Source organism: Ursus maritimus, unplaced genomic scaffold, assembly GCF_017311325.1.
Source record: "Ursus maritimus isolate PB19 unplaced genomic scaffold, ASM1731132v1 scaffold_21, whole genome shotgun sequence".
In the NCBI taxonomy this organism is placed as follows: Eukaryota; Metazoa; Chordata; class Mammalia; order Carnivora; family Ursidae; genus Ursus; species Ursus maritimus.
Window position 1 is genome coordinate 46089645 of NW_024424564.1, and position 69303 is coordinate 46158947.

Sequence of the window (69303 nt, forward strand, 5' to 3'; positions counted from 1 at the left end):
TCCTCTTCCTGGCCTGACTTCCCAGGCTTCTGAAGCTGCAATTTTAATAAAATCATTATTCTTGTGGCTCGCTCTGTCTGCGCCAGGCACAATGGGCAACAGGGAACCCTACGTGCAAGAATTTGGAGTGACGCAAGGAATTTCAATGTATTCCAGGTTCTAAGAAGTCTTGCACAAAAGAAATCTGTTCAGTGTTATTTAAACCAGCGTCACCCAAATTCACTTGACAATGAGACAACTTTTACAGAAAACTTGTTAGCATATAGCAGTATTTCCTGCAGCCTGGCCCTGAAGGAAATAAAAGAACAAGCATTTATTACACCTGTAAGAGGGCTGTACACGGTGCCAGGCCCTGGCCATGCACTTTCTCAGGTAATCCCGACAAAGACCTCTGTCGGACATGAGCGCCGGGCTCTGAGAAGTCCAGTGCTCTTCCCAGGGCGAGCACCCCCTATGGCTGCAAAGTCCCTTGTTGCCTCTCGACTACAAACCTGCATTTGGATTTCCCCTGCTTTTACTGCAGCTCAAAGGCCATGATTCCTGGAGGGAGAAAGGGGAAAGCCTCTGCCTGCCAGCCTGCACCGTCGCTGAGGGTTCGATTTGCAAATCTGGCCACACGGACTGTTCGCTTCCACATTAGACATCAACTCCCTCAACTGGGCCTCCTTAAATAGAGCTATGGGGGGGGGGGCAGAAATGGCATGGTTAGAAAGATGTAACCAAATGCTCTCTAGGTACCCCCGCTTCGCCCCGCTCCTTAATGGGTTATGTCCTGGATTTATGAAGCCAAAGTTCTCGGCCTGCAATTTAGACACGCTGCCACCAGGGGGCGAGCTGGACCAAGATAATGGTCAAGTGAGGCCGGTGGACTGGCTCGGGTAGAGCGTCAGAGGTTGCTTTTTTAGGTTCCCCCTCAGGTTGTACTTGATTATAAGAGAAATTATGAAGATGGTTCTGAGTCCCTCTGAGCAATCGGGACTGCATAGATTCAAGGATTAATAACTCTTCCATCACGTGAATTAATGCTACTTAAGATCTCCTCCCTGTACCTCTTTGAAACTTTTAAGAATCATTGTGAATTCCATCATCTAGGGACTTCAGGAGCACAAAGAACAAGGAACAGTGTGGAAACAGCATCAATGGGATAAAGGACTTAAGTTTTAAAAAAAAATCTATGGATGTTTTATTTTGCCTGTAGTATGGCTTCTCTCTCTCTAGAATATTCCATGTTTAACCTAAAAGAGTTCACCTTCATGTTTTGGGGTCAAATCTTCAGCTGAGGCAAAGTCATGACCCCTGTGACATTCTCTTGCTTAGGTTAAAGTTGAAATGGTTGGCTTGACGTGACATCAGCTCCCCTTTTGTCAACTCTCCGGCAATTGCAGAAAGCAGAGCCTCTGAAAAGAGCTAAATAAATACAATGTGAAACTGAATGTCTGCCTCCTTCCAACCAGCCTCTGCTACTCATCACTGCCTCCATGAGCGATGGAGAGGCCCTGTGTGTGCCTTTGAAGGTTGTACAAGGGGCGCCTGGGTGGCTCAGTCGTTAAGCGTCTGCCTTCGGCTCAGGGCGTGATCCCAGAGTCCTGGGATCGAGCCCCACATCAGGCTCCTTCGCTGGGAGCCTGCTTCTTCCTCTCCCACTCCCCCTGCTTGTGTTCCCTCTCTCGCTGGCTGTCTCTCTCTGTGTCAAAGAAATAAAGAAAGTCTTTTTTAAAAAAAAGTTTGCACAAATGGCGTGGTCTCATACTGTAGGGCTCTATCTGCAGGTTGTTGTTTCCAGAACCCACTGTGACGTATCGTGAGATCGTTCTGTGCTGGCATCTGGCGCCCTGGGTCGTTCCCTTCCCCTGCTGTGGATTACCCGTCTGTCCATTCTCCTGCGGGCAGACGAGTAGGCGCACACAGCACGGCATGCATGTGTTTTTCATGTAAGAGTTTCTCCAGGCTACACAGAAGTGGAGTTTCTAGGTTATAAGACTTCAATTTTCGTCATTCTTCCTTGCTTTTCTGCATTGGCAATTCGTGGAGTGTATGAGAGGTCCCACGTCCCACCTCACCTCACGTACTTTGCAGTGTTTGCCAACCCAAGAAATTTGTTCGAGTTTGTGTCTCCCTCATCACTGGGGATGTGAAACATCTCCACTCTTCTTTTGGCTTCTTGGGTCATTATGAACACTTCTGTCCTGGCTAGGCTGTGAGCTTCTGGAGGAAGGGGCTGGGACTCACATGTAGGGCTCTCCCAGGGCACAGCCCATCAGGCACAGATGTTTCCATCTGTCTTTCCCACCTGACTCTGAGCCCCACCTTAGGAGCCCTACCCTCCAAGCTTAACAAGAGCCCTGGGTTGCCTGGGTGGCCAAGTACACTGTGCTGGCTTTTTATTCACATTGTGTCCTCTGTCTCAAGTGCCATGGCTCTTCCAGTCCACCTCAATGTACCCATTCCTGTGCCAAGACTCCAGAGCTGCCTCCTCTGTGAAGACCTCGGTGACCACCACCAGCCCCAGCCCGTCCCAAGTTCTCCTTTGGGCTTCCTCTGCCTTGGATGAACTCCTCGCTGCATGTGCGAAACTTCTGAGCATCCATATGCTGACGTATCTGTCTCTCCACCAGACCCTGGGCTCCTGAAGGACAGGCGCCATGTTTTATTCACCTCTGAACTCCCAGTTCCTTGGACAGTGCTGCTCAGAGGGCAGATGCACAGTGCATGTTGGTCTGAACCCCAACACCAGCCTTTTCCACATCAGTCTTCCACAAACTGGAACGTCCTTGAGGACAAGGACTGTATTGGATTCACATCACTGTCCTTCATGGTGCCTAACAAGGCTGAGTGTTTGTGGTGCTCAGTATGTGTTTGCTGACATGATAGTGCGATCGTCTGGTGGAGTAGAAAATGGCTTTGGTCAGAAATTTCTGGACTTCCAATCCCAGCTTCCTTTTGGTATGAGTTTGGGTAATTTACTTGGTTTCTCTAAGCCTTGGTTTTCCCATCTTCATAAAGATATTAGCTCTGAGGACTGGTGTCAGGGTGAAAGAGGGTTTTGTGTGTTAAGCATTTGACATATAATCATATGTACCTGGCATATTATAATTTCTAGGTCAGAACAGTATGAGGTCTGCTATCGCTACAACACTCAGGATGGCGTGTTTTTTTCAGCTGCAAGTTGTGATGAGCAGATAGTAGCTACTCAATAAAAATGATGTCTGGTTTTCCAGCACAAGAAGAGTGCCTTGTAGAAATTACATACCCAGTAAAGAAGTCGAGCCGAACTCAGCATCTCGCACATAATTAGGTACCCAATCAATATTAAATCAAGCCAAACTCACTTCCCTGTGCTCAACCTGCTCCAATCCTATCTTAAAGCAGTCTTTCCCTTTTGCGGTTCCTCTTCTCCTGACAGCCATCTGCTTTCAATTTTTCCAAAGTGTGATGATCACTGTGGTAGAAGGTTACTGTGGTCAATCCCCCTGAACCCGTCCCACCTATCGTAATACTCTTGTGCAGTCTCTTACTACGAATCTGGGATGGAGCACATGTCCCTTTGACCACAGGGACATTTAACAAGCCAGTGCAAGGTGTGATAAGCTCTTACACACCAGAGTTTTGTCCCTTTGGAAAGCTCCTTCTTGGAACATAGTCACCACGTCAAGAAGAAGCCCAAGCTAGCCACAAGGAAAGGCAGCCCCCAGGCAGCAATGCCCAGGCAGCCCCCAGCTATGGCACTCATCCCCGCTGGGGTACCAGGCATGTGAGAGAAGAGTCGTCCTCACAGCAGATGCCACATGGAGCAGAAATGAGCCACACTGAGCCAAATTGCACAATCACAGGCAAATAAATGATCACTGTCGTTTTAAGCCTCTAGGTTTAAGAGTGATTTGGAACACAGGAAATAACAACCCATGAGTGGGACGTGTTCTGAGGATGCACGCCAGTGACCAGCGGGGTGGGGGGAGCTGCTGGCTCCCACCAGGTAAAGCGCTTCAGGATTAGCTGGTAGACAACAGCGCTCTAAACTGGAACTCCGTCTCTGGGGGGGCTCTTCCCTGGGAATCCAATTCCCAGGTCCCTCCCCTGTTGTTACCGGGGACCCTGACTGGTTAACGATGACTTTGTCTGAAACAATGAAATGTTGCCTGGGGTTTGCATTATAAGAAGTCCAGAGGTGGTGGCTTCCGGCCAGGTGGATGGAGCAGCTCAGTGAGGTCAAGGAGAACCCGGATTGTGCCCCAGCATCTGTGATTCCTCTGGTCCCAGCTTTTCCGCCAGGAGCGGTCTGCACTGCATCACTCCTCACTCAACACAACAGGAGAGAAGGATTCTTCCCAGCTCTCCCAGCAGAGGAAAGAATTTCCCAGAATTCTCTGCACACCCGCACCTCTCCTTGCGTCTCATTGGCCCAAATTGAGTCATACGCCCACTTCTGAACCAATCAGTTTGTGTGCGCTAGGGGAGAGGCAGGAATTACCCCGAAACCAATCAAACCCACCCCTGCCTTGGAGGGGGGGGGGCATGCCTTATTCCTCTGACGTCCATGGGCTCCTGGGGGAGGAATGATGTCCAGAAATAATTGGGATTCAGCTAGGGAGGGCGTGCAAGGTAAGTTCCTGCAGTGTCCACTGTGAGACCCCCTCCCACAGGACATGAGGCGGAAGCCAGGCAGCGTTCAGCTCCCACATCTTGTCCTGGAATTATGAGCGACTGGGGTGTATATCTAGGGGGAAGGTCTGGGGAGAGTTTGGGTTCTCGGGGCTTCTCTCCTCCCCCAGTTGGTCTTTCCAGCACCACACATCCGCCCCGACCCCAACGTGAAGGGAAGCAACAAGAAGAGGAGAACATTCAGATGTGTGATTTCTTTATTGTTAGCGCTGTCTCTGAGTGGAGGGCAAATCTTCCCAGTCGTATCTAGTACTTTGAGCTCTTGCTTTTGCTCTTTTCTCCCAATTTCTCATCCAATGCTTTCTGTAAGTTCATATTCATCGCGTTTTTCTGGTGCCACCGTCCTGCAGAGAGGGAGGGAAGGAGCCAGCCCAGATCACCCAGAGGACTTCTGGAGTGCCCGGGCCCGGGTGATCCATGAATCTCCCAGCCCCATCCCAGAGCTCTACCTGCTGCTCTGGTTTCTCACTGCATCTTGGGGCCAACACACCCCGCCTCCGTAGGAGAGCACCCGCCTCCCACAGCCCAGCCCCCCACGTACCCAGATCGTCCGTCTTCCTGCCATGCCAGTGCTCTATGTCCCTCACTGATTTCTCAATCACCTCTGGGGTGTAGGAGGCCTTCATGAGGCTCTTCGTCTCCTCAGGGGCCCCTGTGGAGTCCCATGAAAAAATCCCCAGAAACCCCAAGTCAATGGAGGTCAGGCACTCGAGGATTCATACCTGGGTGTCAGTTTCCCCTATGGATGATGGACTGTGGGAGGGCAGGGGTGTGGGGAGGCAGGCCTGGGTTCAAACACCAACTCTGGCATTTATGAACAGTGTGGCCTCAGACAAGTATTTAACCTCTCAGAGCTTTGGTCTCTTCATCTATTCAAAGGAATAAAATTTTCTTGCAAGATTGGGAAGATGACATTACTGGAAATTTGTTGAAGTATCTGGCATGGAACAACTAATATCTGTATTTTCAGAAAATTTATTTCTAGGGGCGCCTGGGTGGCTCAGTCAGTTAAGCCTCTGCCTTCAGCTCGGGTCATGATCTCGGGGTCCTGGGATCGAGCCCTGCGTTGGGCTCCTTGCTCAACAGGGAGCCTGCTTCTCTCTCTCTCCTCCCCTCTCGTGCTCTCTCTTGCTATCTCTGTCTCTCCCTCTCAAATAAATAAATAAGATCTTAAAAAAAAAAGAAAATTTATTTCTATATTGCATTGTATGTTAACTAAAATTTAAATTAAAAAAGAAAGTGTATTTCTATGTGTACAGTTAAAATACACACACAAAGAAATAAGTTATCAGGATCAAGAGTCAGCAGAAACATCAGGGGACTACATCCCGAAAGACAGCAAGGATTCAAATGATCAGTTACAGAATGTAAAATAAGTGTATTTAATGTTTGAAGTCACGAAAGAGAGAATAAAAGTATCAATAAAGAATAAGAAATTACCCAGAAAGAGCAGATTCATAAAAGAAGCAAATGGGATTTCGGAAATGGAACCTATAATAATTGAAAAATAACTTCAATGGATGATAAGAGGTCTGGGAAATGCTTTGAAATAATGCGGGCTGGACAGACGGGTGGGTGGGAGAAAAGATGAAACTTGAGATTGGACTTGGATTAATTGCTCAAGCAGGATTACAAATGCAGCATAGTAGTCATTAAATTGTTCTCTCTTCTGGGGTGCCTGGGTGGCACAGCGGTTGAGTGTCTGCCTTCGGCTCAGGGCGTGATCCCGGCGTTATGGGATCGAGCCCCACATCAGGCTCTTCCGCTATGAGCCTGCTTCTTCCTCTCCCACTCCCCCTGCTTGTGTTCCCTCTCTCGCTGGCTGTCTCTATCTCTGTCGAATAAATAAATAAAATCTTTTTAAAAAAATTGTTCTCTCTTCTTTTAAGTTTGAAAATTGGCATCAGAAAGTTTAAAAGCAAATTTATGGGACAAGGAAAATAGCAGAGTAGATGCAGCTAAGAAAAAATGGTCAACTGGAAGATATAGCTAAAGAAATTAGCTAAGGAGGGGCATCTGGGTGGCTCAGCTGGTTAAGAATCCAACTCTTGATCTCAGCTCAGGTCTTGATCTCAGTGTCATGAGTTCAAGGCCTGCACTGGGCTACACACTGGGCGTGGAGACTGCTTAAGGAAAAAAAAAACAGAAGAAGAAGAAATTAACTAGAATGCAGCATGGAGGAGGGAAAGAGATGTGGAAAATATGAAAACGCTAAGATGAAGGTCTGATATATGTGTAAGTGGAGTTCTGAAGGCGAGACTGGAGAAACTGGAGAGGTGGCATTTGAAAAGATAATCATCGCAGGAAATTTTCCAGAATTGGTGCAATATAGGAATTCTCAGATTCAAGAATCAGTTTCCCAATAAGCATAAGTAATAATAATTCTTTAGCTAGGTACTTTCAAGTAAAACTTAAAGTACCAGAAACAAAGAAATCTTAGAAGTGGCCATACATTGATGTATATTTATATCAATACATATGCATGTACATAAATTGTACATGGGTTATAATTTTTGGAGTAAAATGATGATGATGTCTAACCATCTTTGAAGAGGTACTATATGCCAAGCACATTCTCAGAGCTTGATAGAGCTTACTCATGGAATATTCTCAACAACCCCGAGAAGTAGGTATGATGATGATTCCCCTCTTACTGCTGAAGTCACGGAAACACAGAAAGGTTAAGTCACTTGTCTAAAGTCACATAGCTAATAAGTGAAAGTCAAGGGCCCAAACCCAGACCCTGTGTCTCCAGAATCCACAGCTTAAACTACTTTGTTTCTGTACAGTTGAAATTCTGTAAAATAATAACATGTAAGCTGAGATGGGGACAGAGAGAATAAAACCGAGGCCTGTTAGTGTCCTTACATTATTCAGGAAAGCCTAAATATCTTGTTTAACTTTAGAATGTATTAGCTACGCGTGTAAAAATGTCAAAGGTAACCACTAAAAAATAGGGAAATTAAAGACACACATTGGGAAAAAAAAAGAAACTTTACTCAAATGAAAACAAGAAAAGAAGGAGGAAAAAAGCAGCACCAACAGAAAACACAAAATAAAGTCATAGGAATAATTTCAAATGTATCAAGGATTAGTGTAAATATAAATAGACTAAGCCCCATTGATGAAAAAAAATGATCAGACTACAAAAGACATTTTCCAAATATATATTATGTGAAGCATACTAAAAAAAAAGGACACAGAGAAAGGATAAACATGGAAGTATAGAAAAAGATGTGCCAACCACGTACTAACCAAAAGCGATCTGGTTGCGTTTTATTGATATCGGACAAATGGACTGTAAGGCAAAGGCATTGCGAGATAAAAACATGAGATAAATAAAAACCACTGCAATTCATCCAGGCGATGTAATAGTTCTAAACTTGCTGCATTAGAATCATCTCAAAATAGATGAAGCAAAATTGCCAGAGCTACAAGGAGAAATTGACAAATCTGCTGTCATCTGGAAAGACCGAAAGATACATGTTTAGTAAGTAACAGATCAAGCAGAGAATATTAACAAGACCTTAGAAGACTCGTATAGGAACACTTAACAAGCCTGCTCTATTAGACAAACACGAAACTCCGAACCCAAGGGATTATTTTCTAGGTATTGATCATCTACAAAAATTGACTGTCCCCTGGGCTATAAAGCAAGTCTCTAGTAACAATTTCAAAGGACAGAAAACCATGTCAGGCCACTTTCACTAATGAAAACACCATCCAGCTAGAGATCCACAATTTTAGAGCAGTTTTCATTGTTTGGTGTTTATGGCTTTAAATGCTTACATGACAGAATGTTAAGTTAGAAATTTGAGGGATGCCTGGGTGGCTCAGTGGGTTAAGTGTCTGCCTTTGGCTCAGGTCATGATCCCAGGGTCCTGGGATCGAGCCTCATGTTGGGCTCCTGCTTAGCAGGGAGTCTGCTTCTCCCTCTACCCCTCCCCATGCTTGTGCTTGCTCTCTCTCTCTCTCAAATAAAATCTTTAAAAAAAAAAATTTAGATTGAAGGGGCGCCTGACTGGCTCCGTCAGTAGAGCATTCGACTCTTGATCTCAGGGTTGTGAGTTCAAGCCCCATGATGGGTGTAGAGATTACTTAAAAATAAAATCTTTTAAAAAAAAAGATGTTTAGACAAGGGAATATTACTCAGTCATCAAAAAGAATGAAATCTTGCCATTTGCAATGACGTGGATGGAACTAGAGGGTATTATGCTAAGTGAAAAAAGTCAGACAAAAACAAATACCATATGATTTCACTTATATGTGGAATGTAAGGAACAAAACAGATGAATATAGGGGAAGGTAAGGAAAAATATAATAAAATAAAAATTGAGAGGGAGGCAAACCATAAGAGACTCTCAACTATGAGAAACAAACTGAGGGCTGCTGGAGGGGAGGGGGGTGGAGGGATGGGGTAACTGGGTGATGGGCATTAAGGAGATTAGGTGATGTAGTGAGCACTGGGTGTTATATGCAACTGATAAACCACTAAATTCTACCCCTGAAACTAATGCTACATTATATGTTAACTAGAATTTAAATAAAATCTTGAAAGAAAAGAAAAGAAAGCAAGAAAGGAAGGAACTTGGAGTGAAGGCCTAAGGATAACAGATATCAGAAATCAGAGCAAGCCGTGAAGCAGACTTCTGGATTTCTCCATGGAAATTTCAAGTAGGCACTAAAAATCTGTCGAAGGAAGGCACCAGCATCGAGAGATGAAGTGGTCTGATCTGGGAAACTGGCTAGGCTGTGTTTGAGAGGACTTCTTTGGCTTTTTACGTGCTGAGTCGCCGCTCCCCACCACCAAAGCCAAGGTGGGGCCTGCCTCTCATGTTAAATCTAATTAGAGGCTCCACAGTGGGGTGACCTGGGAGCTTGATGTAGACCCCAAGAGTCTGGGGGGTACCAAGGCTTGGAGCAAAAGGCCCTGGCCCGAGATGGCAGGGCAGAGAGAATGCGAAGGCCAGTCCTTCTGCAAAGGGTGAGGGGGCTCCACAGCCCCGGTGTGGGCTGGTGGAGAGAGAACCATCCTGGAGCCATTTAAATTAAAATCCTATCCTCATCCGATCCTTCTCACTGGTCTCCCTGCTTCTTCTCATGCCCACTGTGTTCTTCTGTCCAGCCTCAACGTAACAACTTATGGATCCTTTGAAACAAAAGTCACTCTGTACAAAACCGTACAATGGCTCCCAGTAAAAAGTGCAGGAAGAGCCAGTGTACCCAGCATGGTCATGGTCCCTCTGCCTGACTGCTCTTCCCCAGCAATCCATAGGCTGACCTGCTCCCCTCCTACAGGTGACTCAAAAGTCACCTTCTCTGTGAGGTCCCCCCGGACCAGTCTATTTAACATTGCCTGGGGGTTCACACACAGGGGCTAACACTATAAAGACAAGCAGAGGAACTGTTAGCAAAAGGCAGGTCCTGCAGCAGGAGAAGTACCCGACGGGCTGCCCAGGTACCTGTGAAACCCGACCTGAACCTGGCAGGTGGCAGAGGAGGGAGCTATTACTATTATGCTTTAAACAGCACACATAGATGGGGAGCCTGGGGGGCTCAGTCAGTTGAGAGTCCAACTCTAGATTTCGGCTCAGGTCATGATCTCAGGTCATGAGATCGAGCCCCACATCTGGCTCCAAGCTCAGCGGGGAGTCCGCTTGAGATTTTCTCTCTCCCTCTCCTTCTGCCCCTCCCCCCCACTCTCTCTCGCTCTCAAATAAATAAATAAATCTTTAAAAAAAAATAATGAGAACTCAGCCCCAGGTCTGACCATTCCTAGCTGTGTGGCCTTAAGCAGGTCATTTAACATGTCCAAGCATCAATGTTTCTCCCCTAAAAAAAAAAGGAGGGGCGAATGGTAGCACCCACTGCTGTGTGAAAAATGAAATATGTCTAAGATATTTAAGAGCTGAGCCTGGTGGCACATGTCATATGCTGTGTGTAAGTGCAGCCATTATTAGTATTAAGAAGAAGCCTCAGGGGTGCCTGGGTGGCACAGCGGTTAAGCGTCTGCCTTCGGCTCAGGGCGTGATCCCGGCGTTCTGGGACCGAGCCCCACGTCAGGCTCCTCCGCTGTGAGCCTGCTTCTTCCTCTCCCACTCCCCCTGCTTGTGTTCCCTCTCTCGCTGGCTGTCTCTCTGTCACATAAATAAATAAAATCTTTAAAAAAAAAAAAAGAAGACTCAAAGAACCTACAAACAAATTGTGGGATTAGTAAGCGAGCTGGGCAGGAGTTCAGGACAAAAGACATTAGTCTTTTAGGCAAAAGAAAAAGCCGCATCTGTGTATAAAGCAGCAGAGTTAGAAAATGTCATTTTAAAAAAGATACCATTTGTAAGAAGCAGCCAAAAAGTAAGTCCTTTAAAGAAATCTAACAGAGGAGTTAAGACGGCAGAAGAGTAGGGGGACCCTAAGCTTGTCTCGTCCCGCACACACAGCTCCATAGTTAACAAGTCCTGCGGAACGCCCGAGAAATCAATCAGAAGTCTGAGAGAACAAGAACTGTAAGTCTACCAGTAGAAAAGCCACCACCTTTTGGAAGGTGGGAGGTGTGGAGAGTTGACTTGGGGGGAGACACAGGTGAAGATACTGTGGTGGGGGTGGGGGGAGCTGGCTTAAGGAGGCCACAGCCAAGTATTGTAAGCAGCGGAGGGCAAAATCAGAACTTTTCGAAGTCCACTACCATGGGGGATGTGCCTGGCTTAGAGGCGCTCAGGTGGTGATGTGGGGCGGAGTCCCAGGAGTGACAGGGTGGTCTGAGGATCGCTGGGGTCAGGGGAAGAACGGGTGGTGCCTAAGTGCTGTACTGTTCCCAAGCATAGCAGCCAGGAAGCCAGCTGAGAGCAGCGGTCTAGGTGCCGGCTTTCTGATCTCTGTTGCCATAAACTTCAAATGCTGCGTGATCCTCTAAGACGGATGGGCCAGCCAATGGCAAAAGCCTGCGGAGACCCTTCCCCCCGGGGATCAGCGCGGGTCCACTCTGCAGGAGTGCCTAAAATTTGGAGTTTTGAAACCCACTGCACGCCTGACATAAAACAGCTCAGTTGCAAGCAGGATGAACACGGAGTTCTGATGGAAACTGGGGAGCCAAGAGTGATTGATTGCTCTTCCGTGAGGGCTCCCTGAAGAATGGGGGTGCCCACTTTCAGCTGTGGGGCTAGAGAGCTGGGGGGCCATATTCATCACATCCCACCCTGAGTGCTGGAAGCCTTCAAGGAGCAAAACAGTGCCACCTAGCGGAGACTGGAGCTGTTGACACTGAGCCCTGGGCCCTAGAGTCACATTTCCACGGAAACAAGCCTGAGAAGCACAACAGGCCCCTGCCCCAGAAGACCGGCACAAACAACTCTCTGGCACCAAGTCCACTGACCAGAGGGGGCTGCAAAGCTTCAGCTCTAGGGGAAAGACGATCTAGCTTCCTTTTTACTTTTATTCTTTGTCTTTAATTATTTTTTCATTTATTTTCTAATTTTTTTCAATTCCTTTTAAATTTTTATTATTTTTTAAAAATTTTATTGTTATATATTTATTTTATTTTATTTTGTTTTATTTTATGTTGTGCTATGTTATGTTATTTTTGGATCTAGAGACTTTTAACAAGACACACCTAGGATCTAGGGGGTTTTTTGTTTTTTTGTTTTGCTGGGTTTTTTTTTTTTTTTCTTTTTCTTCTTTTCTTTTCTGGACAAAATGACAAGATGGAGAAATTCACCCCCCCAAAAAAGAACAGGAAGTAGCACTCATGGCTAGGGATTTAATGCTGATATAAATAAGATGCCTCAACCAGAATTTAAAACGATTATAAGGATACTAGCTGGGCTTGAAAAAAGCATAGACGACACTAGAGAATCCCTACTGTAGAGATAAAGGAACTAAAATCTAGTCAGGCTGAAGTTAAAAATGCTATAATCGAAATGCAAACCCAAATGGATGCCATAAAAACGAGGATGGATGAAGCAGAGGAATAAATCAGTGATATGGAAGATGAAATTATGGAGAATAATGAAGCTGAAAAGAAGAGGGAAAGAAAGGTAATGGACCACGAAGGCAGACTTAGGGAACTCAGTGACTTATTAAAACATAGTAACATTCGTGTCATAGGAGTTCCAGAAAATGGAGAGAGAGAAAAGGGGACAGAAGGTTTATTCTAACAAATTAGAGCTGAAAAGTTCCCTAATCTGGGGAAGGACACAGACATTAAAATCCCAGAAGCACAGAGAACTCCCATTAAATTCAACAAAAGCTGACCATCGCCAAGGCATATCATAGTCAAATTCGCAAAATACACAGGCAATGGAGAAATCCCGAAAGCAGCTAGGGAAAAAAATCCTTAACCTACAAGGAAGACAGATCAGGTTCACAGCGATCTGTCCACAGAAACTTATCAGGTCAGAACAGAGTGGTAGGCTATATTCAAAGTGCTCAATGGGAAAAATATGCAGCCAAGAATTCTTTATCCAGCAAGGCTGTCATTCAGAATAGAAGGAGAGATAAAGAGTTTCCCAGACAAACAAAAACTAAAAGAGTTCGTGACCATTAAGCCACCTTGCAAGAAATTTTAAGGGGGTCTCTTTGAGTGGAGAAAAAAAGACCAAAAGCAACAAAGACTAGAAAGGGCCAGAGAAACTAGAAAACACCAACTCTACAGGTAACACAATGGCACTAAGTTCATATCTTTCAATAGTTGCTCTGAATGTAAATGGACTAAATGCTCCAATCAAAAGACATAGGGTATTAGAATGGATTAAAAAAACAAGATGCATCCATATGCTGCCTACAAGAGACTCATTTTGGACCTAAAGACACTTGCAGATTGAAAGTGAAGGGATGGGGAACCATCTATCATGCTAATGGATGTCAAAAGAAAGCTCGAGTAGTCACACTTAAATCAGACAAACTAGATTTTATTTTTTTATTTATTTGAGAAAGAGAGTGAGAGAGCACGTGGGGAGGGAGGAAGAGAATCTTAAGCAGACTCCACACTAAGTGTGGAGCCTGACGCAGGGGCTGATCTCACAATGGTGAGATTACAACCTGCGCTGAAACCAAGAGTCAGACACTTAATCACCCGAGCCACTCAGGTGCCCCACAAACTATATTTTAAAACAAAGACTGTAACAAAAGATGAAGAAGGGCATTATATCATAATTAATGGGTCTATCCATCAAGAAGATTTAACAATTGTAAATATTTATGCCCCAAATTTGGGAGCACCCAAATAAATAAATCAATTAATAATAAACATAAAGAAACTCATTGATAACAATACAATAACAGTAGGGGACTTTAAACCCCACTTACAGCAATGGACAGATCATCTAAGCAGAAAATTAATACGGAAATCAACAAGGAATGACACACTGGACCAGATGGACTTAACAGATATATTCAGAACATTTCATCCTAAAACAGAAGAACACGCATTCTTTTTGAGTGCACATGGAACATTCTCCAGAATAAATCAAATACTGGGTCACAAATCCACCCTCAACAAGTACAAAAAGATTGAGATCATACCATGCATATTTTCAGACCACGATGCTATGAAACTGGAAGTCAGCCACAAGAAAAAATTTGGAAAGACTTCAAAATACATGGAGGTTAAAGAATATCCTACTAAAGAATGGATGTGTTAACTAGGAAATTAAAGAATAAAAAAAAATACATGGAAGCAAATGAAAATGAAAACACGACAGTCCAAAACCTTTGGGATGCAGCAAAGGCAGTCCTAAGAGGGAAGTATATTGCAATACAGGCGTTCCTCAAGAAGCAAGAAAAGTCTCAAATACACAACCTTACACCTAAAGGAGCTAGAAAAGGAACAGCAAATAAAGCCTAAAACCACCAGAAGAAGTGAAATAATAAAGATGAGAGCAGAAATAAAGGATATAGAAACAACAACAACAACAACAACAAAACAGTAGAACTGATCAATGAAACCAGGAGCTGGTTCTTTGAAAGAATTAATAAAATTGATAACCCCTTAACCAGACTCATCAAAAAGAAAAGACAAAGGACCCAAACAGATAAACTCATGAATGAAAGAGGAAAGATCACAACCAATGCCCCAGAAACATGAACAATTATAAGAGAATACTACGAAAAATCATATACCACCAAACTGGGCAATCTGGAAGAAATGGACAAATTCCTAGAAACTTACAAACTACTAAAATTGAAACGGGAAGAAATAGAAAGTTTGAACAGACCTATACCAGCAAAGAAACTGAATCAATAATCAAAAATCTCCCAATGAACAAAAATCCTGGGCCAGATAGCTTCCCAGCGGAATTCTATCAGACATTTAAAGAAGAGTTAATACCTATTCTTCTCAAACTGTTCCAAAAAATAGAAATGGAAGGAAAACTTCCAAACTTATTCTACAAAGCCAGCCTGACCTTGATTCCAAAACCAGACAAAAGACCCCACTAAAAAGTAGAATTACAGGCCAATATCCCTGATGAACATGGATGCAAAATTTTCAATAAAACACTAGCAAATCAAATTCAACAGGACATTAAAAGAATTATTCACTATGATCAAGTGGGATTTATTCCTGGGCTGCAGGGTTGGTTTAATATTCACAAATCAATCAACATGATACACCACGTTAATAAAAGAAAGGATAAGAACCATATGATTTTATCTATAGGTGCAGAAAAAGCATTTGACAAAATACAGCATCCATTCTTGATAAAAACCTTCAACAACTCAACAATGTAGGCATAGATGGAACATACCTCAACATCATAAAGGCCATATATGAAAGACTCACAGCTAATATCATTCTTAATGGGGAAAAAACTGAGAGCCTTTCCCCTACAGTCTGGAAAAAGACAGGATATCCATTGTCACCATTACTATTTAACATTGTACTGGAAGTCTTAGCTTCAGCAATCAGACAACAACAAGAAATAGAAGACATTCAAATCGGCAAGGAAGAAGTAAAACTTTCACTATTTACAGACAACATGATACTCTATTTAGAAAACCTGAAGAACTCCACCAAAAAATTGCTATGACTAATACATGAATTCAGCAAAGTCACGGCATATAAAATCAATGTGCAGAAATCTGTTGCATTTCTATAAATCAATAATGAAGCAGCACAAAAGAAATCAAGGAATTGATCCCATTTGCAATTGCACCAAAAACAATAAGATACCTAGGAATAAACCTAACTAAAGAGGTGAAAGACCTGTACTCTGAAAACTATAAAACACTTACAAAAGAAATTGAAGAGGACACAAAGAAATGGAAAAACATTCCATGCTCATGGATTGGAAGAAAAATTGTTAAAATGTCTATACTGCCCAAAGCAATCTACACATTTAATGCAATCCCTATCAAATACCACTAGCATTTTTCACAGAGCTAGACCAAACAATCCTAAAATTTGTATGGAACCACAAAAGACCCTGAATGGCCAAAACAATTCTGAAAAAAGAAAAATAAAACTGGAGGCATCAAGATCTTGGACTTCAACCTCTATTACAAAACTGTAGTCATCAAAACAGTATGGTACTGGCACAAAAACAGACACATAGACCGATAGAACAGAATAGGAAACCCAGAAACGGTCCCAAAACTCTATGGTCAACGAATCTTCAACAAAGCAGGAAAGACTATCCAATGGAAAAAAGACAGTCTCTTCAACAAATGGTGTTGGGAAACCTGGACAGCAACATGCAGAAGAATGAAACTAGACCACTTACTTACACTATACACAAAAATAAATTCAAAGTGGATAAAAAACCTAAATGTGCGACTGGAAACCATCAAAATCCTAGAGGAAAATTCAGGCAACAACCTCTTTGACCTTGGCTGTAGCAACCTCTTACTAGACATCACCAGAGGCAATGGAAACAAAAGCAAAAATGAACTATTGGGACTTCTATCAAGATAAAAAGCTTTTGCACAGCAAAGGAAGTAATTAACAAGACTAAAAGGCAGCCTGTGGAATGGGAAAAAATATTTGCAAATGACATGTCTGATAAAGGGTTAGTATCCAACATCTATAAAGAACTTATCAAACTCAACACCCCAAAACCAAATAACCCAGTTAAGAAATGGACAGAAGACATGAATAGACACTTTTCTAAAGAAGAGATCAGATGGCTTAGAGACACATGAAAAGATGCTCAACATCACTCATCATCAGGGACATACAACAAAACCATGATGGGTTATCACCTCACACCTGTCAGGATGGCTAAAATTAACAACACAAGGAACAACAGGTGTTGGTAAGGATGTGCAGAAAGGGGAACCCTCTTGTGCTGTTGGTGGGAATGCAAACTGGGGCAGCCACTCTGGAGAACAATATGGAGGTTCCTCAAAAAACTAATAATAGAGCTACCTTACAACCTAACAACTGCACTACTAGGTATTTACCCAAAGGATACAAAAATACAGATTTGAAGGGGCACATGCACCCCGATGTTTATAGCTGCATTATCAATAATAGCCAAATTATGGAGAGAGCCCAAATCCATTGACTGATGAATGGATAAAGAAGATGTGGTATAAATATATACATATATTACTCAGCCATCAAAAAGAATAAAAAAAGAATGAAATCCTGCCATTTGCAATGATGTGGATGGAGCTAGAGTGTATTATGCTAAGCAAAATAAGTCAGTCAGAGAAAGACAAATACCATATGATTTCACTCATGTGGGAATTTAAGAAACAAAACAGATGAACATATGGGGGGTGGAGGAGAGAGGGAAACAAACCACAAGAGACTCTTAACAATAGAGAACAAATTGAAGATTGATGGAAGGAAGTGGGTGGGGGATGGGTTGGATGGGTGATGGGTATTAAAGAGGGTACTTGTGATGAGCACTGGGTGTTGTATGTAAGTGATGAGTCACCGAATTCTACCCCTGAAACCGATATTGCACTGTATGTTCACCAACTAAAATTTAAACAAAAATTAAAAAATAAAGAAACCTAACAAAGAAAACTGCATAGTCCTTATAGAAAAAGATTATAAAATGTAATTTACAGATACTGAAAGAAGATCTACATTAATGGACCTGCCTATCATATTTGTGGATTGGAAAATTCCTTCTCATAAAACTGACGATTGCCCCTAATTAAAATCTCAACACGGTTTTTGTTTTATAGAAATTGACAAGCTGGTTCTAAAATCTCTCTATGGAAGAGGGGTGTCTGGGTGGCTCAGTCGGTGAAGCCTCTGCCTTCTGCTCAGGTCATGATCTCCGGGTCCTGGGATCGAGCCCCGCATCCAGCTTCCTGCTCAGCAGGGAGTCTGCTTCTCTCTCTCTCTCTCTCTCTCTCTGCCCCTCCCCACCGCTCATTTTCTCTCTCTCTCTCTCTCTCTCTCTCTCAAATAAGTAAAAAATAAAAATAAAATCTCTATGGTAGAGTCAGGAACCTCAAATAGCCAAACATTAGCTGGGGATGATGGTGGAGAGGTGGGCCGATATCTGCCCAACCAGATACCAGACTACCTCTCATACTTGGTCATTAAAAGCATAATAGTCGGCCAATGGGCAGAATGGAGAGCCTGGAAACTGACCCCTGGGCACGTGGAAGCTTGGTGGACAACAGTGGTAGCCCTGCAGGTCCCTGGGGGGAGGGGTGAAACTACCCAGTAAAAGATTCTGAGACAATTGGTAATCCACATAAAGGAGGAATTAAACAGGAATCCCTGCTTCTCACTGACAACAGAAATCAACTCCGGGTGGATTAAAGGCTTAAATGTGAAAAGCAAAACTTAATATTTTAGAAGACTATATAAAAGATTTTCTTTATGACTCAGCATGGGATAGGATTTCTTCAACCCACTCTTCCTGGAACCTTCTCTCTGAGGAAATAGCAATTCCATCCTCCCAGGCTTCCAGGTCAAAAACCTTGGAATCAACCTTAAGTCCTCTCTCATACACCCCAAATCCATTCATTAGCATATTCAGTGTGCTCCAGCTTACACAAATACCCAGAATCCTACTGCATCAGGCCACCTTCACCCTTAACCTCCCTGGGCCACCATATTGTAAAATGGAGCCCTCCAGAGTTGTGTAGGGCCCCAGCCCTGCTCTCTAGACAAGGCACCATCATCTGTCCCACCTGGATTTTTGCAGTCGACTCCTCACTGGTCTTCCCATTTCTGCCCCAGCTGCCCTGCAACTATTCTCAACGACAACTAGAATGGTCTTTTAACAATGCCATGCTCCTGCTTGAGACCGTCCCCTGGTCCCCCCCCCCCCCAAAGGGAAAAGACTTTCTGGCGGCCTTCCCCTCCGAGCCCATCTCCTATCTGATTTCCTCTCCCTTACTCTGGTGAGGCCACAACCTGGAACAGCAAGGGCAAGACTGACGGGGTGGGTGCGAACAAGAAGGACGCCGGGGTGAAGCCCACCGGTGCTAAGGCTGAATGAAGCTTGAATTTACGGTGCTTGCCAATGTCCTGACTGTGAACACCACCGCGGCTCACCGTGACATAGCAATGCGTTGCCAATCAGGGAAAATTTAACAGTGGACTCTTGTGAGCGGGTGGGTGCAAGCTGGTTTGCGCTGCCTCCGGACCCACCCCTGGCACAGCTGCCACGGTTGTGTTTCTCAGGCTGGTGACCCGTGCACAGAGGCTTTTTATACAATTCTTTCACGTTTGGGTAGACGTTACCATATAAGGTGGGGCGCAACCTCGGGTGATATTTGTTATGGAGACAAGTGGAAGGCATGAACCCCGAGGCCCAGAACAGAAGACAATCTGAGCTGTCTTCTCTCTCCCTCCTCCAGCACCACCCCTCCTCCAGGCTCAAAGAAAGAGCCAGAAAGGCTTCCCGTGGCTGTCTGGTTCCTTGGGTGACAGGGATCTGAGCCCGGTGAGGAGGTCTGCCAGGCTGTGGGGGCACAGAACAGGGCCTGGCGGGACGGAGGGAAGAAAGAAGAGGACCAGAAGGATGTCATGTTTGGCAATGAGGCGAAACTCGAATGTGGGGGCCGAGAGAAGCCCATGCAAGCCGGCGGCGGACCTCCAGCTGAGCAGGCCATTAAACCACTTTGGGAACAGTGTCATAGCTAGGGAGGTGACCTGGAGCTGAGGAAAGACTCTGGGGCTTTGGCAGCAGGAGAAAAAGGTGGATTTGAGCTCTGACCCACCTCCTGTTACTGAGAGGTCTTGGGCCAACTGTTTCCAATGAGCCCGTGAAATGGAGCGAACAGCTCTCACCCCAAACAAACAGGACTACGGCTGAGCCTCAGGAAACACCGTACATTGATGTCCGAACCTCCAACCCGCCCTTCTCCCCAGGCGGGGCCACCACGGCCCTGGGAAGGGAAAGCAATGGCCTGCCAATGACTCGTTTTGAGCCCCAGGCCAAGCACCTTCAAGTGGCACTTCAGAGCCCTGTCAATGACCCAGTGAGGGCCATGTCATCATTATTATCCCCATGGTGCCAAGAAGGTGACCGAGGCTCAGAGAGGTGAAGGATCCTGCCCGAGGCCACACCCAGCAAGTGGCAGAGCTGAGCTTTGAACCTAGGAAGACTGATATTGTCACTGTGACCACAGGTGCCCAGGCCAGGGGTGCCGGGGCCTCCCTCTGGCAGACTACGACACCAGAGGTCCCCGAGCGAGTGAGGAGCTATTTGTCAGCTGGCATGGATCATCCGCACGGTGAGAATGGATTTGCCTGGCGGCCTGGACATTCCCAGCACAAGGCACAGGGCCTGGCCCAGAGAGCGCCCTTGGTGGCCACGCAATGAGTGTCCGCTGTCCCCAGGAATGTGTCCTGGGTCTCAGACCCCCTAGGGGTCCAGGAAGGGATGGCTTGGGGACCACAGGTGCTGGCAGCCCCCACCCTTGCCCTTTGGCCTGACCTTGAAACAGGTTTGATCGCATGTTGTAGCCCAAATCATAGTAGTCTGAGAAGATGGAGGTGATTTCCACAGGACTCTGGGTCCTGCTGGGCCATGAGTTTGCCCTCTTCTGGCCCTCAAAGACCTCACCGATGGCCCTTCGAGCCTGCACAGGGGGCGAGGGAGAAGAGACAAGGGAGAGAGAAACAGGTCAGCCCCCTAGCTCTCCTCCAACCCCTCCCCCCTCTCACCTGCTCTCGCCACCCCCTGCCGCACCCCTACCCTGCAGCTTTCAACCAGGCCCTGGGCTGGGGGCTGGAAGAGCTGAAGGCCCTCTACCCCTCACACCACCCCCCTCCCACACGGGCACTGGGATGGTAACGATCATAGAGCCTCCTCCCCGCTTTGAGCGCCTACTGTACACGATGGGAAGAGGTCTTCATAAGGCAATATTACTCCTGCCATTTATAAATGAGGAGGCCGGGCCTCAGGGCAGGACTCACCCTGTCACCACATCTGGTGAACTGCAGAACCCCGCTTGCCTCTAGAACAGAAGTGTCACCCAAGTCTGCCCTGGGTGGCTCCTCAGATTTCACTGGGGCCAACTCCTTCCTGTACCCACGAGGGACCTGTGAGGCTCAGAGTGGCTGAGCCCAGGCCTCGGAGCCAGAAAACTGGGGTTCGAGTCCCAGTTCTGCGATAACCCAGCTGCTGACATTGGACAAGTCTCTGGTCCTCTCTGGGCCTCAGTTTCCCTACTTATAAAATGGGGGTGCGGGCAGAAATGTATGGTCTTTGAAGTACCTTCCAGCTCTGATAATCACTGGTTCAGTGACACCCACAATGTGTCAAATCTAGAGAGAAAAACCAGATCTCTTGATTCAAGCCCAGGACAGTGATGGCCAAAGAGGGAAATGACAGCTTCCAGGGCCGAGAGGGGCAGTGAGAGATAGTGACCATAGAGCCAGACTCAAACTGGGATAAGATCTTCCAAGTGCGACAGGACATTTAGAATTGTGACCTCCCGGACTAGCAGGTGGGTGTGGTCACCACCCCTTAAGACTGACAAAGTAGAAGGGGACCCAGCCCACAGCCTTTGTGATCCTGGGAATTCCACTTCTCAATGTGACCCCCGAGCACATCACGTCACCTCTCCAAACCTCTGTTTTACCATATGTTCAAAAAGAAGCTATAACTCGGGCCTGGCCTACCGCACAACGTAGTCTCTGTGGGGGTTGAGATGATGGCTTTGACGGTATGTCTCAAAACACCAGAGCAGGAAGAACTCCCAGCATCTGACCAGAAATAGCAGTTTTATCTCAACTTTCAGTTATCAGTACTGACTCTCTGGTATAATGTATCAGGTGGGGGAAAGGTGCTGGCATCGACTAGTGATGTCTGCCATGAATGCGGTCTAGGAAAGTCGGGGTGTGCGTGCCATCTATTTGTCAGCCTCATCTAGTCCAACGGCCTCACTTTACAGAGGTAGAGACTAGAGCCCAGAGAGGGGAAGTAACTGATCCAAAGTCACCCAGCATTCAGGGGCAGAGCCAGGATTCAAACCCAAGTCTTCTGATCCCCAGTCAACACTGTCTCCTTAGGGGACTTGTTCGAGTTAAAAGCATCTAATCCAATACCAGACTTATAACTGGAATGTCAGGAAGGGCCAGGCCCCCAGAATATGCTGGCCCAGCTCAGATCCTTATCCCACAGGTCTGGGTGAGTTTGGTTAATTTACCGAACCCCTCTAAGCCTCGGGCTCCTTATCCGTAAGTTGGTGATAACAGTACCTTCCGCACTGGGAAGATCACATGAATTGTCTTATGCGAAGACTTCAAATTGGGCTCTGCCTGGCACATAGCAAGTGCACAGTCAACACTGCTCTCTAACAGTATTACTATAGGAACTCTCTGCTCAAGGGCAGGCTCCTTGGGGGTCCCCCTAAGTCTCCATGCATAACGCTTCCTCCTGTGCCCGCTTGGATACCTGCTCCTCAGAGACCAGCTCGTCCACCACGTGGCTCCCAAACTTGTGACGAATGTTGTCGGGTATGCTGCTGCTCCCCTGGCCCTGGGCGCCCGTGTTGGGGCCCTCCTTCAGCCCCTGGTTCAGTGGGGCCCCCTCGTGGAAAGAAGACCTTCTGTCCCTCGAGGAGGGTCTGCAGCCTCCCTTCCTCAGGGACCCACGCTGTGGGTCCCTCCCCGGGGACACACAGTCGCTGCTGATGACCGATGGGGGTGGAGCCCGGACCTCCTCCGGGTAGACCTGCCTTAGGGGGCTGCCTCCCCGGGAGGGGGTCTGCTGTGGGGAGACTGGGCCCTGGTACTTGAACTTGGAGGTGTCCAAAGGGCTGGGGGCAGTTCTCCAGGGGTCCGTGTCCTGCTGGTCTTCCTTGCCGTTCAGATGGACCTTGGGCAAAGTGGTTGTACCTGAACAGAGGGAGAGAGGGTGGGAGGGAGACAGACAAGTGCAGAGTGGGGGGCAGGAAGGGAGACCGCGATGGGGGTGGGGAGGAGGAAGAGACAGACACGGACCCCCAGAGCCCCAGAGCAGCAGCAAAAGAAGGTGAGGAAACTGCAGGGACCCACGAGAAACGGCTTTCTCTGCGCCTTAGGCTGCCTCTGCTCTTGCTGGGACCTGTATCCCCACCTTACACGTGACGGACAGAACAGACAGTGCGTGTCATCCTCGTAAAGGTCAAGGATTTAATGATTTTTTTTTTTTTGAGTCTTCCAGCAGTCTTCCAGTATCTAAGGAGTGACATGAACGTTTTCCAAGACCCCCGACTCACCAAGACCCCTGGCTCCGGGCGTCAGTGACTTGTGGGGAACACTTAAACATCTGTCTTTGTTCCTGGATGCCTGAGAAGACAGGGCACTTGACCACCGTCCTCAATACCAACCCCGGGCCCCGGGCAAAGACGAGACTCCCTCTTCTTTCCTTCCTGAGGCTCCCAGATATCTGTACCTACTCTCTCTCTGTCTTCAGTAAACTCTGCTCTCACTTCCTCTAGGCACGCATTTGATTTCTATCCTGTGCAAAGCCACAGACCCTCTTGGCTGGTGCTGCGGGACCCCTCTCTGCGTCCTTGGACCCAGCCGGCCTGCATCAAAGGGACAGGGACAGAGAGAAGTCATGGGAGCCAGAAGCACGGGTGAGGAATCAGGAGAGACAGAGGAAGAAGGTAGTTTGGTCTGCCAAGCTCCCACCAGACGGGATCATCCCACATGTTTTTGACGATAGGGGCAGCAGGCCCAGACCTTCTAGCCTTGCGGTCTCACTGTGTGACCTTGACGTCCCTGTGCCTTAGGGAACCTGGCTCCATTTGATTAGTTCCCTTCCCCTCTTTGAACTCTCCAGCGATCCAGTGAAGAAAACCAGCAGCCGTGGGAGCTGGCAGAGGGCGTCCTTGACTTGGCCAAGTCACAGAGCTGGCAGGCCAGCTCTTTGCTCTGCATTCAGAGCTGCTGCCCCACCCCCACATCCCTCTGCTATTGTCACCATTCAGGTGGTATCACCCCAGCCACTTCCCGGCTCTCACACCCCCAAGTGTCTCCCCACCCCACCCCCGCCCCTTCTGGCCCTGACTCCCAGCCCCAGGGGTCTCCTACTCCCAGCCCGCAGGCCTCCTTCCTCTCTTCACCCAACCCTGACTCCCACCAAACAGGCTACTCCTTCGTCCCCACCCATGCCCTGTGACGTCCCACCTCCCAGGGCCTGCCCAGGCTGGAAGGCCTGCCCCTCCTTCTCCCTGAGACAAAATCCTACCCTTCAGCTCCTTCAAATGCCATCTTACCCCAGGAAGTCCTTCCCGACACCCACCCCTCGCTGGCCTGGCCGCAGGCTCCACACCCCTCTCACGACCCTGGGTTTTCGCTTTCTCTGTTACTGTGGGCTACAAACCTTCTCATTTCCCCTCCAAGATGGGAGGTGGCAGTCTCACTGAGGCCGGGCCATGGGTGAGTGGGTCCTGGACCTTCCTCAGCGCCCACCAGACAGCCCCGTGCATGGGAGCTGTGGGCGGAGTCTGTCAGCCAGCCAGGGAGGAGGGGGCGGCGGGGGCGGCAGACCCAGGGGAACCCTGTGCCTCATCAGTGTAAGACGTCATTTCTTTTCATGGTCACCCCTCTGACATCAGGCTGCATCTGACAGTTGATGACCCTTGATCTAACCAGCAAGGTTTTCGCTTTCTTTGTGGCGGGTAAGTCACATAAATAACAGGGTGTCTGACAACTAACCTGACGGTGACCTAACACACCAATTTATATAACGTGTTACACGTAATAATACCCGGTGGTGTGTAAATTCTTCCTTACCCGATTCTTTCTTGTACTTTCTGTGCAAAATAAAGAAGAGGAGCCATTCCCTCACCCCCACCCCCAATCTTAACCCCAGGTAATGGCTGTAAACACATTTGGTGAGCTTCCTTCCAAAATATTCTAGATGGTTCCTCCAGCCCTCTTGAAGTGTTCATAGTTTCGCTTTGCTTTTGTTTCTAAATGAAATTGGATTCTATGTATTGCTTTGTCACTGGCTGGTAAAAAACCTACCACTGGGCCTTGGGGATTGACCCATGGTGGGAGACACAGACCCGACTTCCCTTTCAAACAGGGCAGGACTTAGCGGCTGCCCCACTGGTGGTCATTCCGATTGTTCCAGGCTTCCTTTTCAGAGAAAGCTGCTGGAAAGCAGTGGGTTTTGGCGGCCATTGGGGGTTTTATTGCACTCTCACCGAACCCTGCTCTGCTGTCACCAAGTGGTGGCAGTGCAGCAGCCGACCCTTCCCGGGGGGGGGGGGGGGGGGCGGCAGAGACAGAGAAAGCTGATGTCCAAGCCCGCCTGCCTCTCCTTTCCTTCCCTCCTCCCCCCACACCAGTGAAATCAGATGCTATTTCATTCTTGCTCCTTTGTCATCTACACAAAAGGCACACCAGAAGACCCCCCCCCCTCCAGTCCTGTCCTGCCCCAGGCAGCCAAACAAACCGGAGCTTCCAGGGACAACTGAGGCTTGTTGGGTGGGGAGGGCACCCTTCTCCATAGAGTGGAGGCAGGTATGAGGCCCACGCAGTGCACTCAGCGTCCACCTGCTCGGCCATGGCCCCTCCTCCTGCTCCCTGGGGTCCTGCGGCCCAGCACAATGAGGGGCTCCTCTTGGGGTCCCACAGGGTGCAGGGCTCAGAATTCCAGCAGTAGACCTCCCCATTTCTCCCAGGCCCCAATTCACACACTGAGGGAGCACCTACTGTGTCATGTGCTGTGCTAGGCACTGGGGATGCAACAGGGAACTGAAGGGCCAACCCCTGTCCTCTAGGAGCTCAGTGTTTGTTGAATGAATAAATGAGCGTCCGCTGGCAGCCCAGGAGCCTCACTCCCACTCTGCCCCATCCCTTCAGCTATAAAATGGGCAGAGTGAATCCAGCTTCTCTTGCTAGTGTGAGGCCAAATGGTTCCTGGTCAATTGTCCCGGCTTGGCCCTTTATCAGAAACCCCTGCACTCATTACATTGGCAGATTCTTGAGCCCCTCCCGGTCCCTGCATCAGAACCTCTCTGGGAGAGGCTGGAATCCGAGTGTTTAACAAGGCCTGGGTCCTTGGGTTGTTGGAGAGAGCTTCTAGCAGCCGTGTCCCCTGAGTCTCACTGGATGGCCACTCACTGTGGGGCCCCTATCAGAGCTGACCTGACCCAGCCACCCCTGCATTGAAAGCAGAGCCCCCACCTCTGGGATCAGGCCCAGGACCCAACCTGGACTACTCCCCCACCTGCCTCTCTCCAGCCTTCCAGTCATATGGACTTCCCTAGGCTCCACCAAATCACGAGGCCTCTCACTTCCAGAATTTAGCCCACACTGTTCTCTGTGCTTAGAACACTCCATTCACCCTTCCTTGGGCCACACCTCTCCCTGGGGTGAGCTCACTCAGGATCCACATGCACCTTCCACCACCACCCCCCCACCAGCCCCGACCCCCACTGGGTTCTCCCTCAGCCCTGCCCTCTGGGTGCACACTTCCCCTCTGAGCCCCGCAAGGGGGCACTGCACTGGGGCCAAAGCCCCTGGCTGGACAGAGCGGAGGGGCCCAGCAATATTCTCCTCTCTTTGATTTCTGTCTTCGAACAGACTGCGGAGGAAGTCAGGGCCCCACAGTGGGTATGGAGGCCCAGGTGAGACCGAGGGAGGAGGAGAATGTCCCTGGTCAGTCTGCCTTACCTGCTCGGTGGCCCAGCTCCATCGACTCTTGCTCTGGGATAGGTAATTCCAAGCTTAGTCCTGTAGACAAAGAAACACATCTGGTCATCTCAGATGACGCAGTCTCTGCAGAGAAGGATAAGAGGAGAGCTAAACAGGCCGTCTGTCCAGCCCCTGACGAAAGGGCCCCCCATGCTGTTTCCAGTCCTCTCTGGTACTCAGCAAGCCCCCTCCACCCATCACCCATCCCCTCTGGCCTGCCACCTGGACCCCTGCAGACTCTGCCCTCTCTGGAAAGCCAGGTCACTTCCAATGCCAGTGCCTCAAAGAATTTTCTCATACAGCCTGGGGGCCCTGAGCTCCTCTTGCCCTTTGCACCCTCTTCCTTCCACCTTCTCCCCCATCTGCGGCACCCAATGCTTCCCTGGGATTCCCCAGCAGGCCCCTGGCTGTGGGAGGCCTTGCCCCAAGCCCCCTATCCTGGTGACTATTTGCCTTCCTACAAGTAGGACTGTGTCCATTTTACTAGCTGGTCATTCAAGCTCAAGGGGAAGGAAGCAGCTTAGCCAACATAGGAGAGCTGAGAGCAGGGGCCATGCTGCTGTGACCTCAGCCTTTGCCTTTGGGCCAATTCTGAGGAGCAGCTCTGGCATCTACAATAGCGTCTGTGGCTTTCAGGTTTGTGTTCCTTTTCCTAGTGATTTTCTTCTTATTCATAACATCTGATTTTATTGCAGTGTCTTTAAGATTTTGTGAATCTGGTAAAACAATTCATTGTATACAGTGAATGCTTAGTACCTAGGCCTAAGTAGGAAGATCTTTGTAATAAGGAAAACAGAGAAGTAGCAAGTCAGAGCTGAAAGGGATCTTTGGGATTAACTAATCCAATCTCTTCATTTTATAGATAAAGAAACCAAGGCCCAGAGAGAGGAAGTGACTTGTGTCAGGTCAACCAGCAAGTTGGTCTGCTGGTAAGTTCAGAGCAGATTAAGAACCAGATGGGTTTTAGGGGTGTCTGAGTAGCTCAGTCGATAAAGCCTCTGACTTCAGCCATGTCATGACCTCAGAGTCCTGGGGTGGAGCCCTGGGTCAGGTGTCCTGCTCGGTGGGGCGTCTGCTTATCCCTCTCCTTCTGACTCTTCCCCCACCCCACTCGTGCTCTCTCTCTTTCTCTCTCAAATAAATATTTTTTAAAAAATCAATTTTATTCTTTTGAAAAATCACAAAGCAAAACACCCTATTAATGTTGACACTTCATAATTGTGTGGGGATAATTCTGTGATTGTGCAGCTTCTGATAGGACTCCCCATGACCCCTACCCCTTGGTATTCATACACAGCATTAGTCCCCCACCCCATCCCCCTGAGTGTGGGCTGGACTTAGCAGCTCACTTTTGATCAAAAGAATATGACAAAAATGGGAGGATGTCACTTTGAGATGAGATTAGTGACTTCTGTCTTATTCACACTCTTTCTCTGGCTCTTCTTGGCTTGTTTGCTCTGGTGGAAGCAGCTTCCATGTTTTGAGCTGCCCCGTGGAGAAGCCAAGAGCTCATGAGGAAGGGAGACCCTTGGTCCAAGAGTCCTCAAAGAACTGCATGAATCCTGCCACCTGACTGAGCATGGGAGTGGATCCTTCCCCAGTTGAGCCTTTGTATGAGAACACAGCCCAGCTGACACATTAATTACAGCTTGTCGGGGACCCTGAGTCAGAAGACCCAGCCGGACTACACCCAGGATCCTGACCCATAGAAACTGTGAGATAATAAATGTGTACTTTTTTTAAGTACATAGTTTTAAGTTGCTAAGCTTTGTGGCCATTTGTCATGCAGCAGTAGATCACTAACATATATTTTGGTACCAAGAATGGGTTTGCTGCTGTAACAAATACCTAAAAATGTGGGAGTGGCTTTGGATTTTGAGTAACATGATAGAAAAGACTTAAACTGCCTTAAACAGATAGTGAGTAGAAATCTGGACTTGGAGGCTGCTGCCCCTGCAGGCACAGAAGGATGGGAGGAACATGTTCTTAGAACTTGGAGAAAGACATATTCTTGTGATGTAGTGACAGAAACTTAGTGACACTGTCATTGACAATTATGTGGAAAGCATAACATGGGACAAATGAGCCAGGGGGTCTAGCAAAGGAGATTCCCAAGCACGGAAGGTGTCTCCTGGTTTCTTCCTGCTCCTTGTAGTGAAATGCGAGAGAAGAAAGAAGCATTCACTGAAGGAAGGACCATTGAACATAAAAGAGGCAGGACTTAATAGTTTTGGAAATTCTTATCCTCTCCAAGTGCCAAAAGATGCTAAAATTAAGAAATGGCTTCAGTCAGGAAAAGGTAGCCAAGGGTGTGACTGTACCACCTTTCATTAAAAGCTTATACAGATGAAAAGCTCAGAGCATATTATTCAGTCACACAAAGGACCCTTTAAAGAGATAAGGATGCACATCACAGACCCCCAGCGGGGTAACAGGGCCTCTAGGAAGCTTAAGGGTGCTGTGTCTCCGCAGGAGCCCCAGAAGAGAGGAGCATAGCTGTTGTCTAGAGGTGTGAGCCCCTGTAGGCTTCAGTTATTGAGATAATCATATCAGCAAAAGCACTACCAGCTTGGAGAAAAGGGGGCAGAGACAGTACAAAATGGGAGAGACCAAAAAAACCCAAAAACCAAAAACCAAAACCAAAAAACAAAGTGGGAGAGACTAGTGGATTCTCAAATTCTGCTAGAAAATTCTGACAAAACTGCTCAGCAGACACACACACACACACACACACACACACATACACACACAGAAGTGACTTCTGTCTTATTCACATTCTTTACTTATTTTTTTAAAAGGATAATTAGAGAGTGGAAGCGAGTACCTGTTGGGTGGAGCTGAGAACCATGGAGAATTACTTCCAGGCCTTGAAACCCAATCAGGAAAAGTTCAACATTTCCTCGGCTGGATTTCAGAACTGCTATGGACCAGTGACTCTTTTGTGTCTCCAGTGTCCTCATTTTTGAATAGGGATGTCTATCACTTTTATCCCAGGTTTGCCACACCATTTTGTGTTGGGTGTGTTCAGAACAGGTAGCTTAGTTTTAGAACAGGTAGCTGAGTTTCATGAGATCAACTGTTGGGGAGGGACTGAGCTCAAGAAACCACACCCAAGGAGTCTCATCCACACCTAATTTGCAGAACCGGGCTCTAGATTTAGAGCTGATGTGGGCAGTTGACATCGCCTGCAAGGATCCTGTTCCTTGCTAGTCACACCTTGTATATAGTCCCTCCCCTTGAGTGTGGGCTGGACCCGTTGACTTGCTTCTAACCAATAGAATATGTGATGGGATGCTACTTCCAGGGTTACTGAAGATAGAATATAGAAGATCGTGACTCTGTCTTGTTCACACTCTCTCAGGCTCTCCTTGGCTCGCTCACTCTGATAGAAGATGGGCCCATGTCATGAGCTGCCCTCTGGAGAAGCCCGCATCAAGGATCTGAGGGAGGTCCCTGGCCAACAGTTCATGAGTAACTGAGGCTCTCAGTTCAACAATCCACGAGGAACTGAGTCCTGCCATATGCTTGGCCCTGGAAAGGGGTCCTTCTCTAGTTGAGCTATTTTTTTTTTAAGATTTTATTTATTTATTTGACAGAGATAGAGACAGCCAGTGAGAGAGGGAACACAAGCAGGGGGAGTGGGAGAGGAAGAAGCAGGCTCCCAGCGGAGGAGCCTGATGTGGGGCTTGATCCCAAAATGCCGGGATCACGCCCTGAGCCGAAGGCAGATGCTTAACGACTGAGCCACCCAGGAGCCCCCCTAGTTGAACTTTGATTACAGTCTGTGGAAGACCCTGAGACATGGGATCCATTGGAGCTGGATTTGTATTTCTGACCCAAAGAAACCGTGAGATAAAAAATCTTCTTAGGGGCACCTGGGTGGCTTTGTAGGTTAAGCGTCCCACCCTTGATTTTCAGCTCAGGTCATAATCTCAGGGTTGTGAGATCATGGTTGTGAGATGTGCCCACATTAGGCTTCATGCTGATCGTGGAACATGCTTGAAATTCTCTCTCCCTCTCCCTCTGCCCCTCTCTCTCAAAAATTAATTAATTAATTAATTAATTAATTATTTAAAATGTTCTTAAAGCCACTAAGTTTTGGGGTGATTTGTTCCATGGCAAGAGATAACTAATACAGCTCATATGTTACCCATTCTCACATCTAGCAGATTAGTCTGTCTTCATAAGGACTCAGGAGTTCAGAGAAAGTATTAACTCCCCCTGTTTCATAGATGGAGAAACTGAGGCTCAAGAGAGAAAGAGGACCTCAGCCAGGTGGCACTGAAACCAAGCCCGACATCTTCTGTCTCCTTCAAGTGAGCTGTCTGCTCCTGTCCCCATTCCCCATCCCAGTTACCCCCTCCCCCGGTGTGCCCATGGCTGTGTCCCATCAGCCCCAATGGCACCCCAGTCCAGAGCAGGCTGGACTGGCGTGACCAGGAGTGTGGACTCACTGCCAGTTTCTGATCTGGAGAGAAAGGTCCCAAGAGATGTCAGTCAAGGACGATGGGGGAGGAGGGTCCAGGAGCTTCTGGGCACTCTTCCCTCACGAGCAGCCCTGAATGGAGAGAGGGAAGATGAAATCCAGGGTCCCGGAAGACCCCCACCCACCTCACAGGCCTCTGCCTCACCTCTCCACTCTCTCTCATAATGTCAGAAAACACGTGAACCACTCTGGTGTGTGCTGAAGCCAGGAGTGCGGATCCACACGGCAAAACCGCTGGTGAAGACACTGGGGGAGTTGCCAGGGAGCAGCTCTCCTCCATTGTTCATTGCAGTCGCCATGGTGAGCGCTGTCCACAGGGCTCTGTTACCTCAGAGGGCTCCTCGGTCCACCCGAGGGAACCGAGGCCGGGGAAAGCCAGTACTGGGGAGTGGGGGGTAAGGAGGAGCCTTCGGGCATCGTTCACTCTCCCATCCACTCAAAATATTTCCAGATCCCCCCACCTGTGTCAGGTTGTGGGTCAGGCACCGAGGGCCCAGATGCCATCAGGTGGAAAGGAAGTTCTTGGGATGACAAAGGATTAAGTAGAGAGAATGATGAGTTTCGTCCGGGGAAAGCAGTCAGGGCTCTCGGAAGGGCCATTGGAGCTGGACTTTGAAGGTTGCATAGGAGTTTAACAGCTTAGAAGGGACTTGAATTTTAAAGGCGTGGATGTGTTTATGAGCATAAATTTAGGCCAAGAGGAGTGGGGGGGTGTAGGGAGGTGCACCTGGTGCTCTCTGAGATGGACATGAAGGCCTCAGGGACCATGTGGTGACATGAGAGCAGGATGAGACAGTGAGAGTCTGCTCTCCCCGCTCGAAGCACGAGGGCTCCCGAAGATTCAGCGGCTTCTGCAGTGGATGCCAGCAGCAACTCCATCCTGTCTGGCTGTTGCTCAGCAGGGGTGGGGGTCTAGGGGCGGCCTCCTCACGCCAGCCTTCCGGGGGCTCTGACACTCGGGGCCCCTGAGTCTAGGCCTGCCACTGAAGAGAAGAGTGACTTTGGCCGAGGTCTTTGGCTGAGCTTTCCTCTGTATGTGAAACAGACACAGCTCACCGCCAAGGGTAGGACTGAGGATTGAGGGGCACCTGGGTGGTGCAGTCGTTAAGCATCTGCCTTCGGCTCAGGGCGTGATCCCAGAGTTCTGGGATCGAGCCCTGCATCGGGCTCCCTGCTCCACTGGGAAGCCTCCTTCTTCCTCTCCCACTCCCCCTGCTCGTGTTCCCTCTCTCACTGGCTATCTCTCTCTCTCTGTCAAATAAATAAATAAAATCTTTAAAAAAAAAAAAGAGACTGAGGATTGAGCAAAGTCACTTTCGAGAAGGGCCTGGAGCACGGCTTGCCACAGACAGATGTCGCCTGTACCTCACAGCTAACCCTGTAAGTGGCTCATCAGCAAGGCCTTCAAAGGACACCAGACTCGCATCCCTTCAGCCACCTCCGCCCCCCGCCCCGGCCCCCCATCCGGACCACCGCCACCTCTTGCCTCCTCACTGGTCTCCTGGGATTGCTCTCACGCCCGTATGATCTGTTGCTGAGTGAGTCTTCCCGCAAACTTAGCAGCTTCACGTTCCCTCGGCAGTTGCTGTGGGCCAAGGGTCTGGGCGTGGCTTAGCAAATTCTCTGGCCACTCGAGGCTCACGCAGGTGTGACAAGGACAGCATGGAGGCAGGAGGAGTCAGCCCTAGCCTCTTCCATGCAGACCCCACAGGTCTTCAGCCTGACCCAGCCCAACACCCAGTCTCATCAGCATTTACTGAGCACCTGCCCCCCCCCCCCGAACACCAGGCTAGGGGCTGGGGCACGTCATGGGCGGACTTGGTCCCTGGTCCTTGGGGGCCCTGTCTTTGGCCAGGAAGGCTGCTCAGTGGAAGCTGGGAACCCCCATTAGGTGAGGACAGGGCTCAGCTTGCAGCCTGTGAGGGGAAAACAGCCTTCCCGAGGTGCTGCCCGGACATCGGACAACAGGACAACCTTCCTTGCCCCCAGGTCTGGACATAGACAAGGGCCCAAGCTTAGGATTCCCATCTCAAACTCCAGCTTTGTCTTTCCCAGGACACCTAGTAAAAGAACCAGTTCGAGCTGAGCCCATGGAAAGTTCGTGCCTTCCGCCCTAACCGCCTGATGAGTAATAGGCGCCCCGTTTGTCTCTCCTGCTCACGTGTGACCTGGGACAGAGGGCTGCCCTCCCCTGGCTCATCCCATGTCTGGGATCTGTTAAGTAATAAATCTTATGACTTAACTTCCTTTGTGTGGGTGTATTAAAACCGCGTCTTCCCTCAAAAGAAACCCGGGGTTTTCACTTCTCCAAGTGGGAGCTCAGACGCTGAGGGGGCTACCAACTGCCCCTGTGGGGGTGGCTGGTGCCCCCTCATTCAGCAAGTCATAACCTGCTGATTCTTAATTCAGTACACCAGCAATGGGTCCCCCAATACACGGCCCCAAAGGGGGGCTCAGAAAGCCTGTTTCTAGGAAACTCATCATCCAGCTACGTGGGTCCAGGCTTCTATCGTAGCTTCACACTGCCAGCGCTCTGGAACCTTCTCCCTGGGGCTGAGGCTGCTTCTCCAGCCCCTCTTTGTGTGCTCCCCGGAGGGTCGCATTCTGAGCCAGGAAGGACACCCCAGGTGGAGGCCACCTTCCTTGGGCCCGCTTCTGAGCATCGCCTCTTCTGAGAGGTCCCAGGACCTGCGCTGGGTGACATTGCGTTGGAACGCCGGATGCCCCTACCCCGTTCCCCGCACCCGGAGGGCTGAGTCTACAGCAGGAGGGGTTGGCCCCTGGCTAGCCTTGGTTTTGCTTCTCCCCGGCTTCCCCATCCCCCTTCCAGTAGGTCCCAGTATGCTGTACCTGACATGGGACGACAGGTGGCTTCCTTTGCCAAAACGAAATAATGGAGTGGCATCCTCAGTGTGGCCTCCCCAGCGAGGGGAGGGCTGCTCCGGAAGTTCCTGGCCTTGGCGGGTTCTAAGGAACATGAAGGAGCTGGGCAGATGGGGCAAGGGTGAAACCCAGGGAGAGGCAGGCAAACACAGCTACTCAGAAAAGGCAATTTATTCCAGTGTTTGGGGGGAAAGGAGGGCTCTACATAGCAATTCTAACACCTGGTCAGTCTCCTTTGCTGAAGAGGTATGCGCTGTTTGCCGGGCTGCGGTCGCTAAACAGATGGGAGCTGCCAGCCAGCCAGGAGGCCCGCCACTCAGGCCTTCTCGCGCTTCCACTGGGACACACGGGTCTCCGGGGGTGCCCGGCGGAACCACTCGGACCAGGAGCCATCGTACACGGCCACATCCGGCTTGCCGCAGAGGTAGGCGGCCAGGGCGATGTGGCAGGCGGTGACTCCCTTCCGGCACGTGGCAATGAGGGGCTGCGTTAGGTTCACCTTCTTGGCCTCGAACATAGCACGCAGCTCCTCTGGGCTCTTCTCGAAGCCGTCCTCGGTCAAGAAGTCCATGAACGGCATGTTGACTGAGCCTCGGATGTGGCCCGGGTCCAGTCCTGGGCGCAGCAGAGGACAAAGGGAAGGACGGGTTCAGGAGCGGCATTGGGGGGTGGGAACAGGTGGGGCCGTGGCCATAAGGATAGGGAGCTTCACAAACAAAAGTAACACCTTTGCCCTTCTCAGAGCTCAGTTTACTCCTGGCCCAACCTACACTGACTCCGGAGACACAAGACAAAGGGCCTCCCCTCCCCCAAAACCTGCTTTGAAGTAGGGATGCCCCAAATCCTACCTGCTTGAGAGGACAGGGCTGAGTCTAGGCTCTGTCATTTACTGGCCTTTTTACTAACAGCTACCTTGGGCAAATGCTTCACTTCTCTGAATCAGTTTTCTCATCTGTAAAATGGGCTCAATGGTACATACCCATTTCATAGGGTTATTGAGAAGCAAATGCTTCGTGCCGGGCCAATTGCTTAGACCACAGCGGTGGACACGGTCCAGGCTCTCAGGGAGATTACAGTCTAGCAAGGAAGACAGATGCTAAACGGATAACCGCATGATTCATAAAATATAATATAAATATAAATTCATAAAATATAATGTCCATTTTACAGATGTATACACCGAGGCTTGGCAGCACGAAATGGCTCACCTAAGGCCACACACAGAGGCAAAGGCAGACCCAGGATTACCCCGAGTCCCCTGATGTTCCTGTGAAGCACAGTTGTGGAAAGAGCATGTGACCTCGTGCTAGACAAGTTCGAATCCCACTCTGCCACTTACCAGAAGGGTGACCTTAAGCAAGTCACGTCACCTCTCCGAGCCTGTCTCCCCAGGGGTAAAATGGGAATGAGAGTATTTATGGGTTCTGGGGTGTTGTAAGGACCAAAGCACCAGCTGCTGCCCCTGGCCCATCCACCCTCAGATGCTGATGCTCCCACGCCTTCACCACCCACCCCTCCCTGCAGGCCCTTCCTAGCAACATTGAGAGGCTTGGATAGAAGTATAATGAGGGCCTGCGCCGGCTCCGAGGTCCATTCTGGAACGGTCTCCCCTCCCAATGAGGTCCCTCTGCCAGATCTGGTTTCAGAATAGCCAGCAAGGGGGGACAAAGGGGTCTCGGCCAAGGCCAGAGCTGGGGGTGCCCACAGGGCCAAGGCCTTGGTCCCGCCCTCTGCATGCCAAAGGTCGCTCCTCTCTTCCTGAAGCACCCCAAGCCCTGGCAGACTGGATGCTGGGAGTGGGGCCCAAGACAGACTTAGGCATCTCTTTGGCCTCCCCTTCCTACAAAATTCCCCACCTCCCCTGACACCTGGACCATGGGACATGGCAGGACCAGGGTGGGCAGCAGTGGGAGGGAGAGGACCGGACCAAGGCACACACTGGGGTAGGGTGCAGCCAGGAGGCCCTGCATCCCTGAGCCCCAGTCTCCTCATCTGTGAAATGGGGACATAACCCCACCTACCTCACAGGCTTGTGGAGAAGATTAGCTATATAGCAGGTGGAAGCCCCCAGTGACCCTGGGCACATAATAGATACACAATCATGTCAGTAACCTCCCATTCCCCACACCCTGAAGCCAAAGAGGCTTGCAAATTTCACGGACATGAGCCCAGAGTTCCTTTGAATAGGTGTCCTAACAGAAATTCCAGTGATATCTTCCTGCTGTCATTTTGTCTTTTTGGTCTGGAAATTTTAATCTGAGACAGGATGTGCACTGACCCTACCGATGAGGAACAATAGATCCGTCGGCTTCGAAGGCGTCCTTTGCCAAGACACCCAACTTAAAAATCTTTCGGCATCCAGGCAGTAGGCTGAATTTAAGTGCACTTAAAAGTGCAAGTGTTTGTTAGGTTCTGAATGCTGTTTTGTTTCTTTCCTCCCATCCCCGATGGAAACAGCTTCCCCGCTTTCTTCTGGCTGCATAAAAGGCAGCTCTTCTGAGTAAAGAAGTTGGGGCTTTCTGTGATGCGGGCTTTCCCGAAACTGGGCCAGCCTCAGGAGGCGGGGGGCCTCCTCCCACCTCTGCCAGCGAGGGCTCGGGGCCTGTCCCAGGAATTTCAATGAGCAGGCGCTGACCGCCCGTGTGTGTGTGTGTGACAAGGGCCCGGATGAACCGAGCCCAGAGAACCTTGGAGAACAGCCAAGGGAAGGAAAGGCACATGTGCCCAGAAGCAGGGGTTCCTGCTGCTTCCCCCCCAACCCAAGTCCAACCTCCACTGCAGACTGGAGGCTTTCCATCGCCCAGCAGGTGGGCCACCGTGCTCAGACCTGTGGCCCCAGGCGCCCGACGGTGGGATAGGTCAAGAGCTTGCCCTCCCCGAATGCTCACAAAGCCAGATTGTCCTCCTGGCTCTGATGGGGAGCCCAGGCTCAGAGAGGTGAGGAAACTCGCCTCAGGACACACAGGTAGGTGAAGTCGGTCTGCCCGATCCTAAAACCTGTGTTCTTGGACTAGCCTGAGCCTTTCTGGAAAAGGGAACTGAGGCAGGGGAATGGATAAGATAACCCCTCATGTTCCTCAATTGCTCAGAGGCCTGGGACTTCACGCTCCAGCTTGGGCCAAGAAGATGCCAGTGATGGGGGGGGGGGGAGGTCAGCGAGAGGATGCGACCTCCAGTGGACCCATGAGCTGGACTGGGGCAACTGGAGGCTCCTCCTGCCCTCCCTGTCCTTGGAATGTGCATTCTGCTCACCTTCCCCGCTCCCAGATGCTGTCCCAAGGACGTGGCCTTGAGTGATGTGGTGTTGCGACCAGCTGGACAGTGTGTATGGGACTGAACCCAGTTAAGGCCTCTGTATGAACTTGAGAGATCTGGCAGGTGGGTGTGGAAACCTTCTCATCGTGCGGCCGGCCAAGACGAGCCTTGTAAGTAAGTTCCTTGCTTATCAAACCTGCCACCTACCAATCTGGAGTGGCCTGCCCCTTTCTTCGGCTTCTCCCTGCGCTCTGCCTCTGGGGCTGGTTTCAGATTACCCCGGGGGAGGCTCCAGAGGAGGCTGGGAACGAAAAATTGGCCAGCAAGTCAGCCAGGGCCTTGGGAAAGAGGCATCCGTGTCGGAAATCCTACGTCGGCCAGTGACCTCTGTGCAGGGAGGGGTGGCCTGTATGTGAGGTGCTTGTGGACCTCTGCGTGAGTCTAGGGATGCCCCGAAAACTCCAGCTGCTTTACCGCGCTTGTTTGAGGAATGGTGCACTGGCCTCTACTGTGGGCGGCTCAGCTGGAGACTGGTGCCCAGCTAGAGGCTCAAAGTCAAGTTGGAAAGTTGGAAGAAGAGCTGAGGTTAGGGAAGGATGTGCAGGTTTCCACTACACCGTTGGCTTCGAGGCTGGCAGCCAAGGCAGGACAGCAGAAGTCAGCTGGAGACCTTAGCGCACCGTCCCCCATTTTTTTTGCAAGGCAAGGAAGGCACAAGTTGCTGTGGATTAAGACACAGGAGCTTGTGACAAAGGCTGATTAGGGCGCTGAGAGGTGGATGGCCGGGCAAGTGACCAGAATGCAGAGGAAGACGTTGTGGTCGAGGGGGAAACGGAGATGCCGCACGCCTTCCCACCCCTAATACAAAGGGAAATTTTCAATAGCAATCACCCCCAAACCTAGGGGAAAACTAAATCCAATGTTGCAAATCTTATGTCTTTGAAAAATGTAAACACCCCAGGAGATAACCAAAACAGTACTCACAGAGACTGTAGGAAAACATCTGGGGGTTGGGGAGGGCGGGTACAGACCCTTCTAGAAGTTCCCTTGCCCAAAGCCTAGCCCAGTCTCCCTAAGATTATTCCTTGAGGGCTAAGTTATGGGGTCTCTGTCTGTATGTTTACATATGTCTATGGATATATGTTAGATATACATGTTTTTCTACCTCCTGAAGGTATTACCAGAATTAATCTGTAAAGGAGCTCTATTTAATTAGCTTAAAAATAAGTTCATAAAGTGAACTTACGTAAAACTGAAATTTAATTTTCTCTCATCTGCTGTAAAAGATAAAGTTTTCTTGGACAATTGGTCTGTTCTTGATGGGATCGTGAAAGGCTTCTCTTTGCCTTTTAGGTAACCTACCTAGAAAACAAAGACTCAGGGGCGCCTGGGTAGCGCAGTCGTTAAAGCGTCTGCCTTCGGCTCAGGGCGTGATCCCGGTGTACCGGTATCGAGTCCCACATCGGGCTCCTCCGCTGTGAGCCTGCTTCTTCCTCTCCCACTCCCCCTGCTGTGTTCCCTCTCTCGCTGGCTCTCTGTCACATAAATAAATAAAATCTTTAAAAAAAAAAAAAAAGAAAACAAAGACTCTGTGTTTTATCAAAGTAAATTCCTATATTTCATGAGGTCTTTACCAAGTCTTTGATTACTTAAGAAAATGGACTCTTCTCTATTAAAAGAGCTAAGTTGTTTTTGTTTTGTTTTGTTTTTTTTCAACTATGCAGTTTCTCTATTTGCCTTTGGAGCCTTAAATTGTCATCTTGGCTAAATGGATAACTGAATGTGGTTTCACAGTGATCCGTGATCCTACACGAGCCTGTATTTTAAAACCTTTTGATATTTTTGACAAACTACCCCCAAATCAAATTCTAAATGAAGCTTTATTGACCTTGAACTAACTTAGAGATTTTTCCGGACAGGCTGGAAAGATTTGTTTTTTCTCCTCGTAGAAGAGAAATTAAACGAATCAGACATTTCATATGTTAAATTAAACGGAAGATCGTCAAGTAGAAACTGAGGCTCATCTTCCCTTAGGAACTATTTATATGGAAGTTATTAAGAGTGTTCCAGAAAGTATATAAAATTCCTAAAAATCTGATATGTCCTGGTATCATGTTACCAATCATAATCTTGGTTTTATCACAAAAATAACCGCATTCCCTTGTCAATTGCATTAGAATGAATTCTCATCGGAGCTATTGTTTTACTCTGATGCTTTTGCAAAAGCATTTCCTGCAAAGGGGTCTCCTCTTTAGGGAGATTCCTGGGCAAGATGGACAAATAGAGGTTTCTGAGAACTAAGATCATACCACTGACCTGAGTAAGAACTAATTGCATGGAATGGTAGCCCGAGGACTGCCCCTACTCTCCTTCCTCACATCAGTAAAATGTGCCTGTCACATTGACCCTATAATATTAATGTGTGAAAACTTTAATCTGCTTCAGGACATGCTGCAGGCTTTGCTGGAAGAATGGTGGTGAACTTGCAGAAAATTCAAGGCCCAGGCACCATAATAAAGTTTTGGGGAATCGCTTGGTTGGGTAAGACACACGTCTTCCTAGACGTTGTGGCTGGTAAGATACAAGTCCGCCCAACACGTAAGAAGGCGGAAGAGATACCAGCCTTTGTAGGGATTGTAGGGTTTTTGAGGGCTTATTTCCTGAGGCACAGTGCTGTTGTCCCTTATGCCGCCTGGTAAAAAAAGGGTGACTGGGGATCAGAGCAGCAAGTTGCCTTTGAGAAGGTAAAATTACTAATGAAATGTTGAATCTCCGGGCATCTCCCAAGCAGGGCTCCCATTTGAGTCAATGAATCTGGGAGTCTAGAAGATTTGGGTCAGGCACTGTGGCAGAGACATCAGGAGAGAGTACCCCAAAGATTTTGGTTCCAGCTCTGGCAGGGGGCAAAACCTCTATGTACCCCCAGAGAGCACCGGTTCCTAGCGGTGTCCACAGCGCCCCTCCAGATGGAGACGCTCAGGGAGGAAGGAACCCCAGCAGCCAGTGGGCTGAACGCATAGTCACTCCTTAGCCCTGGTCTTTAACCGGATTAACCCTATTGTTTGGGCAATGGGAAGCTGAGGGGTGGATGACCATGAGTGGGCCCTTTTGGGGTCAGGACTGATGACGGAATATTGGGCTTGCCTGCAAGAGCCTGAGGCAGTCCCCACTTTTCCATATCCCAGCTCATGGGGCACTGACTCCCACCCCCTGGCAGTCAGGAGGCCAATGCCCTAGCCCGGTACAGCCCCTAGCTCTTCTGTGCATATAGCAGACTGGATGCACAGAAAGAGAGGCCACCACTGCGCCCAGGTGGGTCAGCATATTGCCAAGGATGCTGGCTTGCCCCTGAAATGGAGCGGCGTGGTTGATGCAGTAGCAGCTTGTCCCGTGCGTTGTAAACGACACGCAAGGCAACTGACCAAGGAGCCTGGGGCCATTCATCAGAGTTCCCAACTGGTGACAGATTGGCGAACTGGTTATGTTGCCCCCTCCCCGTTAGTGAAGGTTTTTCCTATGCCTGGTTTGTGTGCACACCCCATCTGGCCTAACCCCAGCCCTCCCTGGTCACTACAGACCAGGCTGCCACCCTGAGGGGATGAGAGAAACGGAATACGGTGTTTAGATACCCTCGCCGACTAGACAATGATTGGGGGTCCTACTGAGAAACTGGGCAAAAGAACAGGACCTAGAATGGAGGTCCCTTCTCTCTTATCACCCGCCAGCAGTAGGGTTGATAAAAAGGGAAAATGAATATTAAAGCAGCAGATTAAATTAGTCCCAGGTAAAACCACCTTGGCTGGATCACTAAAGCCCTGGCCCGGGCTTCTATACGCTTGGATGATCAACCAGTAGGGCCTGTTGCCCCCTATCCCAGACTGGGGACCCTGGCCGAGACACCCAACACCGTAAAGGTGTGGAAGTGGGGGGAGAGAACCATTGTCCTGCTCCGTGCCGATCAACGTGTTATGGCTGAGAACACTAAGCCCATCGCACGTGGGCAAGGTGGCATCTACTGGAATCTGCAGCGAGATGTCCCACCAGGAGGGGTGAGTGACTTCGCCTGCCTGGGTGAGAGGGAACTGCTCCCTCTGCACTGGGATCTCATGGTCCTGCTCTAAGGCAGACCTGCTAAAGTGCATTATACCTGGAACAGAACACGCGCCCTTGGACGAGAGGAAGAGGTGGGGGTCCTGGGCTGCCACATCGTGCTTCCAGTCCATCTCCTCTCTCCCAACAGCACTGCCTCCCCTAGCCAACACACACGGGGTGCACAACCAGGTAGAGGTCCTGAAGCAGCCAACCTCCCTCTCCTGGAGGCCAGGTGGGCCCGTTCTGATTCTTGCTGGTACCATCATTTGGCTGCTTTGTCCCCTCCGTCGGCCCGGAAGGATGTCCCAGCACACACGGAAGCCCTTAACTAAATTCACCCAGCAAGCCTTGAATGATAGCCAACAAAACCTGTCCTTACTGAGCACCAGAAGATCTTCAATGAGAAAAGCTGTCCTCCAAAACAGGGTGGCCTTAGACATCATCGCTGCATTGCAAGGAGACACCTGGGCCACGATCCAAACAGAATGCTGTGTGTTCCTATCTGATGAGTCTCTTATGTCACCTTTACTGAGTCACATGAGAATACCAGTGAAGGAAGGTCCTGAATGACCTGACTCCCAGGCTAGGGGACTTAATAAATAAATGGTTCGGATCACGGGGCTCTTGATGGCAAATGTTATCACTGATATGGGGAATCGTTGTCTTATTCTGTATTTTCTTTTATATGTGCCAGTACTGTTGCTATGGAGTCTGCTGCCTGTGGAGCCAGAGAGCCACCAAAGGAGCCACCACCATGCTCGTGAAACCCCTTGCTGACCGCTCAGGGCACAATGCAGAAGAGAGAGCCGATATGAGGGATAGAGGGTTGGGGGAAGTCATGGAGAGGACATAACCACCAGTTGACCCATGAGCTGGACTGGGGCAACTGGAGGCTCCTCTCGCCCTCCCCTGTCCTTGGAATGTGCATTCTGCTTGCCTTCCCCGCTCCCAGACACTGCCCCAAGGACGTGGCCTTGAGAGAGCGATGTGGTGTTGCGACCAACTGGGACTGAACCCAGTGAAGGCCTCTGGATTAGATTTCAAGGTCTGGCAGGCGGGTGGGGAAATCTCATCTTGCGGCCGGCCACCCCACACTAGCCTAGTAAGTTGCCTTATTAAACCTGCCACCAACTGACCCGGGGTGGCCTGCTCTTTCTTGGGTCTTTCCCTGCCCTCTGCATCTGGGGGCGGGTTTCAGATTACCCCTGGAAGCTCCCAGCTCCTGAGGAGGCCGTGAACTCTCACCATTCAGGGGGATGAGTTAACATCTCTCAGGCCACTGCTACGTGTGGGTTTTCCAGGCCAGGATTAAACCTGTTCGGCTTTTTCTTGCTTTCCTCCTACAGACAAAGCAATCCTTTGCAGGCTGCCCCAGTGGGCCGCTCCAATCCTGGCCCCTGGGAGGCAGCTCAGCACTCTTCCTGCCCCCAGCCCACACCAGCCCCCAGCCCCGGGGAGGAAGAGACACAGGCAAGGGGCCGCAGGATCCCAGGAAGCAACACGGCACTGTGGAGCTGTGACCTTTCCCCTCCGAGGCCCTGTGTTTGCTTACACAGCAGTGGCCTTGGGAAACAGCCCCGCTTTGAGGCCTGCTGACTGGGGTCAAACCTTGGCCACTCCGCCTCCTTAGACAACCCTCTTCTCCCTTCTCCCACTTGCAAAGTGGGATCAGCCGTAACCCCCACCTTCCACCCCACGCAGGGCTGCTGTGGGTGTCAAGGAGAGAACACGCATAAAACATTCTGCAGATAAAAGTGCCCGTTAGGGAGTCGGTCTTCTCCCTCTTCACCCTCACTGCCCTCAAGGCCGGAGGAAAAGAGAAGAGGATTTATAGAGACACTGGCGGGGTCCCCTGCCACCTCCTTGGCTGGCTTCCGCAGCGCTCTGTAAGGTAGCACGTTCCTTTCATGAAGGAGGGAAGGGCTCACCAGAGACTGCACAGGGTGGGGCGCAAGCTCAGCTCTGCCTGACTCTCCCTTTGTGCCCCTTGCAAACAGGACCAAAGGCACCGGGGCAGGGGGGGGGGCGGGGCACAAAGCCGGGGCCCGGGGACCACCTGTTGGGAGTCCAAGGCCCACTCCCGGCTCCTCCACTAGGACGTTCCTTCCAGCGTCTGCCATCCACACCACCCCTGGGTGGTACATCCGGACCGCTGAGCCCACCCCAAGCTGGGGACCATGAAGTCAGCGAGCCCCATGCGCCTTTGTGCCCCCAAAACGTGTTGTACGGGAGGCCAGCCAAGCCTTTTAGGGAATGAGGGAAGGAAGCGCCACGCCCATGCTTTCTAGATGGCCCGGCCCTTTATAGGGCTCTTTACCTTTCTCAAAATACCCTTCCAGCTACTGCTGCAGTTAAATAAGCACACAGCCAGGTGGGCAAGGCTGGCGTTCCTCTTCTTGTTTTATAAGGGAACCCAGAGAGGCCAAGAAATTGCATTGAGGTCCTGCCACAAAGGAGGGGCTGACCTCATAGGAGGGAGGATCCATGCTCCTGGGGATCTGGAGGAGGGGAGCAGGGAGCAGGGAGATGGGAGGGACCCCTCTCTGAGCCTCAGTGCCCTCATCCTAAAACGGGAGTGAGGAGATGGGATCTGACATCTCTTCACTTATTTGCAGCTTGCTCATGGCAAGCAAGCCCCAAGAGGCAGCTAGGGAAACAATTCTACCATTCCTCCCCCAAGTGGCAGCGAAAGTCCCAAGTAGAGAAGGCATCTTGGACCACGGCCAGGAAGGGGCTGCAGGAGGTCCGTGATTCAGAGACTTCTGAATCTTCAACTCCAGACCTCCAGAGAACAAGGTGAGCAGGAAAAACATGGGTCCTGGAGAGAGCCATGGCTCTGCCACTCACTAGCCATAGGGCCTTGACCTGCCCCTTCCTCTGTGTGCCTCAGTCTCCCCTCTGTCTGACAAGGTGACTTTCAGGACCTCCAGCTCTAAGAGTGTCCAAAACAGTTTTCACAGAGTGCTCTCCCTCAGAGGCACAGAAAGGAAGAGCCATTTTTCAACAAGTTAGGAAAAATGTGCCACAGAACTCAGGCTCTGTAGACCCCCCACCCCCAGGACAGAGCCCAGAGCCAGGGGCTGTCGGCCACTCTGAGGGCTCAGGCCAGCCTGGAGAGGCCCCCAAATAAGGGAGGTCCCGGCCACCCAAGGTGCCCAGGCAGGCAACCCAGCCAGGGTGATGGAGAGACTTCTAAGGTTCTCTGTTAGGAGGTTCTAGAACTCAGCACTTCCTCTCCTGAGACTCCCCCCACCTCCAGCAATGTGGAACCCTCCTAGCCTCCCCTCTGTCTGCAGGAGAGGACGAGCCACCTCCCTGCGGACTCCTGGTTTAGAGCACTGATTTGAAACTAGTCAGCGCCGGGTTAAATCTCAACTCTGCCACTTAACTGAGCAAATAACTTAATGGCCTCGCATCTTTGTTTCCTCCTAAGATGGTGAAGTTAAGCCTTCCTAGATGAGACAATGCAGTGTTGAGTGTGTAGTCTGAAATGGCAGCTGCTTTTACAGCTCTGCAAGCAGGCTGCAGCTGTTCGGAAAGGTCAGGGGGGCCAGGGAGCTGGAAGGAGGGACGGGGTGCTGCGGGCAGGGCTTTGTTGATGTCTGTGTAGGTTTCGGGGGAACTAGCGGGGCCCTGGGAAGCTAGGTGTCCTTGAGAGCCTCCGTACAGAGATGTGTGTTGGGCTCGTGGACACACCTTTGGGCATGTCGGGGAGTTGTGCCTGGGCATGGATGTGGGTAAAGATGTCACCAGTCCCCTCTGCTGATGCCACCTCATCGGATGCTAGGTCGCTGGTTAGCAGGCGGCTATGGGAACGCCTATATAGGTCCTCGGGCATCGGAGCTGAAGAGGCTATTAGCTTTGGCTCTGTTCTCTCATTTCCCAGATCCAGACCGGGACCTACCTACGGGGGGACGTGAGGGCACCACACATCCTTATTCTCCATCATTCCATGGGGCATCACTCCCCAGGGGCCACCCGCCCCCCAGGACACCTACCTACTGCATCTGGCTCTGGCTCAGTGCCCAGGTACCGTCCTTGGGACCGTGAATCCACCAGCTGGAACCTCTTAGACTCCAGGTTCTCCAGCACCTGCTCGTAGGTCTTGAGCAGGGAGCGGTCCAGGGTGGCTTTGAAGACCGCCGGCTCTGGGCGTGAGGGCTCCGATGTCACCGGGTGGCCCTCCTTCAGCCAGTTCCTGAAGCCGCCATTGAGCACTGACACGGTGCGGTGGCCAAACACACGGAACATCCACCAGACCCGGGGCGCATAGAAGCAGCCCAGGTTGTCACCGTCATACACCACCACGTGCGTCTGGTTGCTGATGCCCAGGCGGCCCACGTAGTCGGCGAAGTGGGCCTCGCTGGGCAGCATCATCTCGTAGGGCGACGCCGCGTTCCGACACTCCTCTATATCAAAGAAGGAGGCGCCGGGCACATGACGTTCTAGGTACTCCTTGCAGGCCTCGCGGGTGCCTGGCGAGTACCAGGACGCGTCCAGCACCCGGAGCCCAGGCCCCAGCTTGCCAGCCCGAACCGACTCCGCCAGCCACTTGGTGGAGACCAGCGCCCGGTACAGCACCTGATGAACCATGGTTTCAGCTCTGCGCATCACCTGGCGCGGGTGGAAACCGGGAAAGAGAGCGGCATGAGGTCTGCGTGTGTCGTGGGGCGGGATCGGGGAGGAGCTTTTTCCCACCGCACTCCCCCAGGGGGGCGTGTTCGCCGCAGCCCAGCAACCCAGCGGCGCCGGGGGCAGGCTGTAGGAAAGGTTTGCCCATTCCCCAAGGAAAGGCCGTTCCGCCCCTCCCTGGGCCCCCCCTCCCGACCGCGCAGAAGGGGGCGGGGCGAGAGCCTCCGAGGGCCCCAGAAGGGGGAGCCGGCGGGGAGGGCGCCCGGCCCCGAGAGCTACAGTACTCGTCCTCGGGATACTGCCAGAAAAGAGCGGAGAAAAGATGCCCAGCACGGGGGAGCGGGGGGGACCTGTTGAGCTTAGGACTCCCTTGGCTGGGAGGGTAGGGGAGTGGGCGCCTGGGGGAGGAGTCGCTGGGGCCCGCACAGGCCCTCGCCCGCGCCTCTGGCGAGCCCGCCGGCGGCCAATCTCGGCAGCCAGGGAGGGCTCGCCCGCCTCCAGAACGCCCGCGCCCAGGCCCCGGCTCGGTGCCCTCTGCCCCTGCTGGGTCCGAGGTTCCCCGGGCACCCTGCCCCGCTCTCGCCAGGGGGACCCTCCCCTGGATCGCAGGGGCCAGACCGGCGGCCCAATCCCGAGCGGCCCGGGTGCCTGGCAGCCAACCCACCCAGCCGCACTCACTCGCCCTCGCCGCCGCCCTGGCGCTCGCCCCCGACCGCTGGAGAAGTTGGCCGGTTCAAACCCCGAGTCCACACCTCCCGGGCGGGCCCGCACCATCGCGCTGCCGCCGGAGGGGGGTACGGCGCGCCGCCCCGCCGCGCCCCCGCCCCGAGCCTCCCCGCCGCGCCCGCCCTCTGCCGCCCCCCGGCGCCTCGCGCCCTTCGGACCCCGGGGACCCTCCAGGGGGGCGCGGGGCGGCGCGGGGGCGGCGCGGGGCGGGGCGCGGCGGCGCGGGTGTCCCCCTGGCCGGGCGAGTGGAAGGCGCGGGCAGCGGCGGCTCCAAGTGGCCGCGGCGGTGGGCTGTGCCGGAGTCTCCTCCCTTTGGCCGGCCGCAGGTTGGTGGCGGGAGGAGGGGACGGCTACGGGCGCGGGGAGGGGGCACCCTGCGCCGGGGCCATGACCGATCCCGGAAGCCCGGAGCCCGAGACCCGGGTAACTGCTGCGGCATCGCGCTCGCCTTTCTTTAGGGGGAGGTCAATCGATGGGGTGAGCGGCGCGGGACTCCTCCGCGGGGTCTGTGCGGAGTAGGGGGCTGCAGTCTAGAAGGGAAGGCGCGCCCGTGGGTTCGCCCTAAGCATGGCCTTCCGCAGCCGCTTGGGGCGGCCTGCACCGTGGCCTCGGCGTGAGCGGCGGGCGGGGAGCTGGGGGTGGGGTGGGGTCACCTGGTGCCACCCGACAGGGTAAAAGGGAGGGGGGAGGACTAATAAAGCCCCACAGAGAGGCCGGGGAGGCAAGGCCGAGTGACCCAGAGGCTCCAAGAGAAGAAAGTGGCAAAGAACTTGCTGGAGTGAAATGAAACTAGCATGGGCCAAGGCCTGCTGGGTGAGCACTTTGCTCCTAGGGTTTTACTGACTTCTCACAGCAACCCTGCGGAGTAGGCCAGAAACTTAGTTAAAGACTAGAGAGACAGGCCTAGCGAGTTACTCCGGGGGCTCTCAGTGGGTTTGAGACCCCTGGGTTGTTAATCTCAGATCTGAAGGCCACGTGGCCTGCCTGCTGCCTCTGTTTACCTCGCTCACCCCCAGAGCTTCATACTTTAAAAAAAAAATTGCCTTTGATGTTAATTAACCTTTTAATTGTAAGTCTGTATAATTTCATTTCTTAACAATGGCTGTGTTTCACAACCTCTTCACATCATTCCTGAAAGTGGAACAACTCGTTCCTCCAAGCTGTGGGCCACCCCTGCTCCTGCTCAGCTTTTTGCATACGTACGGAATGCTTTTCTCGTCCCCCTTTTAAAAATTCTTTTTACTCTGAAATAATTATATTCTCATAGGAAGCTGAAAAAGGCATATTTCGACAAGCATTTCCCTGGAGAATCTTCTGAACTTTGTGCTTTGCCCTGAAGTGCAGAGGGGGTACTGGGAAGGAGTAGGCTGGGGCAAGTCCTTGTGGCTTGCCCAGTGTGACTGGAGCCCAGTCCTTCCAGGGCCCACCCCAGGCGGCAGCCTGGGGCCCGCATTTCCCCTAGTGTAGTTGTGTACGCTCCTGAGATGGGCCTGGGGCTGTCCCATGTGACCTGGAGTCCTTCACTCCCAGAGCACCCGCACCTGCAGTGGGCCAGACCTGGCCAGTACCCAAGGGCCCAGTCTGCACCCCTCAGTGACACACAGCCTGCTCCCGACCCTCCTCTGCCTCCTTCAGTCCTATGTGACAACTGCCAATCCCGAGAGGGCAGGGTGGGGCAGGATGACCTCGGACCTCTGAAGTCCCACCCAATCCTGAAATTCTAAGATTCTGGATGTGTTGCTGTTGCTCAGAGTCGGTCACCTGTGAGAGTAACTTCTCAGAAATAATGGGATTTTTATTAAGCCGTTTTTAATGATTATTAAAACCAGCCAATGCAGTGCCTTATGATGGCCCCTCGACATTCATTATGTAATCTCCACTGTAAGAGCTGAAGGTTGGACGCCCCAATATAAGAAGTGAAGATGGCCAGGGAGCCCACCATGCCTGCCCTCAGACAGCTAGTTAGGGAGCAGAGTGATTCACATTGACTTGAGGCCAGAGCTCGGACTCACAATCCGGGGTTCTTTCTACTCTAAATGGATCCTCGGGGGAAAAAAACACCAGGAGCCCCAAGAATAGTGGGGGGTGGGGCAGGAGCCACTGTGGTTCACAAGTGGGTTCCTCATGAAGGCACCTGCAGCAACCCCAACATTATCCAGTGTGGTGTAACCCACAGATACTGGAATCACCCCTTAGCCAAAGCCCCCTTGGCAAAGTCAAGCTGTAGTTTCCTGGATCCCTGAAAAGGTCCTCCAGGAAGACTTCCCACCTCTTCTGCTCTGACTCTGGGCTGAGGTAGTGGTCCCTCCGTGTTCACACTTAACTCCAGACTTTCTCAATTATGCTGTCCTTTGAGTAGGCCTGTGGCCTGTCTTTACCCCCAGAGCCTGGCAAAACCAAGAGTTTCTCCGTGTTCAGCACAGGGCCTGGCCATGTGGGTAGAGTGACTTCCTAAAAGCCAGACTGCGATGAGTCTGGGAGAGGCCAGGGCACAAGGTGTCACACTGTGGACTCATTAGGCCCTGGTCATCACTGAGCCCCAGCTGGGGAAGAAGGCCAGCCTCAGAGCTGAACTCCGGCTGCAGATCTCGAGGCCGCCCCTGATCAGTTGTGTGAGCAAAGGCAAGGCACTCACATCTCTAGTTACCTCGTGCAGAAAACGGGCGTCCTCGCAGGCCCACTAGGAAAGGCCGTGGCGCTTAGCCTGTGGCCTGGCCCACAAAGCACCTGTTCTCTACCCACCCCTTCCCCTCCATGGCAGGATTGGTATGGATGCCGCGTATGGATGGTAAGGCTGTGCCCTGCTTAAGGGTTGGGAAAGGGGGTGACCTGCAGCTCACACTCCACTCACCCAGTCACGTGCCCTGGCGGAAGAGGCACCTTTCTCTGACCTGCACGAAGGCCTCTAATGGACCAGGGGCTGTTTGTACAGGGGCTCAGCATGTTCAGAGCCTCCTGACCCTGGAAGGCTGTGACCTGGCATGTCATGGGCTGGTGTACTCCCAGCTGCTGGCCCACAGGGGAGCGGAGGGGGGAGGGGGTGAGGCACGGTCACAGTTGCAGCTGCTGCATGAAGGTTCAGAGACAAAGTTCAGGCTCAAGGGGCAAAATCTGCCTTTGCTGGGCTCCTGGAGCCTGCACAGTGTTCGCCCGAGAGCGTCTGGATTCCGGGGTCAGACTGCCCAGCCGCTGACCTTGGCCAACTCAGTGCACTTGTATGACCCCCAGGGTCGCCCTCTGTGAAACAGTGAGAATATTACCAACCTTCTTGAGGCCGCTTGTTCTACAAATAATTGAGAGCCTACTACTGTGTCCTGCAGTATTCTAAGGTATTGTGAGATTAAATGACTCACAGCAAGGAGTCAGTAAATCCCAGCTTCTACTCCCATGAGGCTGCTTATATAAACGTTTGATGAATGACTGAGTGAATGAATTCCACCAGGGACCTGGGTGGGTGGCAAGTGGAGCAGAGCTACATCTTGGGGAGGCGCTGAAACTTGGCCCCTATCTGCTGGCCGGCTTGAGCCCGGTCCCTACCGCCTCCCCACCCCACCCCACCCCCCAGCCAGCAGCGGTGAAGGGCCTGCGGGGCCCTCTCCAAGGGTCAGGGTCAATCCGTTGCTCTGTGCTGTGTATATGTCCTGGCGGGGGGAGGGGAAGGGAGGCCCTGGTGACCGAAGTCTGCACCTGGGTTGCCACAGCTGCTTTTCTGTGCTCTCTGGACTCTGCCCTCTCCGGGGCTCCACCGCCCCTGCGGGCTAGAGCCAGGCCCAGCGGTGCAGGAGGTTCCCGCCACCCGGCCTGCCGCTTCCTCGATTCCCTCCTGACATCCTCCCTGTCGCCCAGGCCTGCAGCCCCAGTGTCGCCACCGCCGCCAGCATGGCCCCACAGCAGCTCTTCCGCGCGCTCGTGTCGGCGCAGTGGGTGGCCGAGGCACTGCGCGCCCAGCGCGCGGGACAGCCCCTGCAACTGCTCGACGCCTCCTGGTACCTGCCCAAGCTGGGCCGCGACGCGCGCCGCGAGTTCGAGGAGCGCCACATCCCCGGCGCCGCCTTCTTTGACATCGACCAGTGCAGCGACCGCAAGTCGCCCTACGACCACATGCTGCCCAGCGCCGCGCACTTCGCGGAGTACGCGGGCCGCCTGGGCGTGGGCGCCACCACCCACGTGGTGGTCTACGACGCCAGCGACCAGGGCCTCTACTCGGCCCCGCGCGTCTGGTGGATGTTCCGCGCCTTTGGCCACCGGGCGGTGTCACTGCTCGATGGCGGCCTCCGCCACTGGCTGCGCCTAGGCCTCCCGCTGAGCTCGGGCAAAAGCCGCCCGGAGCCTGCCGAGTTCCGCGCGGCGCTCGACCCCGCCTTCATCAAGACGTACGAGGACATCAAGGAGAACCTCGAATCCCGGCGCTTCCAGGTGGTGGACGCCCGCGCCGCCGGCCGGTTCCGAGGCACCGAGCCCGAGCCCCGAGACGGTAACAAACATGCGCAAAGGGGCGGGCGGTCAGCTGGGGCGTGGGCGCAGGTGCGCGGCTGAGCTCTGCCTCGTCCCTGCCTTTAAAGGACACCGCGTGGGGTGGGGGCCTGAGATTTGGGTTCTAGTTGCCTCCCTCCCTCCCTAAGCTCACTGGCTTTATTCCTGAAGAGTGGACAGTAATACTTGCCCCACCCCCACCCGTGCTCGGGGCAGTGACTACCCCAAACTCATTGGGAACCCAGGGCGCCCTGTATAGGGGGAGAAGCCAAACAGCCCCACCCCGATTCTATGGATGTAGGGGAGTCTCTGCGGAATTGGAGGGGTGGCAAGGTCAGGAAGCAGCCCAGCGGGGATTTGAGGCAGTCCATTTAACGGCAGTGCGCAACGAGTCATTACCCAGCCTTTTCTCTTCGTGCCTTCTTGGGGGGCGGGGAGGGGGATGCAAGGAACTTGCCACTTCCTCTGGGAGTCTGTCCCTAAGTGGCATCCCCCATGCCCCTAAGTCAGGGTTGGGGCTTCTGTTCTGGGCTTACAGAGCAGCGTGAGCTATCCTGTCCTAGCACTGTTTTGGATGGCCCGAGGGCAAGGACCACGCATGCGCCCAGTGCATCCTGAAGACTCACCCAATGGCAACGAGAGATTTGGGGAATTGAGAAGGACCCTGCCACCTGGAACCACGCGGGGCGGTGTTGACGTGAGGTCAAACCATAGGAAACCGCTGATAGCCAAACATTTCTGAACTTACCTAGATGGCAGTTTTCTGCAGTTCAACTTGATAAGGACGCCACCTTGAACCCCTGAAGTCCTTCAGCTCAGCCCTTGGCGGGGGGAGGGGGAGCAACAGAGTGCAGAGAGCCACTTGGCAGCTCACCTAATTTAATCTCTGAACTGCAGCTTCTGCACTGTGTGAAATCAGAGCAGAAACAGAGCCTACGGGACGCAGTGAGGGTCAAATGTCATATGAGAACAAAAGCACGAACCGCTCAGCTCCGCGTTTGCACAGGGACGGTGCACTAAGAAATGGGAGGTGATGGAGCTAACGTGTGCTTCTGTGGCTGTAGCTCTTCACAGAGGTGCTTGAGGCTACCTCAGTCCTACTTGCTCCTCCGTAAAGTGGGCTCACCCGTACAGTGGGCGATGCTGGGACACACCTAGCAGGCTTGTTGGGGAGGTGGACTGAGCCAGCGCACGCAAAGGCTCATTCTAGTTCAGTGGTGGCCATCACCTCATTGTCATCGTTCCCACTGCACGGCCTGAGACCCGGACAAGCATGCCCCTCAGTGAGAGACCACATCGGTTGGGCAGGGGAAGAGGAAGCATGCTTTGCTTGGTGGGGGTTCAAGGCACAGGGACAGCCCTGCTCGGACAGTGGCCAACCTGGGTTGAGAGCGTGCTCTTGCTCCTTGCTGCGGGTTGGTCTCTATGTGATGTGTCCCAGTGAGCCGTTGCTGCACCTGCGTGTGGGTGCGGGGGGCACTCACCTCCCCATGGACTCGGAGCACAGTCTCTACGCTAAGTCCTGGCAATAGCTACCTATATGGGTCAGCGGCTCTCTGGAGGAGTGGGACCCTGTTGTAGGGGGAAACCGAGGCAGAAGCCACTAATCTAGAACCCCACCCTAGCATCTGAATGGCTGAGATTTTTTTCATCATAGGCTGTGAGGGTTGATTCTGTCCCAAATCTCGGTCCTTGGCATGAAAATGGGAATATTAGTGCCACCGGCCTCATAGGGGATGGTGAAAGCAAAGTGATTAGGGTTAAGGGGTGACCGTCTTCAGGAACAGCTCTCTAGCTTTGCCCAGGTGCTTCGTGCTATGATCAAAGTGATCTTTTGAAAATCAAAGTCGGGGTTCCCCTTGCAGTCAGGTCAGAGCTCTACATCTTAATCCAGGCAGCTCCCCTTGGGCCTCACGCTTCCCCACTTTTGCCAAGTGACCTTTAACCCCTCTAAACCCCACGTGATTTCCTGCCTCCTCTGATTCCCACCCCTTCCCTAATCTGGGGTGCTCTTAGCCCCCACCACCCAGATCTCTCTACATGACAGATCCCCTACTCACCCTCAGCGCCTTCTCAGAGAAGCTTCCCTGCCGCCCCCCCTCCCCCCCCCCCCCCCCCGGCCTGGTGGTTAGCAGCACCAGCTCTGGGGCCTCTCTGACTTGGGCAACTGAGTCTGTGTGCCTCAGTCTCCTCATCTGTGTAAAGGGGAGAATGATCATTTCTGTCCCATAGAGTTTGGGGGAGGATTAAAGGAGAAGATACAGCAGAAGGGCTCAGAATAGTGCCTGGCACAAAATAAGAGCTCGGTAATGTCAAGGATTATTATTACTGTTAATATCTTTTATAATGTGTCCCATGACATCCCATAGGGCCTTTGTAACACCCGTCATCCTTGCAATGGCTCAGTGATGCCTGTCCACCCTGCCCGATCGGTCCCTTTACTGCAAGTGCAAGGAGTCCTCGCCAGGCAGAGGGCTGGTTTGTCTTTGTTGCCCCCAGGGCGCATAGGTGATCAGGAAGCCAGGGGCAGAGTGAGACTCTGGTGGAGTCCGAGTCTTAGGTCCCAATCCCAGCCAGCAATTTGCTAGATTCGGGGCCTTGCGCAGTACGTACCCTCAGCATGCCCGTCTGTAAAATAGGAATGCCTGTATGTGGCGCCTGGGGTGCCTGGCTGTGAGGACTACGTGGGGTAGTTCAGCGCCGTGGCTGCCTGGGAGGCTGTCATACTTCAGGGGCCATTATCTCATACGCCCTTGTACTTGTCCCCTCCTTCCTGCCCTCCTGCTGCAGGCATCGAACCCGGCCACATCCCCGGCACGGTGAACATCCCCTTCACGGACTTCCTGACCAAGGAGGGCCTGGAGAAGAGCCCCGAGGAGATCCACCGTCTGTTCCAGGACAAGAAGGTGGACTTGTCCCAGCCACTGGTGGCCACGTGTGGCTCCGGCGTCACAGCCTGCCATGTGGCACTGGGGGCCTACCTGTGTGGGAAGCCCGACGTGGCCATCTACGACGGCTCCTGGGTGGAGTGGTACATGCGTGCCCAGCCAGAGGAAGTCATCTCCGAGGGCCGGGGGAAGACCCACTGAGGCTGGGCAGGACACAGGGAGCTGTGCCCGGCCTGGTTGTTCTGACTCTGCTTTGACCGAGTGCGTGTGTCTTCCTGTGAGTCGGGTGGTGCACAGGGGGACATCCCGGAGGCCAGGAGTTCCGTTGCTTGTGAGCTTCCAGTGGAGACAGGAGAGAAGGTGGTGATGGGCACAGGGGAAGGCAGCTGCCCCACACGCCGAGCTGGGGCCCTACCTCCCTTCTCTTTCACTGTTGAGGAAATAAAACAGCCACGTGCTAAATCTTTCTAATTGGGGGGCTGCCTGGTCTTCCTGAGGAGCTGCTGCTCCCGGCAAAGGGAGCTCCGTGGAGCCTGAGGGTCGTGGGGATCCCGTCCCTGACTTCTGAGCAGGGTAAGAGCCCCAGAGCCCTTCCAATCTTGTGACCAGAGTGCCCCCAGCAAACTGTCCTCCACCCCATAATGCTGGGGGCCTCGCTTCTGGCTTCCGGGCTATTTAAGAGGAATCTTGCTGTGATACGTGTGGAGTGCCACCCAGAGGCCCACCCAGGGCAACAGGGCATCTCAGGTCAAGGCAGAGATGGGTCTAAACCGGTGGGAGGCTGTACCACACGGTGGATGCCTGTCCCAGCCCAGCCAGGATGTTCAAGAGAGGGGTTAAGTTCAGCCAGATGGGAGTTCAGCCACTCTGGGATCCCACACTTGGAGGCTCGCCTCTGGAGCTACCAGGGGGTGGGGGGACCCAGAGGCTTTGATCTTTTCTGCTCAAGGAACACCTCTGCCCCCAGGCTTCCCGAGGGTAGAGGCTCTGTCCTCTTCCCTCTGCATTTGTCCTTTGGGCAGAGATGAACATAAGAAAGCCCCAGATGGCCCCTGCCTGAAGTTGGGTCACACCTCCCCATCTCCAAGCCCCCAAGGCACCCCTCAGTAGCGAAGAGGCAACATCGGTTGGTATTGGGGAGAACCCTAGAAGAACAAAACCAGAGTGGACGGTGACTTACCCAGGGGATTTATCGCAGAGCTGGACCAGACCCAGGTTTCCTGACTCTGAATTTACTCTTCTTTGTACCTGCGACCCCCATCACATGTCCTCTGATGCTGAGTCACCTCCCACGTTCACAGCCTGGAGGGGGCCAACAGGACAGAATCCTGGTTTTCTGACTGAGGGCTCTAAAGTAAGTCCCAGCCTCTCTGAGTCTGTTCCGTCACCTGTAAAATGGGAAGCATGCATACTGCAGAAGGAGGGATTTCAGACAAAGATTTAGCCAAGAGCTCATTGCAGAGTCCCATTTTTTTTTTAAGATTTTATTTATTTATTTTAGAGAGAGAACATGCACGAGTGAGGGGAGGGAATGGGACAAGCAGACTCTGCCCTGAGCTCGGAGCCCGACATGGGGACATGGGGATCGATCTGTGGACCCTGAGATCATGACCTGAGCTGAGATCAAAGAATTCGATGCTTCACCGACTGAGCCACCCAGGCACCCCTGCAGAGTCCCATTTTTCTAGCACAGGGTTTCTCTACCTCAAGGCTGCTGACATTTGGGCGGGGTCGTTCTTTGTTGCCGGGCCATCCTGTGCTTCGCGGGCTGTTGAGCTGCATTTCTGGCCTCTACTTACTAGATGCCAGGAGCACCAACCCATTGTGACAACCAAAAATGTCCCCAGGCGTGACCAAATATCCCCTGGGGGGCCAAAATCACTCTTGTTGAGAGCCACCGTAGGAGCAAGTAACAGTTGAGCGCGGCAGTCAGGAACAGTGTAGACAGGGATCCCAGGGGGCAGGGAATCCTCGTCTCCCCATCGCGAGCCCCTTCCCCTGTAGGCTACATTGAGCAGCTCAGAAGCCTTCTTCCTCTGATGCTCCGATAAGCCTCATTTTCTCTCCCAGAAACGTCCCTGCGTCTTCAGAGAGAGGGGTTTGTCTGCAAAGGCATGGGAGTTCTGATCTGGCTGCTGTCTCGGCTACCCCATACAAGGCTGCCTGACCTTGGACACTGCTGAGCCTCTCTGCGCCTCCGTTTCTTCCTCTTTAAAATGGGAGGAATCGCATTTCCCTTGAGCACTATGGAGATTACAGGAAAGAATCCTCGGAAACTGTTGAGCTGCTTGGTTCAGGGCACAGAGTAAATGCCAAGTGTTCCTGTTATTTTTTAAAGGACTTTTACTTTTTTCAGCCTGTGGAGTGCCTCCTAGACTTGGGACATTTGGGGAGAGGGGACAGCAAATACCAGAATTGTGTTCCTGCCCTCGAAAAGCTTCCCAGCCAGGGAGGGAAACTGCCCAGCGCTATCATATTTCCGGAGAGAAGGGAGGACTGTGAAGTGGCAACAGACTCATTCTACAAGTGAGAAAAACAAGCTCAGAGAGGCTGAGTAATTTGCCTGAGGGCACACAGCTAGTTCCAGAGAGGGGCCTAACTGGAGTTAGAAATCGTAGGGTGGAAGCCCTTCCAGTGGGTCTTGCCTTTGGTGGTTTTCCAGATTTCAGGATCGAGGGGAGAATGGAGGGTCGCTTGGGGTTTGGAAACAAAAGTGACAAGCTCAGGGAAGATGGCCAGGTGTCTCCCAGCTCCACAAGGAGGAGACACTCTGAGCTACATGATTTAAGCAAGGGGTTTGGCTAGGCTGTCTTCCCCCACCCCAGTCCTCCTCCCAGCCAGGAACCCAGACTGATCCAAGCTGAGACCTTTCCTCCCGGGGAGGTCCCGGATGGGTCTGGACAGGTTCAGAGAATGGCCCAGAGGCGGGAGAAAGGAAACGGAGCCTTTGCCTTTCTAGGATTCGCAGAGCTGCTGTTTAACTTTGAGGAGGTGACTGGGTGCCGCCCTGCCTCTTACAAGTCTGAACTCCCAGAATGATTAACCGCTCAGTGCAGGGCCCCTGCCTCTGCCAGCGCCCCCCCCCGCCCCGTGTGTTCCAACTTGCCACACTGGACAACAAGAATGATGAAATTTTTGTCCACTTGGCAAATATTTGCTGAGCACCCCTCTGTGTCAGGGACAGTTGGACAGTTCCCAACCTTGTCAAACCAGCTGCATGGGAATGTGTACTCACTCCTTGGATCGTTGCCGCGAGGGTTCATGGCCCGAAGCCCCCACCCCTCACACAGTGGACTCAATCATGAATCAGTGTTCCGATTTGGTCGTGGTGCTTGGAACCAGTTCTGCACGAGGCCCCAGAAGGGCTGCCTTCCAGAACCTTCTGGGTGGGACCTCAGTCGTCTGAGAAATGGGAGCAAATTCTAGGGGTGATGTCTGGTAAGGTCAAGTTCAAAACATAAGGTGTCACGCCTACTGGAATAACCCAGCTATATAAGCACAATGGAGCTTTATTTCTGAATTTATGGGGGAATGAGTCATTCAGGAAGAGATGGAATTTTTAGGTTACCCAAGCTTTCTAATTTTAAGCACTGAAATTTTCAAGATCCTTACCTGTTGGGGGTGGAACATGGTATACGGAGGGCTCCTGACCAGCCAGTGGCTTTGTTTTACCATTGCACTGCAGTGATCCCTTCTGGGGCCGCCTGCCTCTAAGCTAAATGGCCCCAGCTGCTGTCACTCCCCAGGTCCTTACAAGTCTGGATTATTCTTGCTGCCCGACCTTCCTGTGACTGTCACGTTCTTCAGAGTCTCCGCCTGCTTCCAGGTGGGCCCGCGCCCTCTGGATAATGAATAAGCCCTGCCAGTGGCTTAACCCACTTTGTTGAACCAGTCACTCTCAAATCCGGGCCGGCAGCCGTTTGCCGGCCCCAGATCCCTACTGATTTCAGACCCTTGTGTCCGCTGCCTGCTGCGCCCCTAAAGCTGACCCTCTGTCCATGTTCCCCATCTCAGTATGCACGGCCACCACCAAGGAAGGGGTCACCTATGCCCAGACCTGGTAGTGAGTCTCCAGATCCTACTTCCTCACCCACAGTCAGTCGGCACCCAGGCCTGTGGAGCTCCACCCCTCTTCCCACTGCCTTAGGCCTCTTGCCACCCCACACCCAAGATACCAAGACGCAGCCTGCCCCATCCAGGAACTCCAGCACGCGCTTTCAAGGCAGGCCTTGTACCAGGATCTGGGGGCACGGAGGCTAAAGACAGACCCCGAGAGGGGAAATTGGCTTAGTGGGGAGGACAGACAGACAGACCACGACAGGTATAGTGAGGAGTATCTGAGAGGCGGAACACAGAACAGGAGAGGGTAGAGTAGATGGTTCTGGGTCTGAGAAGCACCTTTGCATGGGGCCGACAGCCCCTTTATGAATTCCCTGGACCACACCTCCAGACTTCTTGTAGAGAAGTACTAGTGATCGGGGTTCAAAGCACACAGCCTGTGGAGGCACCCAGACCACCCTTCGGGGGCCTGATACTCATGTCCCGCCTCCGCCATCTTGACTTGGCCCTTGGCCTTCCTCACTGTGGGGTCTGCTCTGACAGCTCCCATCCGACAACAGAATGCCACTAAGAAATGTAGAAGAAACGATGGAATTGGGGGGGGAATCACAATTTGGCAATCATTATAGTAATAGGTATAGCAAGAATCGTCAAGGAAATTAAAATTAATGATGAGATAAAAGTGTTTGCTGGAAAGCAGGATATTAATATAGGCTCCATGTATCTCCCCATAAGATACTGATGAGTTCAAAGTGAAGACGGGAACTGTACCGATCAGTGACTTGACGGACGCCACCTTCACAAGTGGCCAGTTGACCTTACCAGCAACGGGATGAGCTGACGTGTCCCTTCTCAACGGAGGTGTAAGGACACAGCTCCACTTCTGGGGGTTTCTGCCCCAAATACACACAATGAGTATAATCATGAGGAAGTATCAGACAAACCCAGACTGAGGGCATTCTACAAAATAAACAGTCTATTCTCAAAAATTGGAGCCAAAAAAAGACCAAGGAACTGGTCCACATCAGAAGAGTAAAGACACAAGACAATGGAAGGCAATGCTTTCTGGATGGATCCTCAAGGACTTCCCCCCTTTTTTGCTGTCAAGGACATTAGCAGGACAAGTGGAGATTTGAAGAAATCTGTAGATTAGTTCATGGTATCGTACCGATGCTCCTTTCCTGACGTTGGTAATTGCACCGTGATTATATAAAAGAATGTCCCGAGGTGTGGATCACACGGAAGAGTTCAAGAGCGAAAGGCCATGAACTCTGTGATTTGCTCTCAGAGAATGGAAGAGCCAATGTAGTAAAATGTGAGCATTTGGTGAATGTGAGCGGAGGCTCCACCAGGATTTTTGGAATTATTTTTGCAACTTTTCTCCAAGTCTGAAATTGCTTCAAAATAAAATGCTATTTTTTAAACGCAGGCTCTTCTGATCCAGTTTCAGCCAGAGATGCTAACTGCACCCACATTCTAAAACAAGGTGCAAGACCATCTCAAGCAGTTCTTTCAACCCAGGTGGTTAAGAACTAGTTTTAGAAACCTCAGGAGACGGCCCCTCCTGCCTACATCGGGGAGAGAGGCTGGCAGGAGCAGTTGGAAGGCAGAGGGGGGCTCTCTCTGTAGGGAGCTGTTGGGGTGTTCTACTTCTCCCGCCCCATGGGGGGAGGTGCACGGTGGGGGGGGGGGCTCCCCTCCTGGAAAACTGAGTGAGCAGGGCTTCAGGGATCCCATCTGCAGAGCTTGGCCTGGGTGTCCTTGATTCCAGGGATGCTCAGGGGCTGGGTGGGACCCAAGCCTGGGAAAGCTTGCAGGAGGGATGCCGACCTGGCTGGCCAATCCGTGATGGAATCACATGTGCGGAGCCTTGGCTTCCTAGGGACCAGCCGAGGACCTGGGTGAGGAGTGGTGACTCGGAGCTGGGGCAGAAGGGGAGTGGGCGGTGGGACCCAATGGAGATGGTCCTTGAGTAGAATGTCCCAGGCAGCCAATCAGAGGAGGCCCTGCCCAGGAAGGATAGTACAGTGTGAGGCATTCCTAGCAATCCGGGCTCCAAAGAACCCTCAAAACAATCCTCCTGGGAAAAAACCTAGGCAATTTGAATCTTAGCTCTGGCCAGAGGCAAAAGCACACCAGAGGACATGGGCGCCAGGCAAGGAGAATCTTCCCTTTCTTTTCCCATCCCCGTTCCACACCAGCCACGGAGGAGCCGTGGAGAGGAGGGTGGAGCAGCAGGAGAATCTGGAGGCACACAGAACACCCCCAGGGGTGCCCCACTGTAAAATGGCAATTACCATCGTATATCCCGGTTGGGTTGGGATTAAAAGAGAGAATCCGCGAAAGTGCTTGGCGCGGAGCTGGGCCCATGGAAATGCTCAGAAATGTCCCTGGGGCAACAGGAGCAAGGGTCCGAGGGGCCCAGGGGGATGGGCAGTAGATGCCTGGTTCTGTGTGATCCCTGATTCGAGCTGTGGCAGGACATCAGCCGGAGCCAGAGGGGCGTTCGCAGGGCAGAGTGAGGTCCCTGCAGGAGGCAGATAAGACTGAGCCTGATTGCCAGGGCCTCAGTTCCCCGGATCTGAGCTGAAAAGAGAACCAGCCCTAGCAGACGGACGGCGTGGGCTGGGTGGGCGGGGTGGGGGTAGGGGGGGCTCTCCACGAACCCGGGCGGGCTGGCGTGCCCCCTGCCGGCGAGGCCGAACCGCCCGCACCTCCCGCCGGCTCGGGACGCCCTGATTGAAGAGGGCAGCGTCACCGCCAGCTGGGGCAGCACTTTTCTGCCAACTGGAGAAAGGCGCCCCTTCCTCCAGACCTTCGATTGGCCTTTCGCGGGACGAATGGCGCCCCCTGGGGCCCGCAGAAATTATGGGCCTGCTCTTCCAGGGGAAGGTCTGCGCCTCCTTAATTTCTGAAACTCTAAAGCCCAGAGCTGGGGGCAGGCTTGGTGAATGCTGACAATCAGAGGAAGTTCTAGGTGAAAGCATCGAGACATATTTGTTCTTTTATAAGTAGTCAAGTCCGCGGGCCAGTTATGCAGACTCTCCGAGCTCCATCTTTAAAATGGGCACACTAATACTGACCTAGGTTGGAATGATAACTTCCAGCACCAGCATGGCACATCGTAAATGGTCAGTTATAATAGCTAACATGCACTGCATGTAATAGCACTAAAAAGTATGAGTAACATTATGATGTAAGATGGCAAGTGGTGTAAAGTGGGGGCTGAAGAGGTTATGTAACTGGCCAGATGTCTCATAGCCCGAGAGCCATGGAGTCCATACCCTGGGCCACTGGCCTCTGAAAGCCTGTCTGAATATTTCTGGCTGCTCAGGACACACTCTTTCTGACTCAATATGCCTGTTTCTCGCCTCAGGTGACCCGAAAATGTGACTCAGAATCAACATCCCCCACTCCGAGATAGGAGACAGAACTGAGGGCCAAGGCAGCGACTGGATTGGACTGGATGTAAACACAACAGAATCGAGGCTAATCAGAATGTTCTGACATCTGAACGTGGGAAGAGGAGGACTGAACCCCAAATTCCAGCAGGGCCGAGTGACATCTTAGTCACAGAACTGACAGAAGATGTGAAGCAAGGCACTCAGATGTGGGGGAAGCTGCTAACATGAGAAGGTTCAAAACAGGCTGCGGCGATGAGCTCAGGTGAGGACTTGGGGATGTATTGTATGTTCCTTCGGCTCCATCGGGTGGCAGAGGGACTCCTAGGTCACTGTGGGTCCCAGGGGTTTAGCGTGAGGAAATGATAGCTGTTGTGCTCTGGAGTCTGGGTCCTTGGGGGTGGTCTTTCTCTCTGCCTGTCCATCCAACCCCGGCATGGAGGAGTTGCTGAGGTTGGTTTATCCTTGGGCAATGGGAATGGACCTGAAGGTCCATGAAGGTGCCTTGCCCCAGGCCCCGATCTCGGGTCCAACCAGCAGTAGACAGGGAGGCAGGACTGGTTCCAACCAAGCCACTGTTCACTGAAGCTTTGCTCAGGCAGTGTTCTGAGTGCTCTTCCGCTGCCTTCCCGTCTTAGCCCAGGGAGTCCTCACAACTGCATGAGCTACGTACTATTATTATCCTCACTGAGGTGCAGAGAGGTTAGGTGACTTTGCCAAGGTCACCCAGCTGGCATCCTTGTCTGGGAGCCTGTGCCTCTGAATCAGCCCTCCTCCTGTCTCACTTGCTTTGAAAAGCCCAATTCAGAGCCCTATTAAGAAACACCTGAAAGTTGCTCTTCCCAGAAGGGGACAGCAGGGGGCAGTGTAACGAGGAAGCAATTGAAGTTTGGTTCTCCTCCCCGTAACCATCATCCTGAGAAACTGTCTCCGGGATGTTTGGTTTTGTCCTCTAAATGGGGAAGACAGGCGAAAAGAACCATGAAGAGTGCCAGTCCGTAATCAGAAACAGGATTACCTGGGATGCTATGTTTTGTCAAAGCCTCTCAAAGCCCGCCTCCACAACCCGAAGTCCCCTCTAGAGCAGGGACCGCCACTGACATCTTTATCTCTGTGTTTCAGTGCCTGGCGCACAGCCAGTGCTCAACGGACATAACGGCACCGAATGGTGTTCGGGGCGGAGGGAAGGGGATCCTCCCCGTGACCGCGGTTCCTCATCTGTTCTTCAGGGTGAAGGACACCTGCACAAAGGGGCTACGGGACTCCGCGGGAGGCAGGAGAACGAGTGCTTATCAGCCCGGGCTTCAGAGTCCACGAGACCAGGCTTGGAGGCTGCCTCTGCACTCGGGAGCCATTCCCGGCACGATCTGCAAGGCCCACGGTCTTGGAGCCGCTGTCTTGTCTTCTGTACGATGGAAGTGGGAACAGATCATGTCCTGCTGAGTGACCCTGTGCAAGTGACACTGTGCCTCCAGTCCCGAGCCACCTGTGTAGGAGCAGGTGGGGTCAGGCCAGCCCTGGGTTCCAGCAGCTCCAAGGCACTAACCTTCAGTTTTCTCAACTTACTCCTCATGTGAACTTGTTTCGAACTGGCCCACACTTGGTCTCTGGAGTTTGGCTCTTGTTCCCCTTCCAGACTTTGCACTGTCTTCTCCCCCGACTCGATCCCCCCCCCTCCCTTCTCACCACCTCCCCGGACAGCCTTCCTAGGGTCCTAGCCCCTAGCCCTGGGATGTTTCATGTTCTCTTTTTTGGGGGGGGGGTTCTTCCTCCCTCCCGAGGCTCAGGACAACCCCACCTGTCCTCTCCAGTCCAAGTAGTTCTCCTGAGTATCACACCTGGAGAGACAACTGTCACTTCCCCCACGGGCACTGCAAAGACAGGTTGTCCCCAAACTGACCTCCTCACCCCCCTGCTCACTCCCCAGATCTGCCTCTCCTCCTATTCTGCCTCTCCTGCTTCATAGAACCTTCTACTTCTGCCTCCTCCCTCCTTCCCACAGCCCGTTGAACCTGAGTCTTTACTTCCATTTCCTAAGTAGCCACCGAATCCACCCTCTTCTGTCTTGGCCCGTTGACACTGCCTTGGTTTGAGCTTCCCCCCGTCCTGACCCAGGTGGCCTCCTAACTGGTCTCTCAGTGCTTCAAGCCATCCTCCCTGCAGCCCCCGGAGTGGTCCAAGTGGCCAAGCTGACCATATCGCTCCCTGCCTACCACCTTTAAGTGGATATAGAAATATTTCTTGCTCTAGCTTTGTTTTAGCAGACAATGGTTGAGGGCTCACACTATGTTCCAGGAGTGCTGCTGAGCTTTCAAGGCCAGTCCGTGTCCCATTTCATTCATCCACCCGTCCACCTGTCCATCCATCCACCCAATATACTGAAAGCCAGGGCCTATGCCAGGTGTTTAACAGACATTATATAATGTAATCTTCACAACAATGCTCTGGGGGAGCAACTATTATAATTCCCATTTTGCAAAAGAAAAAACCTCAGAGAGGCTCAGAGAGGAAGTTGCCCAAGAACATATTGGTGAGTTCTCAGGAGCAACATTCTAGCAGCTGTGACCTATTCCCTGCCAAAGGGGAGGGCTTTGTGGCGAAGGCAGAGCCTTGGATGGTAACTGAACTTTTGGCACAAGGCCAGGCAGCCTAGTGTGGGGAACCCAGGGTGTTGGGGGGGCGGACCCGGGATCACTGAGGGGAACCTCAGACCCCTCCCCCTTAATCCAGGACCAGGACAGACACATCTAGGAGAGAAAGATAAGGAGGGCAGCTTTCCTCTCGGCCCCTGTCCCTACCTGGTCCCAGATGACATGAGGAGCTGCCCCTGTTCCTCCACCCTGCAGTACCCACAATGTCAGTGCCAACTCCAAGTTATCTGACCTAGAAGGGGACCCACAGAATCAATCCCTCCTCCCCCTCCCGAATTACAGATGGAAAACTGAGATCTCGCCCAATACCTCAGCCTACAAAAGCCGGGATGAAAACCCAGTCCTCCAGACTTTGATCCAGCGCCCTGTTTGCCCTTCCTCCCTAGACATCTTTCCCAGGGAGCACCGGCAGCCCATGGGTTGGCCGGACCCACCTGGATTGCCGGCCTGCCACTCACCAGCTGTGTGAGTCAGGGAGCTCACTTCACATCTGCGTCCTCGCCTGTGCAATATGGGTATGGTGATACCAACCTCACAGGGCTGCTGAGAGCTTCAGTGACTAATAGAGACATCTGGAATACAGTGGGTGGTCGGTCAACTTTCAGCCCATATATGTTGTCCTCAAAGAACCTCCGTTGGCCAGGAGCCCGGCCTGCTCCCCACCCCCACACACAAAGGGCAGTATGAGTGCATCTTGGAAAATAGATACAGGTGAATGCTGCGGAATCCTGGGAGCAGTAGTTTCTTTCCGTTATCAGCTGTTTGATGACCCAGACCCGACAAAGAGAAAACAGTCATGTGAAGAACACACGGGAGGGAGGAGTGCGGGTTTGGAGTAGCACACTCTGTTGTCCCGGTGACCTCGAAGCTGACCTTCCCCAAACACCGTGACTCGGCCAAAGGGCTTCTTCTAGAGGCCGGGTCTGCGGGCCGCCTATGAAGCGCGGAGTGGGTCGGGCTGGGAGGGCGGCTCGCGGGCTCCGGAGACCCCGCCCCCCCACTCCGGCCGCCCCGCCTCCCCCCTTCCGGGGGCGCGGACTACAGCTCCCGGCATGCCCGGCGCGCGGTACCTGCCCGCCCCCAGCCGCCGCGCCCGGAGGATGCAGACGCCGGGGCGAGCCGGGAGGATGGAGGCCGGGGAGGCAGCGCCGCCGGCGGGGATGGGCGGCCGCGCGGCGGGCGGCTGGGGCAAGTGGGTGCGGCTCAACGTGGGGGGCACGGTGTTCCTGACCACCCGGCAGACACTGTGCCGGGAGCAGAAGTCCTTCCTCAGCCGCCTGTGCCAGGGGGAAGAGCTGCAGTCGGACCGGGTGAGGCCCTCGCGGTGGGCGGCCGTCGGGCGGGGGGTCCTCTGCCTGCCCGAATCGGGGCCGCCCTGGCCGGCAACCCGGCTGGTTTTATTTCCCAAGAGCCGGAGGCAGGAAGAACTGGCCGGACGAAGTGGATGGGAGAGTGAGGGATGTGCCCATTGCCGTGGCAACGGGACAACGCCAGGCCGCGGCCATTTGGAACCTTCTGAGCACTGCCCCGGGCTCCCGCTCCGGGAGGCTGGTGGATCGGGACTCTCCCTCTCCTTTAGGGCCTGCCCTCCTTCCCAAACGGGACTCCCGTACTGGGGAAGGGAGTTACTGAGGCTGCTTCCCCCGCCCTTTGGGGTGTGGGTGGCCTAGGAGTGCAGGGAGCTGGGTGGAGAAGTCCTGGGGTGCCTTCTGAGCTGGGCTTCATCAGGGAGGAGCCCTGGCCTCTCTGGCACCATTTCTGGGCTCCCATCCCAGCTCTGCTGCAAACTGCCTGCATGACCTTGGGTCAGACCCCTCCCTGCTCCAGGCTCAGCCTCCTGTCTGTAACCAGAGGAGGCTGGTCTGGAGGAGACCTCTAGGGCCCCCTCTCCCTCATTCCCTGACTCTCTGATGCTGTGACCTTGGGCAAGTCCCCTCACCCCTTGATGTCTCCGTTTTACCCCTGTAGAGTTGTATGGACTCCCACCCTGCCTCCCTGCAGGCCGTGCCTGTCCAATGAGATCGCAGCTCCTTTGGAAACTTGTAAACATCCAACATCCCCAGAATGACTGGGGATCTGATGGAGATAGTGTAGGGCAGGCTTCAGGGGAACAGTCTCTAAGAGGGACAATCACTGAACCCTACTCTGGGTCAGGTGCCCCTCAGAACTCATGCTTACAATGACCCCTCATTATGGGGGAGCGGAGCGAGGCTCAGAGAGGCCAAGTCACTGGCCCAAAGTCACACAGTGAGGAAAAGGCAGAGGCAGGATTTGAACCTAGGTGTTTCTGACCCCAAAGCCTTTCTGCTTCATCATGCCCCTTTGTTCCAGGGAAGAGCAGACTCTGGGTTCACTCCCTCCCTCCAATCCATACTGGGCCTGAAGTAGGGCGGGGGGAGGGGGGAGCCTCACTCTCCTCTCACGGCCTGTGCCCTTCATCTCCATAGGATGAGACTGGGGCCTACCTCATTGACCGTGACCCCACCTACTTTGGGCCCATCCTGAACTTTCTTCGGCATGGCAAGCTGGTGCTGGACAAGGACATGGCTGAGGAGGGTGAGTTGGGCCAGGGGGCCGGCTGGGACCCTCATCCTAGCTCTGCCCTCTGAAGTCTGCCAGGGCCTTCCATGGAGGTCCAAAGCTATTTCTCCCAGTCAGGGCAGGGGGGACATTTAACTTCTTTCCTGTTGCCTGCCTCCTTATCCCCGACCAGGCTGAATCCCAAAGCCTCTGCCTGGACTGAGCCTCGGGGCTCTACCGAGCTGACCAGCCTGAGCTTTTGCTGAGTGCCAACAGAGAGGCAGAGGATAGAGGGAGCCTGTGAGGCCGGCAGCCTCTGTTGTGGGCAGGGATGCCCTTTCTCCTGACCTCCTGGGAAGCCAGGTGTGAATGGGTGGAGATGGGCTGAGAGGAGGAGGTCTGGCTCTCTCTCTGTGGGGGATCCGCTATCTCAGATGCCTGGTGAGGGCTGGCAGTCAGCAGGTGGGTGGAGCAGGGGACTCTTCCCCCAAATCCAGCGGCCTCTGTAGCACAGCTGGTTGTGGGAGGAGGTGGGGGAGGAGAGCCTGCTCCCCAGCAGGGGTTTGGTTCCTCTGGGGCCTGGGCCGGCTGGGCCCATAGATGCCCACTTCTGGCTCCAGCCCATGGTTGGAGAAGCCGTGCCAGAGAGAATATCCTCTTGGAAAAGCCTCAGCCAGGGGCAGGGACTACAGTCAGGGCCAAGTCAACTCTTCCTTGGGGCACAGGGCGTGGCTCTGGGTCAACCGACCCAGCCAGGCCAGCTTGGACATGTCACTTCTCCTTTCTGAGCCTCCACTTGTGTATATAAATTAGGGGCGGTGAGAGCATGTTTGGGGACAACAAGTGTCCTGAGTCCTGGTGCTTGTACCCTGTGGGTGTCTAGCACAGCCCATCCTTCCTCACTCGGAGCCCATGGTCTTCCTTCCTGACCCGCATGGGACCTGGTGGTCTAGAGGCCAGGTAGCTCCCCAGCAGACTAGGGCTTCACTCTCAGAGCCCACTGTGGGCACCAGTCCCGCCGCTTTCAGGGCGCTCTGCAGGGAGCACAGATACCCGGGGCCCAGGAGCAGGACCCGCGGGGAGGGGAGGTGAACACTCCAGCTGTGTCCCAGCTGACATCTGTGTACAGGTTCTGGGATTCTCCCAGTTCTGCCATGCCCAGCACCTCAGACAGGGCCGGGGCCCTCACGGAAGGAGCCTTAGGACCTGGGAAGAGATTTACTAGCTGCGTGACACCAAGAAAGTCACTTATGCTTCTGTGCCTCCATGCCCCCATCTGTGAAATGGGGTGACAGTAGCACCCGGCACCAAGGACCCGTGATGCCACGTTAGCCGTGTGTCTGTCATCTGCAGGGCTCACAAGGGGTCCTCAGGCAGCAACATTTAGTGACCGCCTAGTCTGTGTCAGGTGCCGTGTGAGTGCCTGGGACAGCAGGGTCGATCAGACATGGGCCGTGTCCTCAAGGAGCCCAGAGGCCGGTCAAGGAAAGGACTAGAGGGGGCCCCTGCCCTGTACGAACTCAGGGGAATCCAAAGGCGTGGGGCCACTCCCCTTCACTGGAAAGGTGACTCACTTAGTCTCCGAGACTCTCAGTTCCCTCAGCTGTGAAGGGACAATAATGCCTGCTTCCCCCTGTCCCTAGGGCTCATGATGAGCGCAGGAGGGGCTTTGCAAACTGTAGCGTGGGGGAGAGGCATGGGCACAGAGATTATGCATTTATAGTGGGCTCTGAAGTCAGAGGAGCTTGAATTTGGATCCCAGCTCTGCCACTTACTGGCTGCGTTGCCTTGGACAGCTGCTTCTCTTTCCGGCCCTCAGTTTCCCCAATTGTTCAGCGGAGGCAACGAAGGTACCTGCTTCTGGTGCTAAGAATGAACTGCAGGAGAGAACATAAAACGCTTAGCCCCAGGACCTGCACCGAGCACATGCTTCATGAGGGGGAACATGTCATAGGGGGTCCGCCAAGGTCTTTCTCGTGGTGCGGCATTCTAGGCTCCAGTCCCAGCAAGCCTCTGCCTCTTGCCAGCCCCAGAGCAGCCCCCAGATGAGGGCACTGGCAGGTGTCCCTAGGTCACCAGGCCCAGCACAGCAGGGGTGTAGAGCTGGTTGGATGGCAGCATCTCCTTCCACGGAGAGTGTGGGATCCAGGGAAGGAAACGTTCCCTCCTGCTTGAGCCCTGAACTCAGAGATGCTCATCACTGCCCGTAACGGGCGTGGGAGTGGGTGTGGAGGCAGAGGGAACAAGGGGAGAAGAGGGCACGGGGACCATCGAGTGACCGTGGGCTGCCCGGTGTGTGCTAGGTGTCCTAGAGGAAGCCGAGTTCTACAACATCGGCCCGCTGATCCGCATCATCAAAGACAGAATGGAGGAGAAGGACTACCCCGTCACCCAGGTCAGGAGCGCCAGGGCAGCTGTGGCGGGAGAGGAGGCCGGGGGGCGGGGGGGGGGTAGGCGGGAGGAGGCTTGAGAGAGGTGGAGAGGCCAAGCTAGCCTGTAAAGGGAGGGTGTGGTCCAGCTCCCA

At 52.5% G+C, this 69303-nt stretch overlaps 4 protein-coding genes across 6 annotated transcripts in view; 2 read left to right on the plus strand and 2 right to left on the minus strand.

Moving 5' to 3' along the window:
• Nucleotides 1–4411: 4411 nt before the first annotated feature.
• TEX33 (testis expressed 33) lies at nucleotides 4412–54043 on the minus strand. Its single transcript, XM_040637482.1, has 6 exons — nucleotides 52009–54043; nucleotides 26693–26752; nucleotides 22473–22915; nucleotides 20508–20652; nucleotides 5201–5311; nucleotides 4412–5003 (listed from the first exon to the last, which is right to left on the minus strand). The coding sequence occupies exons 2-6, from the start codon at nucleotides 26712–26714 to the stop codon at nucleotides 4906–4908; spliced, it is 819 nt and encodes a 272-aa protein (XP_040493416.1). The 5' UTR covers nucleotides 26715–26752; nucleotides 52009–54043; the 3' UTR covers nucleotides 4412–4905.
• On the minus strand, nucleotides 34236–46826 carry TST (thiosulfate sulfurtransferase). Its single transcript, XM_040637481.1, has 3 exons — nucleotides 46740–46826; nucleotides 45428–46043; nucleotides 34236–34697 (listed from the first exon to the last, which is right to left on the minus strand). Exons 2-3 carry the CDS (start codon nucleotides 46038–46040, stop codon nucleotides 34399–34401), a joined length of 912 nt encoding a protein of 303 aa, XP_040493415.1. The 5' UTR covers nucleotides 46041–46043; nucleotides 46740–46826; the 3' UTR covers nucleotides 34236–34398.
• MPST (mercaptopyruvate sulfurtransferase) lies at nucleotides 46997–54619 on the plus strand. 3 transcript variants are annotated; one of them, XM_040637480.1, is made up of 3 exons: nucleotides 46997–47113; nucleotides 50634–51261; nucleotides 54051–54619. In XM_040637480.1, the coding sequence occupies exons 2-3, from the start codon at nucleotides 50667–50669 to the stop codon at nucleotides 54347–54349; spliced, it is 894 nt and encodes a 297-aa protein (XP_040493414.1). In that variant the 5' UTR covers nucleotides 46997–47113; nucleotides 50634–50666; the 3' UTR covers nucleotides 54350–54619. The 3 variants fall into 3 exon arrangements, with proteins under 3 accessions (XP_040493414.1, XP_040493413.1, XP_040493412.1); XM_040637479.1 differs by having other exon boundaries at nucleotides 47066–47210; XM_040637478.1 differs by lacking the exon at nucleotides 46997–47113 and adding an exon at nucleotides 47139–47264.
• A 10722-nt stretch (nucleotides 54620–65341) lies between these two features.
• Nucleotides 65342–69303, plus strand: part of KCTD17 (potassium channel tetramerization domain containing 17) — a 9736-nt gene continuing 5774 nt past the window's right edge. Inside the window, 3 exon segments of the mRNA XM_040637493.1 lie at nucleotides 65342–65569; nucleotides 66707–66815; nucleotides 69083–69174. Of these exon segments, the coding sequence (XP_040493427.1) occupies nucleotides 65360–65569; nucleotides 66707–66815; nucleotides 69083–69174 (411 nt within the window). The 5' untranslated portion in view covers nucleotides 65342–65359.

Coding starts and splice junctions, on each gene's coding strand:
- TEX33 (XM_040637482.1), bottom strand. CDS start 26,714: ATGGAGCTGGGCCACCGAGCAG. Junction 22,916..26,692: donor GGAGCTGGGCCACCGAGCAG/GTAAGGCAGACT, acceptor CCCTCTGTTCAG/GTACAACCACTTTGCCCAAG. Junction 5,004..5,200: donor CAGGAAGACGGACGATCTGG/GTACGTGGGGGG, acceptor CCCTCTCTGCAG/GACGGTGGCACCAGAAAAAC.
- MPST (XM_040637478.1), top strand. CDS start 47,175: ATGACCGATCCCGGAAGCCCGGAGCCCGAGACCCGGGTAACTGCTGCG. Junction 47,265..50,633: donor GGGGGAGGTCAATCGATGGG/GTGAGCGGCGCG, acceptor CCTGTCGCCCAG/GCCTGCAGCCCCAGTGTCGC. Junction 51,262..54,050: donor CGAGCCCGAGCCCCGAGACG/GTAACAAACATG, acceptor CTCCTGCTGCAG/GCATCGAACCCGGCCACATC.
- TST (XM_040637481.1), bottom strand. CDS start 46,040: ATGCGCAGAGCTGAAACCATGGTTCATCAGGTGCTGTACCGGGCGCTG. Junction 34,698..45,427: donor GCCAGAGCCAGATGCAGTAG/GTAGGTGTCCTG, acceptor TGCTGCGCCCAG/GACTGGACCCGGGCCACATC.